The sequence below is a fragment of the Erithacus rubecula genome (genome assembly GCF_903797595.1).
Source record: "Erithacus rubecula genome assembly, chromosome: 2".
NCBI lineage: Eukaryota > Metazoa > Chordata > Aves > Passeriformes > Muscicapidae > Erithacus > Erithacus rubecula.
Genome location: NC_136685.1, coordinates 26,822,763 through 26,894,851, shown reverse-complemented (window position 1 = coordinate 26,894,851; position 72,089 = coordinate 26,822,763). Strand labels below are relative to the sequence as shown.

General features: G+C 36.3%; 1 long non-coding RNA gene across 1 annotated transcript; it reads right to left on the bottom strand.

Annotated features, from left to right (window-relative positions):
• Positions 1 to 28,388: 28,388 nt before the first annotated feature.
• LOC306798824 lies at positions 28,389 to 36,375 on the bottom strand. The gene is made up of 3 exons (XR_013773474.1): positions 36,252 to 36,375; positions 31,297 to 31,372; positions 28,389 to 28,525 (listed from the first exon to the last, which is right to left on the bottom strand). It is a non-coding gene; the product is annotated as an uncharacterized lncRNA (long non-coding RNA).
• Positions 36,376 to 72,089: the final 35,714 nt, after the last annotated feature.

Sequence of the window (72,089 nt, the reverse complement as noted above, 5' to 3'; positions counted from 1 at the left end):
GGTGATCTTTTACCTCTGCTCAGCACTTGTGAGACAAATCTGGAGTGCTGTGTCCCATTCTGAACCCACCAGTACAAGGGGGGTAAAGAAATGAGAGTCCAAGAGAGTAGAACTAATCCAGCAAACCAGAGATAAAATGGCTGGAACCTGACACAGGAGTGTAGAGATGGGACTATTCATCCTGGGGAAAAGAGGGTTCTGGGGAACATTATAAATGTGTAAAAATAACTGATGGAAGGAATGAAGAAGACAGAGATAAACTCTCCTCACAGATGTCCAGTGGCTACAGACTAAAATATATAAATTCTGATTAAACGTAAGAAAAAAAGTTTTCCATAACTGTGGCTGAACAGTTCTCCCAGAAGGCTGAGGGGTCACCATCTCTGGACATTCTCAAAACCCAACCAGACATGATCCTGGGCAAGCTGCTGTAGCTGACCACACCTGAGCAAAAGGCTTGGATTAGATGCTTTGCAGAGATGTTCTCCAACCTCAGCCATTCAGTGAGTCTCCTTCCCACTGTAGGACATGCCCCCAAAAATGTTATTTCTGTTGTGTTCATCTGTGCTGTGTTGAAAATGACTGACTGCTTCAGTTCTTGTGAACATGTCAAAATCTCTTTATAGTCTCAAAGTTTTACAGAAGTGCTATGGTAGTTGTGGTTGTTTGGGGCAATAATGCATGGGGGTTCTGAGATCTTCATGTTAATATATGATATAAGTGTGACAAACATGACTGACTCTTCAGAAGGAGAGCAAACTAAGCTGATTTAAAGTTATGATGAAGCATACTGAATTTATTCTCTATATGAGAAGTGTTGAGCACTTCTACTCTTCCATAGCTCTTCAAGCATGATGTTGCAAATAAATGTGTCAGTGAAAATCCTGAAAAATCTTAAAGTGACAGTTTTCCATTTTTGCTTTGGATTTCTATGTGGCTTGAACAAAATTGCTGAAGAATTGATCTATGCTAAATACAGTGTTTTGTTTTACCTAAAAATATCTAGTCGATTTATAGAAAAGCTGAATTTGTAGGTGTTGATTATTCTTTTCTTTGATAAAAGAGATTAGGAGCATTATTCCAGAGATGAGGATTTTTTCTTTTTTTTTTCTTTTTTCCTTTTTTGTACTTGACAATAATTTTTTTTAATCAGGAAAAGAAAATATCTATTAAAATTTATGAATACTGAGTGGACAGCCTAGGTAGTTCATGTTTGCATAAGTTTATTTGGGCAGTGTTTCCTGAGAGCAACATTTATAGTCATCAGCACTTAGATTCCACTTTCAAGCCAAACTGAGTGTCAGTAATTGGTGTACCATACTGCCATGCAGTAGTTCGTAAAGCAGAGCTGGCTAAAAAGCAGCATTACACTTTCCAGATTTTTTTTAAAGGTTTTTGTTCTGAATCAACCCAAAATGAACAAATAAGAAAAAAAAACTAGAATTTCCTGTGAGCTGGAAGCTTCCCAAATTTTGCAGCTGCTCAGAGAAATGAGCTCTGAGCTGTGATACTGGCAAAAATGCAAAACCTGTCAAACTGCATGCAGTGATTGTAAGATGCACAGTGTTGAGTCCCTTCTCATAATTGCCTCGTGTATTTCTAGAGTTGTACCTTGGCCTTTCTCCTTTTCCATGACTTCACATGCCAGTCAGTTTGTTGGTGGTGTGTTAATGTGGGAACCAGCTGCTCCTTGCACATGGGTCAAGGGATGGACAAGAAACCAGGGCTTTGCTCAACAGCTGGGGCACTGCTTTTCAGGGAAACGTTTATGCTGAAAAGATCCCTGTAGAAGACTTATTATTTGGTTGCCATGTGTCATTTAAAAACATCTCTGATCGTGTAACCCCATGTGGCTCTCCAGTTGTGGTACATCACCTGCTATTGTAATTGCTTTCTCAGCACATAACTTGATACAGCATATCCTTGCAAGATGAGGAAAATGAAATTTAACTAGCTGAAAATACATGTTTAGCTGTGAAGGTGAGGGAGGTCTCCATTTTGAGTTATTCTCATCTGTTGTACTAAACTTTGAAATAAAGGTGGGGATAATTTCTGGGGCTGAGGTATTTCCAGTGTAATAGAGCAATAAATTAATAATTTCAGGTCAAATTTTGTTTCCTTAGAAAAAATATTTATATCTGAACTGCTGAAATTTAAGTAAATTCAAGGAAAGAAGATGCTAATAGTGTCAGTGATACATGTAAGAAGATGTCAATCTGTCCAGAGGAAGAATCAGTGTTGTTTAGAGATTTTGGAACCACAGGGAAAAGACAAGCAGCATCCACAAGACAGCACAATCTCACATATATAATATGTACATATCTTGATTATGCAATTAAAATTAATTATATTATTTTATGGTTTTTAACTGAAGAAGTATTTAGAAAGTCATCTTTAGGAGCACTTTTATCAGGAAAATATACTGGCTAGGGGAACTAAAATTTAGGAACTATGAGCCTCAAAACTAGAACCATGACCTAAAATCCACAGCGAACTTATTAATGTAAAAGAAATGGAGTAGAAGTCAAGCCAGGCTTCATGGGGAAAGAAGGAGGAGAAAAACACATTGAAACACATCAGACGGACAGCCTGAGGTAGCCTGGTGGGGTGATCTGAATGAAAGGAGAGAAAAAATTGAGCTTTATACAAAGGGCAGAGGAAGCACAGAAGGAACTCAGAAAGAGCTTTCAACAGAAAGAACAACAAAAGGCATGAAAGCACTTTCCTTTATTCTGTTAAACCATGGTTTATAGATTTTCCTAAAATTAGTATTGGTTGCAGAGCTGAAAAATACACAGTAGTTACCTGGCAAATTAAACATGTAGGAGTCACAAATTTAATTTTTCTATTGGTCAACTCTTCTATTGTACTCATTTGAACATATGGTGTGTTTAAAATTAAGCCCACTCAAGATGTCCCCCACTCTTTCTGATAGTGGAGGAAACACTAGGAGCGACTATAAGATGGAATCACAATTTATTGAAAAATCACAATAACCACAGCAATGTTAATAAAAGAGAGTAGTTTCCCAGAGAGAACTGCAGGTGTGGTTTTCCCAGACAAAGGCCAAACAGTGACTGGCTTCAGGCGATAGAAAAGCAGGGGCAGTAAGCCAGGGAGGCTCATGGTTTAACTTCCCTCCCCCAGCCCAAACACCATGGAAATACAGGGACAAGGCAAAACTTGGGGGAACCTGACAGGGTTCTGAAACAGGTCGGGGAATCTTTCCTGGGCCTGACTTTACAGGAGTGGGGCTGGAGTGTTTCATGGCTCCACTGCAGCCTGGGCTCCACCTGCAGCTCTGCTGTGGTCAACAGTTTGACCAAGTTTGGGGGCTGCAGGGTCTGACTGGGCTCTGCTCCATGCCCACTCTCTTTTCTTTTTCCTCAGAGCAGTGTCTTGGGCTTGCTGGTGCTGTCTTAGCACCAAAGCTGGAAAGCTGCAGCTCAGTGGAATGGGAAAGGGATTGGCAGAGAGGGCCTAGCTGTGACCCTGAGACCTGCACAGCCTGTCACTTGAGCCCTGAAAGACAGTGCCCCTTCTGCTTCCAACACCACCTTCTTCCTGCTTAAACCATGCCCCTCCCATGATGTAGTATGGAATTCAACAGTACTAGAAACGTCACCCCTTTTTTCTACAACTGTGATAATATCCACCTCTTTTTCTATACTGTCAAGGTCATGCCTGGATTTTATACCTTTCAAGTACATGCACACACACATAGACAAACACATAGTCACACACTCACACACACACACACTCTCACACACTCACACATAGATATATATATATATATATATATATATACGCAGAGACATGCACAAGCACAGGTATTGTTTCAATAGTAACTGTCGATCCACCCAAGGTGTTTGTTGAATTCATTTAGTCCATGGCTGGTGTAACTCCAATGGCAGTGTTATATAGAAATCTATATCACATATGCAATTAAACATTTCTGGCTGTTCTGGACCAGTAATCAAATTTCCTTGAGTTATGCATTGTGTTTCCCTATTGTGTTTCCTCTGTATTACCCATCAAATGCACCCCAGTCCTTGAGTGAAAACAATGCCATGGATGTGTTTGCTCTTGCTTGAGCCAGGACTAATCTAAACTGTCTTCCTAACATTCTTCTAATGTGCACTATGGGGACTTTATCTCCTTCTGTGGGGCGGAGGGGCTCTGGTTGGGCAGGTCCAGCTTGACTGGTAGAGCCTCTAGTGTTAGTTAGTTAGTGTTAACTAACCAGGTGGCCTTCACTAAATGTGGATCCCAATGTCTGAAGATCCCACCACCCATAGATTTCAGTGTGCTTTCTAACAGTCCATTGCATCATTCCACTTTCCCAGTGCCTGGTGAATATGATTGGGAATATATGATGCACCTACTCAGAACTGTGGTCTCTGAAGCAGGTATCTATGAGTCTGTTTTTGAAATGAGACCCATTGCCTGACTATGGGTTTTTTTTAGGTGCTGGATTTGCTTTTCAAGGCCCAGGATGGTGTTAGAGGCAGTGGTGGGATACACAGGGTATGTCTCCAGCTATCCCATACTTACCTCCACCATTGTCAGCATTTAATGCTTGCCTTGGCACATTTGCAGGAGTGTGATGGCCTCCCCATATTTATGTTTCAACCATTGTCCCCCATATGAAAGGGTCTTCATCCAATGTTTGATTGCAACACAAGTTTCACAATTATGAATAATCTGGGAGATAGCATCCATGATCAAATCCATCCCTCGATCATGAGCCCATCTGTCTATTGCATCTTTTCCTTGGTGACCTGAGGCACCATGGCCCCCCTGACCCAGAAATAACTCACCCTTGTGTTGCCAGTCCAGATCTACCTGAGGCACTTTAATCTTGGCAGCTTGATCCACCTGTCTGTTGTTGCAGTGCTCTTCAGGAACCCTTGGGCACTGTACATGTGCATCTACATGATGTAATTCCACAGTCAACTTCTCTATCCAGCCAGGGATGTCTTGCCACAATTCAACAGCCCAGATGGCTTTTCCTCAGTGCTGCCAATTGGCCTTTTCCCGTTAGCCTAGCCAAACCTTCAGAGCATTTGCTACCATGAATGAGTCAGTAGAGTGTTGGCCATTTCTCTCATTCAGTGATGTCTACAGCCAACTGGATAGCTTTCAGCTCTGTGACCTGACTGGATTCACCTTGTGCCCCAATAGCTCCTGAGACTCACCATGTAGGACTGCATACAGCAGTTTTTAATTTTTGATTTTTCCTTATGATATGGCAAAACTGTCAGTGAATAAGGAGTGTTGCTTTTCATTTTCAAGCAACTGATCACATGGTGGGGTCTCCTCAGCACGTGTCACTTAATCTTCATCCTCTTCTGATGGTAATACAAAATCTTCACCTTCAGGTCAATTCATGATGATCTCCAAGGGCCCTGGGTGACTGGGAATTCCTATTTGAACTCACTGTGTCATCAGAAGGATTCATTTTCTCCACATGGCACAATGGCATGGAGTGTATAAGGGACCCCTGGCAGTCAAGGTACCAGGAGAAGTTTTTCTTTCATGCCAATCACTTCTGAAGCAGCTCAAATTCCTTCATAAGGTGGTAAGAACTATTTTCCAGCTGGGATCTAACAAGCCTCAGATCCTTTGTATCCCAAACTCCAGTACCCCAGTGCCTGTCCTCAAGCCTCACTGGGCTCTTTTTGCTAGAGTCTCAAGGACCATTCTCACCTTCTCCAAAGTAGAGCGCATTCCATCACATCATGTTCTGACTGACCCAAGGGCTACTGCATGAGCAATCTCCTGTTTAATTTGTTCAAAAGCTTCTTTTTTTTGGGGATCCCACTTGAAATAATTTCTATTTCATATGGTAGAGAAGGCTTAGAATCTGTCTATTCTCTGGGCTATGAATTTTCCAAAACTCCATAGCCTAGGAAAGCTTGTGTCTCCTTCTTGTGGTTAGTGGAAACACATCCACTGGAACCAGATGAGGTCCATCTGAGCTGTTTTGCTGCTAAAAACTAAATTTTCTGGGCAGATCACTTAACCTGCTTTGCTTTATGACAGAACAGCTTTCAGAAGCATCTAGATTATCTTCTTTCTTTTCTCAAAGCCTTCCTATGCTGTGTTCCCCTATACAATGATGTCATCTGCATAGTAAGTGTTGCAGAGCCTTACCCTTTCCCAGTGCAGTCTGGATCAGTCCATGGGAAATAGTGGGGCTGTATTTCCATCCCTGGGGCAATCAGTTGCAGGTGTACTGTACCCCCCTTCAGGTAGAGACAGAGTGTAACCTTCACTCTGCTGACAGAGGAATGGAGAAGAATGAATTGTCAATGTCATGGTGGCACCACTTTGCTGCCTTGAGCTCTGTTTCATACTGAGGCTTTAGCATGTCCAGCAGGGTGGCACTCAGCAATGGTATTGCTTAATTCAGGCCTCAGTAGTCCAATGTCAATTTCCACTCTCCAATGGATTTAAGCACTGGCCATATCAGATTATTAAAGGCTGAATGAGTCTTGCTGGCCACTCCTATGTCCCTATAACCATGACAAAGTTCAGCTATTAAATATTTCTTAATTCATCTACCTTAAACTTTTCCATTCTGATATCATATTTTTAAAAAATATATGCAATAACTAATCCCATTTCTGATACGCCAGACTGAAACTCTCCCCTTTAAATATTCAGTCTTGTATCTTTAACATCCTTAATGCTTTCCTTATTGTCCATTCACCAGGGTCTTGACAGAAAGTTTTGGATGAAAGCAGTTTGATTGTAGACTGACACAATAATTTTTTTTTTTTTCCCATATCGGATGTGGCCTATGTTTTGCAATCTATTGTTAAAATTCAGAAATGTTATTTCAGAAAAATTTATTAGAGTAAACTCTGAAGATTTTTGTTGTAAGTCTGGGATATACCATGGTGCTCTTAAATAGCACAGAGACAAAATGCATACCCAAAGAAATCTTGTCCTGTTGTTCAGCTATCTGACTTGAACCAATTTCTAATAGGAAATATTTTTCTTCTGCTCTAAAATATTCTATTAGCTTCTGAGTGCTTGCTTCAAAATCCCTATAATTCCCTGGGGGTGTTTCTGAGGTAGAAAAAAAATATCCATTAAGTTAGAATACCTAAAGAATAACAACAAAGCATTTGAGAGGCATCCATAATTTCCAAGACAGTTGTATGCAATTTAAAATTGTCAGATTTGCAGTTCAAATCAGCCCAACAGATACTGGATACCCAGAATAGTCAAGATACACTTTCTAAAATTATTTCTCTATCATACAAAGCTGTCAATCTGTTTGCATAATGAGAAATAAGATTTTGACATTGCCTCATGGAGCTTTATTCTGAAATTCAGAGTGTAAATCCACTTTTTGCAGATTCAAAACATTATAAATATAGGAAGGACCCTAGTTAAAATTGCAATCATTAATTTTATCTCCCTGCCCATTGTGCTTTCTAGCTTTGGTCCTTGATTATTGTTTTGATCTTGGACAAAACATCAGTCTTTGGGTTGAAGATACACTAAAACCTGATAGAGTTGTTTCACTTGCAGTTCCTTTAGACTTCTGTATTGATCATGAAGACATTGGCAATCTTTTATCACTATATTTTCCAATTTTTGCTAATTTATGTTTGTATAACTGCTTTTAATCAGTACTTAAATTCTTTGGTAAATGGAATTAGCTACTAAAACAAATTTAAAATAATCCATATGAAAAACACAAACAAACAAACAAACTCAAACCCAAGGCAAAAAGTCAAGCCCCAAAACAATAACTCTCTGAATAAGAACAATGGGATTTATCCTCAATAATTATTAGGTCTGTACTCAAGGGGTAACCTTCACCTCTAGAACTCCCAATTTCTTCTGTTTTGTAAAGAAGTTACTAAAAGTAGGGAGGTTTTTGATGCTTATTATATTTTCAAAAATATCAACAAGATCCAGTTAATTTTTAAATAAGAAGAATCAAACATCTGGAGACTATTTCTTTGCTCAGATTCCAATACGTGTTGTTCTTGCCAGCACTTACCCCAAATGGCTTTCCTCAGACTATTATTCAAATCCACATGTGTTCATATCCAGCACATTTATCAATGTATGTCTTTTGTTCTCATGTCATTATTTTTACAAACAGGAACAGTTTCAGCAGATAGCATTCAGCATTTCAAAGCTAACAATGATTTCCATAAGCTTTCCCTTCTGGTTTTAGCCTCAGTGACAGACAGACAGTACTCTCATCAGTTTCAATATGTATAAAACCCAGCTTCAAGCATCAAAGAAAGAAAATACACTTACATATGCAGGTTGCTTTTTATGAGGAAAATATCAACAAGCATATATGATAAATGGCCATATATCTAGCAGAACAAGAGGGATAATGTCAAAATAAATAACTGCAGTCTTTTAGTTTAAGAGATACAGTCAAACTTAAGGTAATTGCAGTCAGCTGAGAGACAAATTACAACCATTTCCTGAAAACACACAGTTTTTTGCACAGATAAACTGTAGGAAGAAGAAATGCAGAGTTTTCTTTCTGAAAACAGTCTTCAGGAACAGTTGTAATATAAACTCTTTATCAATTTTTGTTAGGAACAAATTATTAAGGCGGAGCATGGCTAGAAGCACATTAAAAGAACAGGGATGTTTCATGAAGTTCAATTGGTAAACAGCTGTTAATCAGCTGCCCCTGCAGGAACAATCCAAGCCTATCTCTCAATTCACTCTTGTCTTCTAGCAAGATATTTTTCTGAACAGTCTTGAACCTTTCCTAAATCAGGTTCCATCCACACTGTTGTAGAAACATATAATAATAATAGTAATAATAATAATAATAATAATAATAATGATAATGATAATAATAATAATAATATAACCATCATCATCACCACCATCCACTCTACACCAGCAACAATAATAACCCTGAACTAACCCCTCTACCACAAAAAAATTATTGATAGTTTAGGTCTCTATCTGACACCTTATCCTTTTTATTTTGTTCAACAGTGCGTGCATGGTAACACAATCTGGAAGACCCTCACAGTAGTCATGCACTCAAGAAGACGATCATAATCCTGATATGGTCTGTCTAAATTGAACTTGGTCCAATGTTGTACAATAAGAAATTGTTGTTTCTCTGGCCTTAACACTACCTAGTGAAGACTATCAGTCAAGGAGGAAGGAATAGCCCAAATTAGACTGAGTTCTAAAACACTGGAGAACAAAAGTAACAGAAGCTTGAATTTCAAACAATTCTAATTAGCAAAAAAAAATGTTCTTTTCTCATTAAATTTGAAACCAATTGCTCTTGATGTAATATCCTTGAATCTTCTTTCTGTACGGGTATAAATATGTGGTGTGAACAACACCATATACAACAGAACTGTTTATTAATCGTAGCTTACAATCAGGGGAGAAGTTGGAGAAAGCACTGCCTTTGAGAGGCAGCTAAACAAAACAAATGCATTTTCCTACTAATTTTCTTTTGAGACTCTCCAGTACTACAGTGACATCTCTGTAAGACTCAGAAGATTTCTTGGTCTTCCTGTTTACTTCTCTCCAGAAGGGTATCTGAAAGTAGCTTCAGTCCTTGTTCTTGCAAGAGGTGAACTGTTTCCTTCACAAGTGATGGGAGTCATCTAAAAATGTCATTGCTATAACATGAATTTGATCTGTAAGGGTCCTTCCTGCAGAAAACAATTTATGCTTTTGACTAGGAAGGAGAACAAAGGATTAAAATGGTCTAAAGGCAAACTCAGTGATTCAGAAATCAAAGAGAATGCTGTGACTGGAGATGGGTACATTTTGGAACGCACCTGTCAGTACATACAGGTGTGTGAGGATTCACAAATATTTAAACATACTCGTTTCCTTTGCATATCCAGGAATTACAAATGACCTTGTGTCAGTGAAAGAGAATTTAATAATTTCTGCTCTCAATGACCTATTCTTTATCCTGTATGTGCCACATATATGATTCTATTGTTTCATAGTATTCAGCATGGGAGGAAAATGAATTCTTTATTATTAGTTATTATGCTCAGTCTTTTCTGCTCAAATCACGGAAATTATCCACAGTATTTATTTAATCATTGCAGGTTTATTTTGACCCTCACTCTTAATTTGATAGTGGTATACATGCTTTTACAATAAAAATGTGGACACAATGAGACACAGAACACAGAAGAGATGCAGGCAAAGGAAAACAATAGGGGAAAATTAAGAAACCATGCCAAGATTCTTCAAATTATAGCACACAGAGTTAAGAAATGCCTTGAGACGTTCTCAACAAATAGCAATCATATTTCATTTTATTTCACGTCAGCGAGGGAGACCAAGCCTGAAAGTTGAACACACACATTTTGTCAGACAAACACATCTGATATCTTGACTAAGAACATAAACAAATTTTTCACCGTTTAGCAGTTGCTGCTAGACATACAGTAGACACAATCTCTACGGTTTACAGATTGTTTTTTACATGAATTGTTTTTAAACATAATTTTTTATTCCTCTCAACTTTTTTCCTTTCGAACATTCTATTTGGATTCCTAGGAACCTAGAACAGGTTGTATCATTTTATATTTCTGCAGTAGGTGTTAAAGACTTTGCAACAATCTCTTTTGTTATTATCACATTGCATAAAGCCCTGAAAAAAATTAGCATCTGCCTATTAATTCTGTAGAGTCAATGGCAAACTAAACATCTGAAAATATATCACCTGAACTGAAAGAAAATCAGTATATGAGCTGTGATGAGCCGTGATCAAGAGGAATTAAGGCAGTCTGTGACTCACCCCCATCACAGAAAAAGTTAGGAGATAAAATCTTCCTTATGATTCTTATGGTAATACAAAAAAATGTGTTCAAATTTACACACACATTTTCTATTTTCTAAAATAAAAAGCCCCACAGAAATCCTCCAAAGCCAAGAAAATAAAATACAGTGCAATAAGCTATGAAATGGCTTTTGCAGATGAAAGAAAATTATGCTAAAAATGATATTTAGAGATCCAGACTTTAATTTATAATTTTCCATCCAAACACAGGGTTTGGACAGATGTGTTGGGGCAGCATTAAGTTTGGCATTTGAAAAAGATAAGTATCTTGTTTATAGTAGTAAGAAAGAAGCAATTAACAGATAAGAAAATTCTGCTAGTGTGGAAAGGATGGGATGTCCTAAAATGGTCCTTATAACAACTAAATTATTATTTACCGGGTGAAGTCATAAATGATCATGTCTCTTAGCCATGTTGTTTCCTATATAACAAAAAGAAAACTAAGACCAAAACAAAAAACCTGAATTATTACGTTGAAGATAACATCTTATGTGAGAAAAAGGTTAATGATATGCATGGGGAGGTTGAATAAGCAGTTATCAGCAGTTGGTCATGGATAAAACCTGTATAGCATGAAATGTTTATCTTAAGCCAGAGGAAGACATGACTATAATATAAAAATATGGGGATTTTTGTTTCCTTTTAAGTGATCTGGTTAGACATTTGTGGAAAGTCTGCAAGAGTATGTGTTTTAAGCTAACTTTTAGTCAGTATTCTAAAGCTTAATATACAAAGCTGTTCATAGATTTTTCTACTTAAATGCTCTTTTGCTTAAAGGTGCAGGCTTTCTTCTTATTTTTAAGGCAAATAAAAAACACCTGGAACAGTGATATAAAATATGAGAATTTTGGATAGTGTTCACAAGCAAGTACTGAACATCTCTCCCCTATTTCTATTAAATATTTCCCTCAACCTATTTGATTTTCAGAGTTTTTTTTTTCTTTTAACACTGGAAAAATGGCAAGGTCCTGTGGAATTTTTGTTAGAGTTAATTTCTTTAGTCTTCTCTTTGAGTGGAACTTTCTAAACATAATTTAGTAGATTATGATTTTTAATTTCAAAGGCAAGCATAGGGAACTTCTGCATAAATAAAATTGAACTAAGAATTTTCTGATTTTCATATGAGGATGTCTGAAAGTCTCTGTAGCCTTTACAAGAGCTATATTTAATTCAGGCACTGAGTGCTTATTTAAATGTTTAAAAAGAGGTTATAAATAAGTTTAAGTAGTTTAGTGATGCACATTTTTCTTAGAAAATATATTTTTAAAGTGTTTTATTGACTTCAGTAAGTGTGAAATGATTGAAGCTATAATGAACAGTTTATGCTTGAGTGTACAAGGACCCTAGATATTTATAAATGACAGGTCTACAGAATACCTATGAATGAAAATGACCCCAGGTAACTGAACACTGCTTTTGCAGCAGGTATATACACAGCCAAATAATGAAATGAAACCCACAGAGGACTCTCAAGATATTTGACATGAAGTAATTTATGATTACTGTTGGAGTAAAGAAAGTGACATTCAGGTTTCCTTCAGATCTGTTACAGGCTGCAACAAAACTTGTATCTAGAGCAAGGCAATAGAATTCTATCTTCAATGTATAACATCTAATATGTACATGGTGTGTAAAGTTAGTTATGTACAGTAGTGAGGGTATTAGGCTGTTTACTAGGTTCAAAAGTTTAGCTGACACAGAGCATGGTACCATATAACACAAACCTTTTTTTCTACTATAAATATTCAGAGAAACTGTTAAGTAGTCATGACTCATTCATGTGACCTGACATCAGATGGATTGTTTTTCTGAGACTGTATTATATATGTCTGCTCAACCCGTCAGCCTGCTAGGCAGAATCACTACTATGAGAATGATTACATTTTCTTTTTAATAACTCAGCATTGTAACATTGTCCAAAGGCAGAAAAAATTCTCTCCTCTCCCCCCAAAAATAACTCTGAACAGAATATAGAAACTAAAAAGCCTTCCCTTTAGGGTTCACCTATCTAGATTTATCTACTCTTTTCCCATTATGAGAATTCTTTCATACTTTCTCTTTTACAGACTGAACACGGTGCTGATTTCACTGTCACTGAACTCCTCACTGTGACTGTGCAGCAGCAGAGATGGCAGGCACTGATCTCAGCTAAATGGAGACTCATGCCCAGATTCAGACTAAACAGCTCAGGTCAGTATGCTGGCAGAAAACCTACAAGTGGAAAGTCTTTGATCCCACAGGGAACTGCAGGGAATTCCCTGAGAATCAAATAGTTGTATACAGCTGGATCGAGGAACAACCATAATGAGACAATTCAGCCACTGGGTGTTCTACACTTACACACTTATTTTTCTTGTTGTGTTTTGGGTTTTTTTGTTTTGTTTTCTGTTTTGGTTTTTTTTCCTTTTGTTTTTTTCCTTAAAATTTTTTTTTTCTTTTTCTGTTTTCATTTAACTTCTCTAATCACAAGCTCTGCAATGCTTCAAGTGTTGGGGCTGCCAAAATCTCAGATTTTTTTCTAAATGTGATATAAGTGCATGATGCAAAATGTGCTATGCATAGAAACATATGGCCTTTCTAATATAAAAGCTGTTGCTGCTCCTTTCAGCATCTTGCAGGAACCTCTGTTTGCTTACTGCTCCAGAGCCCAGCTGCTCACAGACTGGTCAATGGCAAAACATTCTGGGGTCCTTCTAATCTCTTTCAGGGACCCCAAAGTATTCAGTCACCACATCACATCTGTGTTGGCCTCATCACTCAGGTTTCTTTGTTTAGGTAGCATGCCAAGTAGAAAATGAAGCAAAATCAGGTGAAACCAACCCAACCCCCTTCCTGCTGACCAGGCAGCCACCCATTACAGAGTAGGCAGAGAGGAATTTAAGCCATCTAGTGCTCTCCATATATTAGACAAGGTTATTTTTTGTCGTGCTTATTTATTATTAATCTTCCACCTGGCATTTATAGGACATTTATGTTCTCTAAGTGGTTGCACTTGCTAATCAGCTATTACAGCTGCCAGGATGCAGCAAGAGCAGGCAGCTTGTGCCAGGGTAGGTGATGGGGTGTCAGGCAGTGGCAGCAGTGCAGGGGACACATGGGATGGACACAGGGAAGGAGGTCTGCAATCATCATTTAGTTCAGCCAAGAGTCCAGAACATCAGGTAGATTCATGGTAATGAGGCAAGTCTGACATCAAGCTAAAAAGTCACAAAGTCACCTGCAAGCTAGGCTCTGGGTCAGAATCAAAGAGTCACATGACTGGGATGCCAGAGGGCTAGCAAGGGGGAGAGCCTGAGGTCAGAAGCCTCTCCCAGGTGCAGTGGGGTAAGCCACTACTGGGATACTCACAGCCAGAGAGAAGCATCATCAGTTTTCCCTGCATCCAAGAAGCTGAACCCTGGGGGCTGTAGGGAAGACACTCAGGACCCTGAAAACATCGAATGCTTTCAGGAACTGGATATAAGAGAGCATCAAAGCAGATCAGATATAAGTAGGTCAACCATGCTTGGCTCTTTTTTCCTAGTTGTACGTGTCCCTTGTATTTGGCAGGCCACTGAGCTGTGGCCTCCCTCTTTTCTTTTTACTCTACTAACAGCTAAACCTAAACTTGTTCACAGGCTCACAGCAGGGTTCTTTACACATACTGCTGTCATTGCTGATAAGTCACTTACGACTCACATCCACATGTAAAAGTGTTGTTTTCTTCCTTCATGATAAAATGTAAGTCAGTGTTTCTTTAGAAAACAGGAATGGCAGGTAAGTGAAAGGAATGGGTTTATGCATGTGCACACACGTTTGAGATTCTGTGGGCATGTGCATATCTGTTTCCAATTACTTTAAACTCCCCAGGAAATTCTTATATCTGAGGAACTGAACTTTGATAAGAGTTTAAGCTGTGCTGGTACCACCAAGTTATTGTGCTGACATCACAATCTTTATCCTATGCACAACTTTTACAAATTATAATTAATGGTAGCACTTATTCTTCCTTTTGAAGTTATTTGAGATACGTGTTTAGGTTTTTCTGAAGAACTCTCAATTTTTTTTTTTCTTTTCTATTTTTGGAAGGAAACAAAGAACTATCCTATACTGGATTTCTGTAAAGATTTCTCCATAGTCAGTGGGATCTTTACCTCCATGGGGTCACCCATAGCCTATTGCAATGCAAGGAGGCAGCAAGGGCAATGTTTGATGATGTGAGCTCATGGTAAAAGAGGCATGCATAACTGGGGACTGAAGATTTGCATGTTCCCTCTTCAACTTCTGATTACATTCCCATATTTAATTTCTTATCAAGGCTGGACACAAACCCCATGATGGAAGAAGAAAGAAAACTGAGTATAGACAGGACATATTTCTGCATCCACAGATTTGAACAAAACATCATGGAGTGACAGTTCACAAGAAACTGACATATATTTTGTTTTTACTTTCCCTTAGCTACCAGAATTAAGAGTTGTACTACTTTCCTTTGTTTATACCTTGCTCCTTCTTCATTCATATTGTATTGTGAAATTTAAATGAAAAAAATACTGTCAAAGACACTCAAAGACACTTCATGCTTATTTATAACTCAAGTAAAGGTCATAAGCTCTGGACTTTGATTCGAGCTTTTCTTTTCTCTTTTTTTTTTTTTTTTTTTTTTTTTTTTTTACCAGGTTATGTTTGGATACTTAAAAGAATGAGTGGAATCTTTGTATAAATATTGTCATAAAGTAGATGAGGGGAGGCACAGATAAATATTGTGTATCATAATTAGATTCAAAGTTTACAACATAGCCAAATAAATGAGAAAAATATCACAGAGGAAAACCTGAGAAAAATAAACTATTCTATGAGAAGATAGAATCAAATTATCAGTGGAAATTGGAAGCATCTCTTTAGACAGGGATGGGATTGGAGAACAAAGGAGAAATTTCAAGTAAGTGGATTAGAAAAGATTCTAAGGCCTAGAACTCTAATAAAATTTGTGGACTGATAAAAGTTGACATAAAACAGAAAAAATAAGAATGATTTTTGAGGGTGTCTCATGCAAGATGAGCATCTAAAACAAATGTTGGGGAGAAGGTGAGAAAAGAAAGGGTGAATCTGAAGACTAAATCTCTCTTTACATCTGTGTGCAGTAAAGACAGAAACTGGAGCTCAGGAAAAAATTGTATCTTCATCAGTGTTGAGGACCTTGCTGAGGACTTAGCAATGGTTGTTATTTACAGCCTTTGCTCTGCCAAGGGTTCTCCCAATACGTAATTATCTTAAAATGGCCAATTTGAACAACATGTGATGCTATTTTATAGGACCCAAGGCATTGAGATAGAGTGAACTAAATTATTATGAATCAGAAATTCTGCTATGGTTTTTTGCACTTAACATCTTATCTTCTCTTAACAATTACAGAACATTCAATTTTAAAAATACTATATTTCTCTACCATTATGCTAATTATCCTTTTTTTTTTTTTCTTGAACTACCTAGGATAACATACTTGGCTTATATTTGATCCTTGTGTAATCTTGTGAGGTGAAATGCTTAAGGATAAATAAATCTATAACCATACATTAATCTGACCTTTTTAAAGAGTGAGATCTACTACATATTTAGCCTCTGGGCTAAAATAAGGGCAGCTTCTGACCGACCATAGATATCCTGAAACATTACAAACACAATTTAAAAAGGAACTGCAATCTAATTGACATGCTCTATAATTGAAGTGCAGTTATGTATCAGTGGATAAATGAAGCTTAAAAAATAATCAAGCAAACAATAAGTGAGAAAAAAAAAATTCCAGAAAATCCATTTACATTGCTTGGAAGAGTGAATCTCTGATGATAATGTCTTATGTTACAGAAAGTCCAAGGTGTCAGGATGAGGGAAACCTGTTGCCTGCTAAACATGCCATGGGATAGCTTATTTTCCCAAGATGTCTGTCACAGTTTGAATCTCGAGAGACTGAAATTTTAAATTAAATATTTACTCTGTGTGGTCCTTTCTTTACTATTGCTGACATTGGATAACATGGTACATTAACAATTCCCATGACAGCAGCATGGATTTTTGGATGCAGGGATGAAATCCACTGCACTATGTTGTCAGGTTCCAAACCTAAAAATGCCTCTCAATAGTGTGATTTTTAAGCAGGAATGGTTAGGTGTAGAAAACTGGCTGAAGGGGGGGGTCACTGTTATCTTTTATGCTCCTGTGTACACTACAAATTACATATGCAATATAGTACTACAAACATCTCACAAGTGAAAAAAAACCCAAAAACAAATACTGTGAAGGACTTTATTTCATCTTACAAATTGTAACCATCACCTAGAGCACAGGAAAAAAGTCTTTGAATGAAGTTTAGCAGATATAAGATAGTAGATATAAGAATAGTTTGTCAGGACAGAGGCAACTGGATGTTTAGAGAAGTTGCTCATTTTCCCAAGAGCTGAAGTACGTTGAACAAAAACAAAAACAAAAAAAAAAAAAAAAAAGGCAGTTTTTACATATTTTATGAAGAAATTTCATGCACAGATACAGCATTTACTTACAAGGGAAATAAACTGAGCTTGTAGCTAGCAGCTATAAGGATACTCAAGTGAAAGCAATCCTTCTTTCCTGTACCAACCCTAAAAATTCCCTTTGACATTGATTGGACATGGCACATTGCACAGTAAACAATGCTACAATTACTTATCTTTTCTTGAAAAAACAAACCCGAATCCCTATGGCATTTTTAAGGTAACCTTAGGCCCAGTCTGGTTACACAGTAATAACTATTTCGTGGGGCAGACTTCACTTACCAATGTTTGAAGGCTGCAGCAGAGGAAACAACCTGATCATGACAATGTAGACAATTTGGAAAGAATGAGTATAAGAAAGGGAGATATTGATTCCTTTCCTAGCTTCCAGGAGCTTTCAAAAGAATGAAACAAAAGAATCTTGCAGCCAGTAGAAGATATATCTTCTATAAGATTTTGACATTTCTTGGATAATGCATTAAAAATTAACCTGTCACTGCTGTACGGAACTTCAAAACAAAAGCATATAATTTCTGCTGCTTTACTACATTGCCTATTAAACTTGGCCATTTCAGTGCTTAGTAAAAGCATCATCTGATGGTGTGGGGGAAAATAATTTTACACATATCTAAGTTTTAGTCTCTGTTAAGAGCTTAAGTGGTGCATCAGCTTCATCTGAACATAATTTTCTTTGAAGCCAAATCTTAAATCCCTGCTGATAGAATCTGAGAGAGAAATTTAGTCCTTGAGACTATGCGTGGTGAGAAAGGCACAAAGGTGAAAAAAGACATGGCAGAAAATCACAGCATCAAAGGCAGAGGGTCTGTCACAAAAGATGAGGGTGAGTAGTTGAGAGAAGCAGTCAAGCGTTGAGGGTAATCAGTGAACAGCTGGAAAGGCCAAGAGAGACCCTGGAAGTCAGGGAGCATTAGAGAGAGTTTGTGTGTCAAAGCCCAGGATAGTGCTTCTTGGGATTCACAGAAAAATAGGTCTGAGCCAAGATTTTCTCAAATGATTTATAGCTTTAGGGGAGTTTTACTCTCCAAAAATCTCAGAAATCCAGATTTCCCACTGGTGCATCTTCTGGATTTTTTTTTTTAATTGGACATAAAAGTTGTGCCCATCTGTCCTACAGGAGCTATTAAAAAATGTTTCTAGGTCTGCAGACAAATGTTAAGTTTTCTGAGTGGGTATAGAAACACTGCCACTGCAATGTCAGGGAGAAACACCTGGAGGGTGTTCACCCTGAACACCTGTGCATGCTTGGTGAACAGCCTACAGTGAGAAGCACTCCCCAGCTCCCACAGCAGTAAATTGCACAGCACTTAAGGGACAATTACATGTCCTCATGCTATATTTCATCACTAGTGAAGTTATGTACACTGCATGACTATCTCTGTGATAAGCAGACACAGCTTTTTAGTTTTCCAGGCTTCAGACCCAGTAGGAGCAAGCCCATGGACTTCCCAGGCTGTTTTCCACCCTTGCCCCAGTAGAATGTACTTTCACCAGGACATCACTAAGAGAGTACTACTGTATCACCCACCCTTTCTGAAAAATGTTAGAAAAATGTTTTACTCCCCTTTGTTGTAACCCTGGGAACTGAGAATTTTAGACTTTCTGTGCTGACAGGCACTGACTCCCAAGAAAACACTGCTTGTGACCTGAGGCTGTGGAGAAGGCTTCCAAAATTGAATGATAGAACTGGGATTATGTGTGTGTAGTTTAAATAGAAGTGTGTAATATCATATGGTGGAGAATTTAGAATTTGGGGTTTTAGAATATAGTAATGTAGATGAACCAAGATGGAGGTTTTAGGGCAGAGGCTTAGTCCTTCATCTTCTTCTCCATAGGTCTAGGTAGTATTGTATGATTGGATAGAAAAGTCTGCATTGCGGGCCACAGGTGGTCGCTTATTAGATTAAAAGTAAAAATAATTTAGGTGTCATTTCTTAATTGGACATTTGGTCCTTAAAAAGACTTGCAGAGAAAGAGAGATACGTCTCCATTTTTAGCTTGTTAGCATGAAGTGCTGTAGAACTCACAGTTTGTTGGACTGTAACGTAGATAAGAATTAATAAACATCTTAGTCTGAACAAGAAATACCATCTCTAGCATTTAATCCTGGCCCTGGAAAAAAGAAGATAAAACGTGATACCCCCTCAACAAAATTTTAACTTTTGTTGGAAATGAGCACTGCTGTGCTGCAGAAGTCCTCCTAGGAAGCCGAATATTTGGTAAAAGATGGCACAGTTACTTATAGCGTGACTTTCTACCTCCAAGTTTTAGGTTTTGAGGTTCATCATTCCTAATGAATGAGTTAGTGAGATGCATACACTTTTCTCTCTGGTAAGAGAAGCCAGGAGATATTGATAGAATCAACTCAACTTTAGTGACCAGTGGGGAAAATTTATAAATGTTCTTCTAAGGTTTTCCTTCATAAATTTTTTGGGAAAAAAAAAGTATTTGCTATAAATGAATCATATGTTTTTGCAGTTTATTCTGCAACCAAGCGTTTCTAGCATCAGTTCTGAAATTTTGAATATAGTTAATAAATATTTATTCCAATAGAAATATTTTTTCAATCAGTCACTTACTGTTTTTAATCTATTAGATGAAGGCTGTGGAAATTTTATAGCAGCTTATATATTTGTACTTTTTTCCCCCTTCTCTTTCATTCTCCAGTTTATAGGGCTGCACAGTCTTTGAACTGAATCTCCTTATGCCTTTTTGCAACAATTATCGTGACTGAAATGCCTGAGCTTGGCCTTTAAAATCTTTAACAATAACTAAAGAATATTTGCACAAAGCAAAGAGGGAAATAAACCCAGTCTTGCAACATGCTTTATAATATGTTAATTGGTGGCAACTGAAGATTACTCTGCCCCAATCATTTTCTGAACAAGTTCCTGCTTGTGTTGTAAAATTGTTCTCCCCTTGTCTATTAGAGAAAATAGAATTGCCCTCTCTGGCCCCAGTCTTGCAGACAGCTATATCATCCACTAACAATTCCATTAACTTCATTTAAACTACCTGAGAGAACCGACTTAGTTGGGTATGCAAGTGACTGGGAAATTGAAACCTTTGTCCTTAGGCAATTTCTGGATGATTTTTCTGTCTAGATTTTTCTTCTCTCCAAACCACCAGTCATTATTGGATCATGCAGCTATTTAACAAAATGGTTTGCATTGCTTATTCTCCAGTCTGTCTAATTTGATGTTGCCACTGCTAATAATTTCTCATATTGTTAAACTAACTTTTGCTGATAGCTGCAGCCATTCTAGAAATGGAAATTATTTAAAAGCTGAACTTCATGTAAAAAGAAAAAAGAAATAATTTCTTGGCCTCCTGGATATGGAAAAAATAAGAAAAAATGAAGTTACTATCAGAGGACAATTAAAAATATTTGAAAGTTATTATTATCATGAAATCTCATGTTCTTAAGCAATATGCTATAAGTAAAAATTATCTCATGATTTCTTGAAATTTGAAGACTAATGAGGGACCTCTAGAAGACTGAGGAGTGCACCCATGTAAACCTCATAAATTTTGACATGGCCAAATGCAAGTTTCTGTCTCTGGGCTGGAGCAACCTCAGTACCAATACTAGCTGAGTGCTGAACAGATTGAGGGCATCCCCTCAGAGAACTTGGGGATTCTGGTGGATGAATATCTGGCCAATATGCCATGCAGCCCAGACAGCCAGCTGTATCCTGGGCTGCATCAAAAGAAGTGAGACCAGCAGATTCAGGGAGTTGACTCTTCCTCTGAACTCCCCTGAGGAATCCTTGGTACAAAAATGACATAGACTTGTGAGAGTGGGTCTAGATGAGGGCCACAAAAATTACCAGAAGATTGGGATACATCTCCTATAAGGAAAGTCTCACAGCTGAGGTTGTTCAGCCTCCATAAGAGAAGATTATGAGGACACCTTACTGTGATCTTTAAACATGTATTGGACAATCATAAGAAAAAATGAATGTTTTTACCAAGGGCTGTAGTGACAGGACAAGTGGAAAAGGTTTTAAATTTAAGTAGGATATATTTAGATATATTTAGATTAGAAAAAATTTTTTATGACAAGGTGGGGCACTGGAACAGGTTGTCCAGAGAAGTTGTGGGTGCCCCAACCCTGCAATTATTCTTAGCCAGGTTGGATGGGGCTTTGATCATCCTGGTCTAGTGCAATATGTTCCTGTCCATGACACAGAGGTTGGACTATCCATGATCTTTGAAAGTCCCTTCCAGCCCAAACTGTTCTGTGATTCTGTCATATTGAAATTATTGAAATTATTGCACATAATTTATTAATCTCATTAAGAATTCCTCAGAAATTCTGGAAAATGTGCTATCTAAGAAGAGACCCCATAAATTGTTATAACAAAAATGATCAAAAACAATTATTGAAATTTTTTGAAACAAAGATAACCTACTTAATTATTTACTATTCTCAACCATATTTAAAGTTCTGAATAAGACAACAATTTTCCTTACTCTTCCATCTGCAGGTGTTCCATCTCCTGTATTCATAGAGCATGACACCTGCTTTTGAAGGCTCTGTATTCTCCACACAGAGATCAGCAGCACACAGCTGTGCAAAGTTGCAACCAGGGGCACCTATTAGGATCAGGGAGAATGACCTGTTGCACCTGGAGAGGAAGGGTGGCCACATATTTTTAACTAGTTCCTGAAAGCACTATTGGATGTAGATATGAAGAAACTGCAGGTTTTTGGATCAAGGGAGGACATATTATTCTGAACAAAAGCAGAAATTTCCACATATGAACTAGTCATAAAAAACTCCTATTATGTCAGTAAAAAGAGAGAGACAGCAGAAAAAGATCAAGAGAAAACCCATCTTATTCAAAGGCAGAGATTAAACTATTTTGTTGCAACCTTTGCTATTGTTCTTTGGTTTTTTGGTTTGTTTACTAACTGGGAAAGGATTCTAACTTGGCTAATTTTGAAATATGATCTTACAGTGTAAACATATACAGTTAGATGAGAGAAATCTCATTCTTAATGTGTCTGGAGAGAAAGAGAGAAAAACAGTATTAGGAAGATAGAAAATTCATAGGAACTCAAGATCTTGGAGTGGTAAATTCCAATCAGACTCTTCTTCTAATACCTGGTTTGTATCTCTGGTTATAAAATGGTTGTGTTCAAGAACTACTTCTGCTGACTTACCAGGTGTATTGGTTTTGTTCTGTTAATAATTAAGCTAAGGAGAATAAAAACTTTATAATTCTGAGTGTTTCTACATATTGCAGCATTGAGAAAGCTGCTCAAATGCTCTAATTCAGGAAAATAAAGTAATTATTTCTGGTTGTACAAAATATATTGAAAAAAGTAATTTAAAAAGTAAAAAAATCAATGAAACACGATCGGTTAAACTACATGCAATTTACTCATGGAATACTTAGTTTATTTAAGTTATTTGTTGTATATTGTTGACTAGAAATAATATTTATTTTCAAAAAGAGTTGAAAAAATTTGCATATAGGAACTTTGAAATTATTATTTATTATTTATTATTTATTATTTGTTATTTATTATTTGTTATTTATTATTTATTATTTATTATTTATTATTTATTATTTATATGCTGTTATTAAAAGTCTCAGCAAGTTAATTGCTGCTGGTTGTTTTGAGAATACCATTTGGAAAACACAATCATAATTTTGTACAATCCATAATGAGTCTACTCCCTTGCCAGATTTTCAGATGTCCAGCTTTCAAAAAGCTTTCTTATCCAATTCTTCCCTGCCAATATGAAACCTATAGACTAGTAGACTGCAAATATTAATTATAATCAACACACTGTAAATATGAAATGAATACAAATATAATTAATTGATTATAAAAAAATGGCTTGGTTATATAGTAGTTGTATCAAACCATTGCACAGCAGATTCATTAAATCATAAACAACTCCTAACCTTCTCCTTTTTAAAAGAGAATATCTAGTTGGAGGCCTGTCATTGGTGGTGTCTCCCAAGATTCAGTACGGGGCCCAGTATTGTTTCAATTATTTGTCAGTGATTTGCATGAAGGAGCAGAGGCCTCCTCAGGAAATCTGCTGTTGACACAAAGCTGGGAGGAGTGGCTGATAGCCCAGAGGGCTGTGCAGCCCTTGAGAGGGACCAGGGCAGGCTGGAGAGATGGGCAGAGAGGAACTGTCTGAAACTCAACAGGGGAAAGGGCAGGGTCCTGAACATGGGGAGGAATAACCGCATGCACCAGCACAGGCTGTTTCTCTGCAGAAAAGGCCCTGGGTGTTCTCAACAAGCTCTCCAAGAGCCAGCAGTGCCGTGTGGCCAAGCAGGCCAGTGGTGTCCTGGGTGCATTAGGAAGAACACATCCAGCAGGCTGAGGGAGGTGATCCTGCCCCTCTACTGAGCCCTGGTGAGGCACATCTGGAGTGCTGTGTCCAGCTCTGGGCTCCTCAGGATGAGACAGACATGGAGCTCCTGGAGTGGATCCACGGCAACAAAGATATTTAAGGGATTGGAGCATATATTTTATGAGGAAAGATTGAGGGAGCTGGGCCTGGTCAGCCTTGAGAAGATATTCCCAAGAGAGGACCTCATCACTGTCTATCAGTATCTGAAGGGTTAAGAGGATGTTTCCAGGCACTTCTTGGTGGTGACAACCAATAGAATAAGAGATAAAGGGCAGAAACTGATACTTAGGAAGTTCCATCTGAATATGAGGAAGAATTTCTTTGCTGTGCAGGTGACCTTGCACTGGCACAGACTGCTCAGAGAGGTTTTGGAGTCTCCCTCACTGAGCTATTCAAGAAGCCTCTGGATCCTGTGTTGTGTGCTCTGGGATGACCCTGCTTGAGCAGTGAGGTTGGACCACATGGCCCACTGTGGTCTCTTTCAGCCTTACCAATTCTGTGATTTTGTGAATCTATGATTCTGTGAATTTGACAAAACCTTTCATAAGTGTTCATTTCCACAGTAAATTTCCAACATCAATCATATTGAGTGGCATTTAATATCAGATAACTATTACCAGGCTCTCAACAGACCTGTGCTCCATGTCCATGGTGCACTGAATCATGTCAAGAAGTCTCTGGTATCTTATTACCACACACATTGCAGTTCATGGTGTTTTTCAGTGACCTATTCCTAAACCATGTTGTCAAGAACACTATAATTGTATGAATTGGCATAGCATTTCCCAAAAAGATGCAATTCAGTCAGAGTATAATGTAGCTCCACATCAGTGTTTAGGAGCAAATGCATAGAAAGTTTCAGCTGCTTTTCTGATAAGTAAATGGTAGACAGGTTTGGAGAGAAAGTCACAGGAATTCTTTGTAGATTTGGGTAAGTTGTAATTTAAATTCAATTAAGAACAAGAGAACCAGGTAGCATAAGAGCCATTTTGATCAGCTGGGTTTCTCAGTGGTATGAGAATACTCTTCACATGGACATGCTTTTCCACATTATTCCTTTCATTTTGAAATATTCCTAATCACCACATTACTGGTTTATAGGCAACTGCCTCTGAAATACATGGAGACATATTTTACCATGCAGTAGTGTATATGAAGAAAGGAAGACAACTGTACATTTTTTATACTATCTCTATTCTGTTGAAAACCCATTTTGTTTTGGACTGTTTGAATTAAGATGGACAAACAATGAGAAAATGTTCACTAAGGAATTATCCATTGGGGTTGAGGGCTACAGTTAATTTAAAACATCTTTTTCCTATTTGGATTTTTTCATTAATACTTGAGAATACTATAATCTTGAAATAATAATTCTTTCTTATTCAGCTTAAGGTATGTAATGCAGAAAAAACACTGAAAGTTAAAACCACATATTTTAATTTGTTTGCACTGTGGACACCCTCTCAGGCAGGGTGAAATAGTCAAAAGAAGATTAAGTACTCCCTGTCTCTGAATATGTTACGAACTATTAAAGTAAGAGGTATTATTCTGAGAGGGCATATGAAAAACAAACAAGTGGGAAAGTCCTTGCAGAGACTACAGCTATTTTGGTTTTTTTAATAAGAAAACTGCATTGATTTGTATTCCTTCTTGTTTTGTTCTGTTTGAAGAATAAATTGGATCTTGAAACAAAGGCCCTGAAGATTGTAGAATAATACTGTTTCCATCTTGGGGTGCTGAAATAGCCCAAAAGCATATAGTCTTGTACACTGAGTTATTAATAGAAAAAAATGATAATATTTCTTTCTCATTTACAAACTTTGACTTAGTTAGTGGAATGAACCACGATGAAGAGGCCTATTCTCAGATAAAACTCTGCTTTTTAATGTGTGCTATTTGACCAAGCTTGATTTTGATACACATGACTTCTGCTAATGTTCCCTGTTAAAAATTCATTCTATTGTTACAGACATATTTTCACAGAACCACTTTCTATGTGGAAACAAAAAATTAAAACCTCTTCAATGTTATTAATTATTCTCATTGTAATTTTTTTTTTAATATGTGAAAAAATTCCTAGTATGGAGGTATGAAGGGGGAAGTTTCCAATTCTTAATTAAACATTTGGTGAATTAAGCTCAGATTTGATGGAGTTGAAATCCTTATATGATGACATGAGGTATTATGACAGAGAGTCAAGTTCTCTATTTATTTTCTTTTCTTCTTTTGGTCTTCTTATTGACATTTAGAGTCTTAATATTATTGCATTATGCTTATATCTGACTCAACTTTTCATAAAACTGGCAGATTGAGTTTGTTACTTTGCACAGTGTGTGATGAAGTATTGAGAGAATATCAGCTTCCAATGTTTTCATGCCTGTGTGCTTCCTGAAGAAACCTCACCTACATCACACATGGGATCTTTAAGATCCTTTTACACTTTCTTTTGAGATTTAAAAAATCATGAGGTTTTTAAGGTTGGATGGACAATTGGAATATCTGGTCTGATATCCTCTGTACTAAGGGCAATAGCCCATTTCTTGAAATATTGTTCTTTATCACAGCATCTGTAACTAGTTTTTATGTATTTGTCATTATTTAATTTGATTTTGAAGTTTTAAAAGGGTAACCATCTTTTTAACATAGGTATAGAAGGCTGACAGAAAAAATTATCTATATAAATAGAATTTAATATAATTTGCTTAAAAATGTTATTTTCTATAATATTTTTACACGGTAAAGCTTCCCTCTGGATACAAATTCATATTAGAACATGTAGTTTGTCTTTCTTGCTTAGCTGTTGACATTTCAACAAGATGCTATTTACTGAAACTGCTTGCTTATCACATTAATTTCTAATGTCATCACAATATTTCTTTTGAAAAGCTTTAACACTTTGGAAAGCCACTGACATTTCATCTGTCTGAGTGGAATAAGATATTTCTGAATTCAAAATAAACAGTAAACTGACAGTGGTTTCATATGTGAAATTTTTCCTAGGGTTTAGTTATCATAATGTGTATTTGGTAACTGATTGGATTATTCTTGCCAACATAAAAGTAACATTACTGAGTGCAATGAACTCTTAATGAACACTTGTTATCACCTATTTAGCAAAGACTGCTTCTTTTCTGATACATGCATTCCATCTAATTTTCTAAGAAATATCCCTGACAATGTTAAGAGGATAGTGCCTGTATTTTAATTCTGACAAAGTTCATTTGTGAATTTTTATTTGCTTTTTCCCAGTGACTTTGACATGTAAGGGAGATATTCTATTTATGAATAAATCAGTGAAAAAAACTCTGACCTCTCTAGAACTACTTTCATTTGCCTAGTGCAAGTGTTTCAAAGAGACAATTGATAGTCAGCCAATAGGCTACAACTCCTAAATTTTTGCTATAACTATCCTGTTTTCTCTTTTTTTGGACTTAAAACATCACCAGAGATTTGTGTGATTCTTAAAGAATTTGCCTTTTTCACATCACTATGTAAAACTATTTTTTTGCTGCTCAAATTCAGCTCAGCCTTCCTGAGCTGGCTTTGAAAGTTGTTATGTGTTGATGCCAGTTAGCAGCTAATGCCCCATGGAGCAGTCCATACACCTCTGCCCCAGCAGGATGGGGAATAGAATCAGAAGAAAAAAAAGTGAGAAAAATCTTGTGACTTGTCATAATGACAGTTTAAAAGGAAAAGTAAAAGCTGCATGTGCAAACAAAGCAATATAAAGAATTAATTCAATAGATGCCCTTAGCATGCAGGTGTTCAGCCATCTTCAGAAAAGCAGGGTTTCAACATGCATAGCAGTATTTTGGGAAGACAAAAGCTATCACTTCAAATACCACTCCCTTCCTCCTCTTCCCCCAGCCTTTATTGTAGTGCTTGATACTGTATGTGATATACCTTTGGTCAGCTGGGGTCAGCTGTCTCATCTGCCTCCTCCCCAGCCTGCCCAGTCCACTACCACAGGAAGCAGAGGGAGAAAAAGGAGGAAAAAACATATCATCAATGGGTTTTATTGGAGGGGTGGGGGCACTGTGAGAAGCAAAAACAGCCTTGATGCTCTGCAGCTGCTCAGCAGTAGCTGAAGCACTGGTGTGTTAACAATTTTTGGCCACAGATAAAAACCATAAGGGCTTCCATGGAGAAAATTAACACCATCCTAGCCAGATTCAGCACAGAAATCACTTTCTTTCATGTTTTTGCTGGGCCTGATTATTAGAAACTTTGATCTGTATTATTCCCTCTCCAATAGGAAAGGTAGAATATAGCTACAACTAACACCTGAGTTTTTAAGCAGTTAATAACATTTAACTTAATTGACCCAAGAAGATTTTGGATTTTAGGTCTCACACCTCAGGCAAGTACTGTACCATGTAAATGGTGGCCTCTTCTTTCCTTCACAGAGTTTTCAGAGGTAGATCTGCCCTTTCATGTTTTTGGACTTGGTACTCATTCTTCTTTCTCATTTCATCAACACTCTGCATCAGGCAGGCTGAAATATTTAGGAAACTAACTTGATTTTTGCAGGGTTTGGGCTGTGGATTCACAATAGACTTGAGTGTAGCAAGACTGACAAGTACAGGGTTTCAGCACAATTTCTCAGTGATCTGAGTGTTTGTCCAAGACTGATTTCTGTGTTTTCTCCAGCCTCTACCTTTCCAGGATCAGAAGCTTTGACTTTTCAAGATATGAACTGTGCTGTGGTTGATGGCAGGCTTACGTTCCTGTCTCTTGAACCAATATGAAAAAATGCAGAAGAAGAAATATGTTGCACATGGCAGAATACTGCACATCAGAAAAGGCAGAGAAAAGAAAGAACCATTATGCAGTGAAAATAAACCTGTGTTGTAGCAAACAAACTATTAGCAAGTGGTCATTCAAACCACAGCAACTATATTATTTATAAATTATATTAACGAGCTCTTGTTTTAGAATTCACAAATTTTCTTGCCCTTGTGTATATTTTTTTCTTTTAACTACATTTTTTTCTTCAAATAATTAGTTCTGAAATGCAATTTTTAGTTAGTTTCTAGAATTCCACTGATTTCTGTCTTTTTCACAGACTTGAGGGTATCATCATATTGACTGGTTACCTTACAGGTCTAAAAGAACTTTGTTATATTGACATTTTGAACGTATTTTATTATTAAGCAGAAAGGCAGAAAAAGGCTGTGAGATAGAAGCCAACCCATTCTGGAGCTTCATTAGCCCAAATAAATCCTGTTGCGTGCAAATGATATGAGCAACTCAGAGCAATTAGCTTTTCATTTTAACTTGAGTGTTTTAGTGCAGATTGGTAGCTAATCAAGCTGGGAAATTTTAATAGAGTATGAAAAAAAATTGTTTATGAGTAATACTGTAAACAAGCATTGCAGATAGGCCTGTACCTGCTTTAGTGCTGTAATAAAATAAGCAGTGAAATCAGCTTTGCATCCATTTAGGTGTAATTGTACAAATTGCTAGCTAATCAGAGTGAGAAAATTGAGCCACAACTTGGGAGAACAATACTGTTTGCTATTAACTTGGTGCTCAACTATGTATTTAAAGCATTTCAAGATGAAGTATTTTTTTAAAAAATAAACACAGATTTATTTTGTTGTAAAAAGCATGACTGATTCTAAGTTGGTTTCATTAGTGTAATCAAGAAGAAATTCCACTGACATTTGTGAAGTTAATTCAAACATGAACTGATGTAAGCAGTATGAGAATCAGCACCATTTACTTTATTGTTTTCTCCTGTGTTAAGCCATGGACATTTCATTAAAAATTCAAAACTGGTCAAATGCATAAAATTCCCAGAAATAAACAGCTCAGTACATCAAGCCAGCTGCAGTCAGCATTTCAATGGATTTTGACATGCACAACACAGCAGGGACTTAACTGGAACCATGTAAGCCCAGCTCAAAGTCTTTTGGAGTTTTCAACAAGTTCAAAAAAGCTTGAGAATTCATAATATAGGAAAGGATTGGCTTGATGCTTCTTTCCTGTAAATTCTATTTTGTTAAAAGTTTTACATGCTCTAGTGCTGTGCATCAAGTTTTGAACTATCCAGCCTTCTGAAGGCAACCTGATGGTTTTGACTTTTAAGAGATGTGACACAAAATAAAGCTCACACATTTGATCTGTCAAAGACATCTAAATACTACTGTCATTTACTCATCCCATAGTAGTGCTTTTGGAAGGTTCTGCTGCTCTTCTTAAAAATATCTGTGTATGTTATATGTATCTACTTCATAAACAGAAAAAAAACCAAAAAAAACCAAAAAACCAAAAAAGTAAAAAAAAAGAATCTTATAATAATGTATTCATAATGCTCAAATGAACTTCAGAAGGTCATCTAATATTTTAAATATCCCAGACAGGAGCAAAGTTTCCTCAATTATTTCCAACAGATGTTAGTTCAGGTCACAAGGAAAAAAAAAAGTGATCCAGTACCACAGTCTCATAGAAAGCTTCACTACTATTACCATGAAACACTTTTTTCTTAATGTAAATTTATACATTTTTGAGACTGAAGCCAATTGTTATTTATGCTATCCCCTGAGGTAAAAAATTAAATATTCCTTTCTTTCCAACAGCAGCCTTTTATGTTTTTCAGGACTCTCTCTATCAACCTCAGTCTTCTTCTGGCTAAGCAATTCCATTTTTTTTTCAATTTTTTCTCATATGTCATGCTTTCTAGACTTCATATAGACCAATATTCTAGACCAAGAATTCTCATTGCTCTCCACTATACTCTGCACCTAATGTTTCTGCCTTGGGGCCTTAGAGGTAATAGAGGGAAAATATATGAAATGCATCTTACAGAAAATGCCACTTTCTCTATATCTATGATAATCTCTGGTGGTTGGGTTTTTTGTTTGTTTGTTTTGTTTTGGTTTGGTTCTGTTTGGTTGATTTTATTTGGATTTTCTCTTGTTTGTTTATTTTTTTAATTGTTTTGGGTGGGTTTTTTTGGTTTTTTTTTGTTTGTTTGTTTGTTAGAGTTTCTCTGGCAGCATTTTGACTCATGTTCAGGTCATGATCTACTACAACCTCTACATGGTTTTTTACAGAACTGTTAACTAGTCAGATGAATTTGAAACAAGTTTATGCAAAAAATTAATCACTTGGAACTTGCTTGTGTTTAATTTCATGAATTGTTTAAATTTTCAATATAATTTTTAATTTTCCCTCAATCCAGGAACATACTGGCTACCCATGTTGTCTTAAATTCTGTGGAATGATTAATAAGAACAGTCTGCATTTACTCTACTAGATTACTGGTGAAAATATTAACTGATACCTCACTCAAGACAAGAGCAATTTAACTTGACAGAGGAAACATATTGAAACACATAGGTTTTCTTAATACACACATGAAGAAAGATGTATAAGTGTGTATGTATATTTAAAAAAGTTCCTTTCAGGTTTTATACATGAAAATACAAGGATAAAATTCAATACAAGGATAATTAGGAAAGAACAGAAATACAGGTTGAATTGTGCCTAAGTTTCCTCACTATTTGGATACTTAGTTAAGATTTAGTAAGTCTGACCTTAGGTTACTCACTTACCTCTTCACAATCGCCCCTTCCATTTCATTACTGCCATATTCTAAATTACTTCAACGCCCATTTCAATCTAAGAAATCTGCAGGGAGAAATGCAGTAACAAGGATTGTGTAACACTGTGACATCTGCATTATTGTAACAGGCAAAAAGTTGTTAATAAGAACTACCTAATGATTGGCAATGGAATAATAGATCAGTAATTGTACAGCCTTGGGGTAAGTCAGACAGAACAAAAAAAAAAAAAAAAAAAAGAAAAAAAAAGGAAGAGAAGGCTGCTGTCAGTAATCAGACGCCATCACAATTCTTTAATTATGTTGTGGGCATCATTTTAAACCCAGACTATAGACATGCCTTATCAGCTTTGCTTTGTAGTTGCCCATCTATATAATCCTAGTCTGTAATTTTTTCACAAGAAGTCACTCTTTAAACCCAAATTGAATCCCCAATTTATATAAATATATATTTATATAAAATTATATTTTTACCAAAAAGAATCAAAGGCTATATTGCCTAAGCAAGGAAGAAAATGGATTGCACAAATACAATAATAACATTTGTCTCCTATAACGGAAAGACAAGTTAGCAGAAATATAATGGGGTCAGTGGATTCCTGTGAATGGCGTAAAAGAGAAATAAGAAATTGGGTTGCATGCTTAAAGATTGGAATACAGTATTCATTACTGGAATTCTTAGCATAATAAGTCTGTGAAATTTTAAGAAGATGATTGTCGTTTTGTAGATCTCCCACAGGACTTGCTTTTTAGGACATTATTTTCCTGCCTTTAGAAATTGTCTTTGTAGAGTGACTGAAATAAAGCTCAAATCAAATTAAAACAGGATCTTTTGAGGGAATATGGGAATGTCTGGGAAAGAATAAGATACAGAGATAATGACATAAATAAAAACCTTTTAAGGTAAAAAACAATTAGAAGCAGAATTTCTGTGGAATCAGATACAACAAGCAGAAGAGGTTTAAAAGATGAAGATTATTCTTTTCAAACTATGATAGTTCAAAATTATGAAATACAAACATATATTCAAATCATTAATAGAAATGATAAAAAATGGAGCTATAAAACAGGGATCTCTTCTGCAAATAGATTGGTTTAATGTAGAATCATCAACATGGTAACATATAAAAATATATAAGCAAACAATACCTGCAGAAGAACTTACACTTCATTGTTTGCAATATGCAAACGAAAAAAGGAAACTGATTAAAATATAAGATTTCATTGTTGAACATATACTTGCGCTGAAAGATTTTTTTGAAATCATTTTAACACCATAAATCAACCCCGGAAAGTAAAACTTGTTTTATTGCTTTTCTCAGCAGTTCCTGAATTAGTTACTAGTGCATCATGAAAATAGAGTGTAATGTGTAGTAAATATGAATAAAAATAAGCTTAAATGGCACTCCTATTCACTTCCTTACTGATCCTATATCATTTGATAGTCAGAAGGGCATCCTATGGGAGCCATTAGTCATCAATAGGCTGAGGTAGTCTTAACCAGACTGGATCCCAGAGAATGTTATGAGTTTTCAGATGGAAAACTACCATGTTGTGGTCATGTTGGGAACCTATACCCATTTATCAGTCAAACTGAAGCAGTCTGGAAAAAATAATAGACCAGACCCACCAGGCAATAACGATACCTATGAATGAATGCAGGGCTTCAGAGCCCATGCTTGTTGTTCATAGCCCAGCTCAAATACAAACAGTAATGTCTAGATCATCCTGTGCCACTTGACATGACTGGCAGTTTATGACCTAATATTCTAGATACTCTCCTTTTTGCTTAAACTCTTACTTTCTGTCAATCAACCTCAGTTTCCCTTAGCAGTGACAAAGTGCAAACAGCAACAGAAAATGACCAACTAAGCCAGTTTAAAAAAGTCACCTTCTCCTTTAGAACCCATTAGCACTTGGTCTTGCCCCAGCTATTGTAAAGGGTAATTGAATTGTTTAAACTGCAGCTGGATTGTTTCAGCAGAATTTTCCCCTACTGTCATTATCGAGTGATACTTAACTCCCACAAGGGTAATTTAAAATGAAAGTTTGCCTTTGCTTTGCATAAAACCGAGACCAGTTGCTTTGTAGTGAGTAAATAAACGATGGAGTGCTTTAATCATTGATGTTTTACGCCTGAAAACTGCTACATGAACTGCATAAATACTTCTATGCTCTGCTACATATGTCACTTATATTTTCTACATTGTGTTTAATTAGATTGGCATCTGAGAAGCTAACTCAAATCCATTTATTTTCATCTGGTTGAACCAAACATTGACACTAGATTCTGCCAATACTAAAAAGACTGTGATTATATCCAAGATTAACACTATTACCTTTGCTGAGCATTATCATTTGTCCTCTTAAACTTCTGACTTCTCTCCTGAACTCCACAACTAAATCAAGATAATTTTTATACACCTGAGATTAACAAAATAAGAGTAATTGTTTTCCAAGGTATGTTATTTAGTGGAGAGCATAGATAAGATAGTTAGTAAGATATCCCTATTAGCACTTAATAGGAGGCAACAATGATGGACTATCCATTGATCAGCAAAAGAAAACATACAACACACTTCGACTACTGGGAAGATGGCTTGCAGCAGTTCCTTCTCACAGCTCTTCCTACATTTACTGGCATCATGTATCTTGTTTAGTGATATAATTAATAAAATTAACAACCCCTACTTCTGTGTTTAGTATTTCAATATCAACCCATCAGCTTAGCCAGGTAAAATGATGATACAAAGTGTTTGAGGTCCTGGTATGTCAGATGGAGACAATTTTTGGTATTCAAAAAGATACTTTCAAGAGCTTAATTGTCCCTCTTGATATGTAAACTTCCCAGGGAAACCAAGACCACTAAGAGCAGGGTGTGATTGAATTCAGAGAAAATGGACTCCGGATCCTGTACCCTTGGCTTAAAAGTTATCAGTCAATATTTTTTGTCTATTGGGAAGTCAGCAGGGGGGAAATTTTCTTCTGAAGACAAATCCTTAGCTCAGTAAACTCCTATGCCTTTTGTAAAACCAAGAAAAAATAAGTGTTATATACATTAATTCAGGGATGAAGCCATTGAGTCTGAGCCTATAAATGTTCTCAAACTTGGGTATGAAAGACAGTTTGCTGGAATGTAGAAATCAGAGAGAGAAAGGGTTTATAAGTAAGAAAGAAGAAAGAGTTCAAGAGCCTGGTCTCTAATACATACTTTGTGTCTGGCTGATCAGATGAGAGAATTTAAATTAACCTGCAGAGGGAAATTTCTGTTGCCTTCAGGGTTACATAGCTGCAGTACTGTGGGGTTTCTAGTACTTTGTAATTAGGTACATTTAAATGCTTATTTTTAGAACCCTTAATAGATGTTTTGGATTTTTTTCCTAAGCAGCTGCACACTGTTAAACCATTCCACAGAGTTTTAAATATATGAGGCTGAGAAAAGCTTGGATACAACCAGTGAATACTTGAAAATTAGGTGACATAACTGTCATGCAGTATATGTAGCTCAAAATCCAAGAATAGCAGCTTATTACTCTCTTCTTCAATAGCTACTGACAGTCTCAGTCACAAAAGGGTATGTAAAGTATGAACCCTGGATTGGCACTGAATTGTGGCAGAGGAGTCAGGAATGTTCCTTGAAGCCAAGTAATGGGTACAAAGATGACTGTGGTGGCTCCTCTGCCTAATAGGACATAACAGGAGAGGCAGAAGGCAGTTGTAGCTGCTTAATAAAAGTTTAGCAGAACCTAAAGGAGAGTGTTGGGTTTTGGATCAAAACTTTTTGGAGGATTTTCTATAGGCGTATGAAATTAGATCAATTTTTTTCCAAAGCTGATCTGGTCAACTCTGAGAAAATTTCATAAATATATGTAAGGGAACCCCTGCTGGTAAACAGTGGGGAGCTGCTCTTTTTCCTTAGGGAGCTCATCCAGTTTTAAATTTAACAAAACTGCCTGGCCCTATGTAGTTTTCAGTCCCTTGATGCTACAGTTATATTCGTTAATAAAATAGCTGTAGCTGAAGCAGATGCATACTGCCCCTATAAATGTAGAAGCACACAAAGCAGACTTTAATTGTAACTTCTTTTGAACCTAAACAGGAACACACTAATGTACACAACTGTGTGAACATTTTTTGCATAATAATGTAGTAAAAAGTTACCATTGCTGCTCATGGGCCTTATTGTGCCTGATGCAAACAGTGTGAAGCTCTAGTTCTGGCCTGTGAGGCTGAAGATCAAATTGCTGTGAGAAATGGTTGACATGGACTTGATGCCAGGTGTCTCTTGTTATGATGCATAGTTTAAGTGCCCATTAGTAAGCAAAAAAACCTTGAAAATATGAACACTAGTTGAGGGCAGCATCCCCAGAGCTATTAAAAACATATAGTAAGTGTTCATTGAAAAAATACAACCTCCTGAACTGTGAGAATATTTCTTTTGCTCTAGTAGCAGATGAACAGCAGGATAAAGTGCCACAACCTGGAAAAGTAATATTCCCCAAGGATCAGGCAGGTAGTAGAATGGAGTTGAGGTGGAGGGTGAGAACTCACTAGCCTTATGCAAGATCCAGAATTAGGTGTGGAGAATACATCCACTGAAGATTCACATTACCTTCACCCTGGAGTCTAAGAACATCCAGGGCTGCTGCTGTCAGTGCCAATTAGGTGGCATCAAGTCCTTGATATTGCATTTTTGCAGCTGGAGCCAGCTGTGATTGCTGAGGACTGACTACTTTGAACACAAACTGTTAATTAGAATGAATGATAGTAAGAACTAGGCACTAGCAGGAAGGGTGTTATTAATGACTTCTAGTCCAGGAAAGTTTAAAACTGGACTAATTTATAGTCTTATAAAAACTCACTGTCTTTAATTTTTACTTCTGCATATATTCAGCCATTAAATAGTCTCTGAGAAGGTTCTGTCATATTGATTCCAACAGGCAATACCTTGTGCCAGAGATTGTTCTCAACAGTCAGCTTGGATCCACCTGCTTTGCAGAGGTAGACAACAGAGATCACTGTGGGGACAGGCACAGCGTTCAAATTTAGAATTCAAAACTGCTTCCAGGCTGGGGGAAAAAAAAAAGAGAAGAGAGAATTCCTTAGATATAATCTAAGTTTTTCATGCTAACAAAGAGAATTCAATTGTTTGTTCCATACTTTATGTATTTATTTATGTACCTGACTAGCACTGGGACTAAAATTTCTCAAAATGATTTTCAGTATGCAGCAGTTCTGTTGGGTCAAAGAACTAACCTAAAATTAAAGACCTGCAGTGATGTGACCATATTCCTGAAGAAATATGTGCACCTAAAAAGTTTGCTGGGAGTAAAGTATGAGGTAAAGCTGTTTTCATGTCCATTGTTCTTTGCAAAGTCTCCTCCATGTCTGTTTTTATGCAATGAGTCTGCAAGAGCCTCTGTTGAGGTACTGCTTTGGGATGTTTTAGGAATCTTCTACAATTGGAAGCTAAATTTTTCTAGGAAACAGAGTAGAGAAATAATTCTTAACATCCTTGCTTCTATTTCTGCATGAGAAGTAGTTATAATCCAGTTTGTAAACCAACTTAAAATATGTATGGTATTTCAAGTCTGTATTATGAGATTTTACAAATATGGCAAACACTGCAGCATTTAAGTTAGAAGTATAAAATACAGTTTATGTGGTGTAGTTGCATTGCTGGGTATCAGAGTGGTACCTCACACATCCAGTCAACTTGGATCATTATTTCCTTTATTTCCTTGGGGAGTGAGAAATTTCCCCAGGCACTCTTCTGCAGAGGCAGCTCACTGAACCTGAGGGAAGTTGAATGACAGAGATCTCACATCTTTCACAACAAAGTATTTGAGCTAATGTTGCAAAAGGTTTCAAAGTGGCTTCAAGAAGGCTTTTGGAGTATTTCCCTCAGGCAGTTTCTGCTCTGGCTGTACTAATTTCATCTGCTCAAACATGTTGATTAAAACCCCAAGTGGAGAATCTGGCCCATCGAGAAGTTCCCTTGGGTATTTCCTGCTGTAGATTTATCAAAACTGTACCTAGATAAGGCACTTTAAAATGGTCAATAGAGACTGTTGCAGCAGATGTAGAAATAGTCACACAGGCCAGAATTTTATACATGGGGAAGAGAGTTAAGAGAGATTTTATGCGTAGTTAAGATGGCAAATAACTGGAGCAGCCATGTAGAACCAGAGACCAGCTGGAATTTACAAGCTGAGCAGAATAAAAATTTTGAAAGACTTATGTGATGCAGCTGAAGACACTATTGGTGGGATACATGCAACAGAGATTTCTGTTTCCATCTGAGAGCAACCCACTGTCCTGTTTTTGACTCTCATTCTCCACACATGCAAAAATTGCCTGGTGTGCAGAATACAAAAATTATTAACACTATCTCTTTATGTCTGTGCTACATAGTCCTGATCATCTCACAGCTCATTTCCACATAAAATCTGCCACACAAATGACTAAATGTTTCCTAGCAAAAAATGTGCCAAGCCTTCCAGCTGCAAAGGAGCAATTATAAGTGGTTGGGCCTATCCAGTATCAAGGTCATTTAGACTGTGGCAGGTTGTTGTGCTATTCTGCAGGTACAGATCTATTATTTTTTGAAAGGAAAGATGACTGCATCTGAAGGTTCAACTAGATAATTATGCACTTTCTTGTTCTGATTGAAACTACCTGTAACTGCCTCAAGTTGGAGGTACTTCTCTAAGAATACCTGGGTTAAAAATATTTCTAGTCAATTTATTTTTAATGAGTGTTTTTTGATTTCTACTGTTATGAAATAAAAAAGTTCATCCAAAACAATTGAGACTTTTTTGTAATCTACAATATGTTGTGGCTTATTGCTCCAAGATATAAGACATACATCCAGTAAAGCAGTGACAGTCCATATTATACTGTTTAAATAGAGAGAAACATAGACAGTCCAAGGAGTGCCATCATATACTCCAGTGGCACTTTCAATATAGAGGTTAGCTCACACTGTTGGGGAAAGTGTATTACTTTTGTCTAGTATCTGAGACAGTTGAAATACTTTCCTACATTTTGTCTCTAATTAAAGCCATAAAGCATAATGAAGACTTGTCAGAAGAAGAAAATACTTTTTAGGGAGTGTGTGATTGTCCAGTTGTAGTTAAAATATTTCTTCATCTCTGATGACAGGTCAACATTATACTTTATGTTTGTAATAAAAAAAATGGCATGTAATGATCCATTTTTACAATTAATCAGCAAAACCAAGAACTTTCCAATTAGTTAGTGTATCTAAGGGATTCACACCATTCCCTGGCTTCATCTTCTCAATCACAGTTATGACTGGGCTGATGGGATGTAGTACCTTGATAAATCAGGTGTCCATCAAGGTACTTGCAGGAAACATGCACAGTTTCATGTGATTTCTTTGCTGACTGTAGTAAGCATAACATTTTTTTATGGTAGTCTAAACTTAAATACCTTTTATGAAGCAGCTTAATGTGCAGATTTAAGTGCTTAAGTTCACCTTAATTTCAGTGAGATTCCTGGCAGATTCTCTGATGTTTCTTATTAAGTAGGAGTTTTTAAAAAATAATTAATTTCCTCCTATTAGAAGAAATTGGTCAAGTTTTTGAGGGCTGTACTGGGTGCAGATTCCTTGGTGGGGGACACAGCCAGTTCCAGGTGGCTCCAACTCACCCAGCACAGGGCACAGCTGGACTCACAGCCCAGGCTGGGGCATCTTGGCAGAAAGATGTGAAGAGAGGAAAAAATAATGTCATACTGAAGCTTGTGAGAGAGAGGAATGAGAATATACAGGAGCAACAGCTCTGTAGCCACTGAGTCACTGAATAAAGAGGGGGAGGATGTGCTCCAGGCACTGGAGAAGAGATTCCCCTGCAGTGTGGGAAGAAGACCACGGACAGCAGATATCCACACTGCAGCCAGTGGAGGACCCCGTGCTGGAGCACAGATATCTCCTGAAGGAGCTGAGGCCCATGAGGAGCCCATGTCAGAGCTGTGAGAGGGAAGGAGCAGTGAGGGAAGCAGTTATGAACTGAGTACAGAGCCATTCTCTATCCCCCTGCACTGCTCAGGGGTGGAGAATGGGGGCAAAGCGACTGAAGCTGAGGCTGGGGAGAAGGAATGAGAGGTCAGGGTCTTCTAGTTTTTCCTTTTTTTTTTTTTTTCTCACCATCCTATGAGCATAAGAAGCATAAGCATTTTTCAAATAAACAATACCAGAATAATTGTAAAGCTAATTTAGATGTTTGCAGTAACTAAGTTATTTAGTTATTATTATTTTATGTTCAATCATATATATTCTACTAGAACTTTAATATTTCAATTCAAATTCATAATCTTCTCCTTTGTTTGGCACAAGCTGCATTTCTCACAACCATTTTAAAGCTTCAAGAGAGCAACTCTCTATGGAGCAGATAGCTGTTTTCCAATTATTCAAGGGTCTTTTTCTTTTTTCTGATAACTTACTACTTTTCAGTTTTGGAGGAACCTTTGATATTCCTATTAGGTTTGACTTTCCTTTTGTATCACCAAAAATGGCCAATTGAAAAATTATACCTCTTTTTGAATAAAACTTCATGTCTGTTTCTTTTCTAAAGAAATCTTCAAAGGTTAGTCTTTGTACGTGTAATATTCCATGTAATATTTTGGATATTTTTATTGTGTTGCCTCCTCACTTCTAAGCTCTTTGCTGCTCTAAAAATGAGTCAGGAGTGTGGGTTCAACTGTAGTGCTAAAGCTTTCTCTCCTGTAGAAGCTACAAAATCCTTCCACCCCCAAATGCAGGCTGAATACTCTGCCTTTGTCCTGGTTTCACACAGGAAGAGATTTGAAAGCATCTGCACTGTGTCACTGAGCAAAATGCTGTTCTTTGTGCCACCACAGTATGTGCAGCAAAAATCTATTAAATCAAAAGAAGTTAAACTCAATTCATGCTGGGGAAACAGAAAATGTTGCCTTATAATTGTATAATTGTATGTGAATATATATGTATTGTATATATATATATATATATATATATATATATATATATATATATATGAGCATTAATTTAAAAGGGCACATGGCAAAAAGAAATTCTTTCTTTACTACAGACACTATCATGATGCATAAAGAAAACACAGTCCTTACATATCTAGTAAGACAGACTTCATAATGAGTTCAATGACTAAATATATCTAAGTTAAGTGCAATAACTGGACTTGGAACATGGCTGGTAGATACATCATTAATTCTCAGTTCTTATGCTGTAATTTTTATCAGACTTCAACTCTCACACCTTGGAAAAAAATATATATCAGGTTTCAAGAGAGTTTGTGTACCATTAGGAGAGCTGGAGAAATTATTTCAGTCTGAAACTAGATTGCATTCTTTTTCTTTAGTTACTTTTTTTCAAAAGATATCACAGTCTGAATAAAATTAGAATTGGAGTATAGATAACACACTGGAGTACAAATATTAAGTATTTGACAGAGTATTTTATTGCTAAGTGGTTTAGAGTTGGCAAGATAAATGGAGTGTATTAAGTTTGTTCTATAGCAGGGATGAAGTACATCCAGATTGTTTGTACACTGTGGAAAAAAATAGTTGCATAGTTGTGCAAAAATTGGAAGCATCAAGGAAACAGAAATCCCCAAAAGAGTCTGCCCTGTTTTTATTTTCAGTGAGAAATTTGGGATTGTCTAGTTTATCAAGTCTAGAATTCACTTTCATTAGTCAAAGTGTTTCAAAATCAAGCAAGGGTGACAAATATTTATTTAAAGGAATGCTGGAATTTATTTATTTGTGTTATAATGCCTATAAGCTATAACTACACATTTCAGGCAATTGTACAGAATAATTTCAAATTTTAAAATTGGTATATGTATAACAGAATTGATGAGTACAGGAGGTTGTCCAGGCATTGCACATGCCTTGTGAATCATTCAGGTGTTTACATGTGGGTATTTAATGCCCAGGGCAGGCAGCTCAGGTCACTTTCAGCAGCCACTTTTGAAAAGGTATGGGTTATCCCCAGCTCCAGTATTGTATCTGTTATTGTATCAATGGGGATGATTTGGATACCCAGGGGCTTCCCTAAAGCTTTGTTCACCTATCTTTCACAAATAAATCTTGTCCTTGCAGACCCATGGGCCTGCAGATTATATTTTTGTCACAATGAAGTGCAGGAGATTTTGAGGTTCTTAGTAGGCTGTAATGGTCACACAGTATAGCTTCCTCAGATAAAGTTATATTTTCTCATAGTAATTTTTTAAATAAAAAATGTCATGCTTTTCATTAAATTCACCAGCATTATTTGATGTACAACAGTAAACCAGTGAGGATGTGTTTGCTGTACTTGATTTATATTCTCATTCAGTGGAAATAGTAGACATTATTTAGCTATGTATATTTTTGAGCAATATATTAAGATTATATATCAAAGAATTTACATGTTGTGAGTCCTATTCAGATGTAGAAAATAATGAGAATACAAGAAATTCAGAAGAAAATATTAAGTCAAGCTAACAATACTGAAGTTCTCTTCCTTTACCTGATCTAATTAGTGCAATCTATCTATGTATAGCATTATGGACAGCATAGATATATAGACAATTATTGCATTGTTACTCTGATAGTATTTAGTGTCACTATGGCTGGTGGAAATCCAGAAATCTGTTTATCTCTGCACTTTAATGATGACAACTATATCAGAAGGGATTTAAAATGTTTTAATTTAATGGAGAAAAAGATATAGGTAAAAGACCCAATGATGCAGGCCTGAAACATATGCTGATATGTGCATTCTCATTTCTGATGGAAATGCACAATGTGCCAAACTGAAGGATTGATATTTTGTTGGCTGCAGTTAACCTGTCTTCATAACAAATGAGAAAGAAAAAAAATTCTGCAGGTTTTTTTGCGTTTTACCTCAATATATAAGAATTCACCTTGAATGTATTGCAGAATCTCTAGGTTGGAGAGACCCCCAGGATCATCGAGTCCAACCCACACCCCAATATCTCAACTAAACCATGGCACCAAGTGCCACATCCAATCTTTTTTTAAATGCATCCAGGAATGGGGACTCCACCACCTCCCTGGGCAGACAATTCTAGTGCTTTATCACTTTTTCTATAAAAAACTTTTTCCTATTATCCAACCTATATCTCCCCTGGTGCAGCTTAAGACTATGTCCTCTGGTTCTGTCAGTTCTGCCTGGAGAAAGAGACCAACCCACACTTGGCTACAAACACTTTTCAGGGAGTTGTAGAGAGTGATGAGGTCACTCTTGAGTCTCCTTTTCTCCAGGCTGAACACCCCCAGCTCCCTCAGCCATTCCTCACAGGGTTTGTGTTCCAGCCCCTCTCCAGCCTTGTTCCCTCCTCTGGATGCTCAAGCGTCTCAAGGTCCTTCCCAAACTGAGGGGGCAGAGCTGGACACAGCACTCAGGGTGTGACCTCACCAGTGCTGGGTACAGGGGAAAAATGACCTCCCTGCTCCTGCTGGACACACTGTTCCTGATCCAGGCCAGGGGCCATTGGCCTTCTTGGCCACCTGGACACAACCTGGCTCATGTTCACTCAGATGGACCAGTACCCCCAGGTCCCTTTCTGTCTGGCACTGTCCAGCCATACCATCCCCATATATAATCACATATGGATTTTTATAATCACATACGGATTTTTATAATCACATGTGGGTTTTTGTAATCAAGCATCTATCTCTTCAGAGAAGTATAAATTATATTTTGAAATTGTTACCTACACGTCTGTAAAAATCACTTCACGACTCTTCGCATGGTTCACACATAAATTCAGACTTATCTACTGCATTGCAAATATAAAAATTTTACCAATGTTGCTAGTAAAGATTTAACAAATTTGAAAAACAAGATATGTTATAATTCTCAGACTGGTTTGATACACCAGATGGGATTCCACCATATATTTATGAGAAAAATAAGTACCTATTTTTGTTTTACTTGCTGATACAGTGTCTGAAATATTATGTTGTATCCCTATATGATCTCATTGACATATTTTGGAACCAATATAGTATATTTACAAGTTTTTGACAATATTACAATGCAATCATCATTTATATCTTCTTCTCAGAGACCATCCTTGCATTATTAACAGACCAAAACAATCTGTTAAAAAAATTTGAAATTTAATCTGAACATACCCCTTTCCAAAGGGTAATTAGAAATTACTTCAAGCCACAAAGTAAGATTCAGAGGCAATTTTTCAGCTAATAAATTAATGCACAGGCTGCTTGCAATTTAAGGTCTCAAATTACAGACGTGGGGGATAAGGTGGTGTTACAGAACGGGAGTCTAAAAAGAACTGCCTTGGTTTAGGTTTAGAACTCTTTTCTGGTATGGAATAATAAGTATGCTTATTTATTCCCTTCTCAACATATCTGAAAATGCCCACAGAAAAGCATAAGTTTAAAATCCAACAGGAAATCAGTGGGACATTACATGTAAACATGCAAATTTTATGACAGATAAGTATGGGAAACACAGCTTGCATAATATGTAGTATTTGCAGTATTGCAATAAACTGTTTCATGATCTATTCAGTATTTTGATGACAAGACTCTCTAATCATTCACTTCTATAAGGAGACATTCTCTTGATAGTAGTGAGTGCTGTCCATTAACTAATTCTGCACATAGCCCATAAAAGAACAATGCTGTGTCTAAAGTGATATAGGGAAAATCAGGACTTTTTTGGAAGGTGTTTGACAGCAAAAATATCAACCTAAAATTTCATTGGTAGTGTTACATTTAAAGTAAGTGAAGAACTTGGACTGAATGTTCTGAATTTATAGTAGATCTAAATCCATAAAAAGATTTCAAGGTATGGTGAATTAGCTTTTGCAGCAACAGAATTTCTTGATGCCATTGCTTACACCTAGAGTAAGAAAATTGGTCAAGTAGGAAAGTGGTTGTTTTTCAAGAAGTCTATACTCCTCTAACATTACTATGGTTTTACTACTACTGCAGGATGAGAAGGTGTCCCAGTCTGGGTTTCCTCCTCTGCCCCGAGATCACCCTAGAGGGACACGAAGGTGGTTCAAAACCTGGTTTTCCCCGAAGCCGCTGGAGAGAGACTGCCGGAGACAGTTTTCTCTTTTCCCAAGGATTGTTTATTGTTTCTTATCTCTGGGACACTTTGCCTGGCCAGCAGCGGTCTGCTCAGCCTGGCATCCATGGTGGAATCTGCCTGGTCAAGGCAGGGCTTATCTTATATAGTTAGTACTACGTATTACATGTTTACAAAATTTTACCAATACAATACAATTTTATTAAATGGTCCAGCCCTGACCCCATCCAATCCAAGAGGCCAACGTGTCACCCAACATGGATGACATGGAGAAGAAGGAGGAAAAGGTGTCCACCCCCCAAATTCTCCATCTTGGCCACGTGTCCCTTATCATAAACATTCAAGAAAACCTATTTATCTACGTTCTAACATTCTAATTTACACTCTACTCATCATTATTTTCTGTGTCTCTTCTCTCAATGTGGGCAGATTCTCCCAAGGAGCCAAATCCAGCCCCTGCAGCTCCTGGGCAGCACTCAGGGGTCTCTGAGGGGTCTGCCAGGAGGGTTTTTGCACCCCCAAAGGAGCCAGGGAAAAACCCTGGACTCCCACATCTCCCCCCTCTGTTTGCACCAAAAAGACCTCCTTCATGGTTTTGTCCAGAGCCCTTTTCACAGCTTTGTTCAAGGCGTGCCGAGTGCATGGGATGATGCATGGCAAAGCAATGAGAATAGTAACAAGCTCCACTAATATATAAAATCCTACTTTCAAAATTTCTTTTTACAAAGGTAAAAGATCAAAAAGGTCAAACAGACCATCCAGGCACAATAACTGTGCTAGAACTCGGAAGGATGGTTTGTTTGAGACTACAATATAATTGCTATATACATTCTAATTCGGAGTAACATCCATTGTTTGGTTCTTTTTCACCCCTAAAACATCACATACAATTCCAAAATCCATTGTTGAACCAAAAATTTCTAATTCTTTTGGTTTGAAAACAGCCACAGGGAGAAATTGAACCCACACATGCCATCCATTCACAGTTGTCACAACTCACATCACCCATGAAGGGATGTTCTCCGGAATGGACCATTCTTTCACTGTCAATCCCACCAGACATGTTGAAAATGGCTTTTTTGCCTGGAATGCCTCAAACAAATTGTTTCCAACCCCACTGTCCATACTAAACTTTCCCAAACATTCTCCCTTGGCTGCATCACTGGTAAATCCTCTTTTTCACCTAATACAGTTGACAAAAAATAAGATACAACAGCATATAAACAATCATTTTTCACTGTCAGTCCTTAAGTCTTTTAAATCTTGTTTGAAGATAAGTTCACATCCTTTTTCCTTGATGTCTGCCAACACTCCCCTTGGAATCTTGGCGGCTTGTTGTACTGGATCATTGTGAGGAGGGTCTCCTGCTAATTCTGCCATGGTGAGGTTAGCATGAGCACCACCTTGGTATTTCTTTCGCAGCTCCTTCAAAGCTCTTCTCCATCTGTGCTCCCATATAAGTCCTTGTGTGTCAGTAAGTATCAATGACACAAGAGATTTCATGTCACATGAAGTCAAGTCATATTCATTGAGAATACCTTTTAAAAACTGTTTAAAATATGAAAATCCCAGTCCATAATCTCTAATTGCCTTAATAAAATTTTTAACTAAATCATGATTTAATTTTTGCCAGCTTTGGTTTTGTCCTTGTGGGTCATAATTCACTGGCATGGCTATTTCACCAGTCCCAATTGCAGGACATTTTCTGCTTCTTGTCAAGTCCATTTGAATATTTGTCCAATCAACTAAAGTATCTTGAGCTGCTGTTGCAGGTCTGTGTGTCTCTGTAGGAATTTGTCTGCTCAAATGTATTACTTGTTGAGATTGAGGCCAAGCTGCTGCCTCATCCATTTTTTGATTCATTGGTATTGTAGAAATCTGTGGTCCTTGCCGCATTGTTCTTTGAAAAGTCCTTGCCCATTATTGTCATCAACCTTGTTCTTCCCTTTATTATCACTTGTACTGTCATTTCTGAATCTGTAAGAATTGTCCTTGGAGATCTGTAAGATAGGAAAACCCATTCTATAATTAAAAGAGTGTCTTTTTTGTGTTCGTCCCAATGAAAAATCAAACCATATAGCTGTGTTTCTTCTCCCAACACTACTAAATGGAATGGTAAAGAGTCCACGTATCGGTGTGGAGTGGCGAGTGCCACAGTAAGTCCTACTAAAAATCCATTGTCAGGTACATGTTCCACTGTGAAAGGAGATCTCTTCCCCATACAGTGAATGGTTTTTACACGAGTAATAGCTGTCTTCTGTCCGGGTCCTGTGAATGTTATTGAATTTTCACTTTGGAGGCATACAGAACTTCCTCCGATGCCTGTGATTTGATCCAAAGGTACAATCAAGTTCCATTCTCGACCAAAACTGTGATGCACATTTGCATGTGTATGCTGTGTTTGCTCAGAGGGACAATACATGATTATCGTTGCTTCTCACAGAACTGCTCCAACATCTCTTAAACAAGACTCCTACATATCAGTTTGGGACAATAAAATTGTTACTTTGACATTCATAGCTAGGTTACTGATAATCTACAGGTAGATAATTATTATTTAAACTGATAAATGGTCAATATTATGTTGTTTTGTACAGTTTACTGAAATAATCGTGAAAACCTTTGGAGCATGAAATATAATGGTACAATTTTGATTGGGTTTTGTAGACGTAGAAGAAGAGTTTGCAGGTGACCTGATAAGTCACAGTTTTACTAATTACCAAAGAAGAGGAACAACTGTGACTAATAAAGGTAAGTGTGATAAAAGGGGTGGGCTGGCTGCTCAGGAGTCAGCTTGGAGGTAGAGAAGCCCTGAGGAAGAAGGAACTATCCAGAGAGCCACAAAGAAGACCAAACCAAGGAAGAGAGCTGCTGCAGTAAAAGATCTGCCATGGGGTCAGTCTGGGTCTGATGGAGTCAGAGCTGCTGCTGGAGCTGCAGTCCCAGCTGAGCTGGGTGCCAGCTGTGTGCAGAGTCTGCAAACCAACACTGGCAGCCACAGCCCAGCAGCAAACAGCCACACTCAGAGTCTGCAGCTGGGCCCTACAGTGGGAGCTGCTGTAGTCAGGCAGGATGGCTGGAAAGAAGAATAAACTGGGATCCTTCTTGTGTTCTTAAATGAGAGTCTTTGTCTTGGCTCATTTCTGCTCCTTATGAGAGGTCTGCAGCAACAGGCTTTGGTTTAGAAAAGCATAATTGCACACAGAATAACTATAGTCTGTTAAGAAAGTTTATTAAGCAGGGATAAAAGTTATAGAATGTATCACAGAGTAGGAACACAAATACTGGCTTGAGAAGCAATCTGAAAGGAATTAGCAAGAGAAGTATGCAATTCCTGAAAAGATGATAGGAATCCTCTCTCACCTGTAAGGTGAGCAGAGGTAAAAGAGGACCAGCTAAACTTCAGATATCCCATGTTCTGTCAAGTTCTACCACTAATTATCCAGCAGTTCCCTGTACTGCCCATTCCAGTATTTGCCTGCATTTATATGCTGCATTTTCAAAGGTGATGTTAACAATAAAATTTAGATATAAAAATGTATGAAACATTGATAATTTAATAAAAGTTGATCCCATCTTAATGGAAAAACCTTTTAAAACTATGTGTTCCATAGAGTGTTTTCACAAGATATATTGAATAGTTTTGGGCCTTTTCCCACATTTTAATAGGTTTTGCTTAGAGCCATCTCATAATTCTGGCCAGAAAAAATTATCCAGTGCATAGTGTCGAAATGTTTTCACTACTGTTAGTATCCTCTTTGCCTATCTCTTAGAAGGAAAAAAAGAGCTTCCAGACTAATTATCAGATGCACTGATAATACTGATTATGTATTTCTTAATAAATAGGTTGTTCTTGAAGATTGTCTGTTTATATTCATTTATGATCTGTGGCAGTATAAGGAACTTTTTTTTAGTCTTATCTATGAGGCTTATGAATCTAGACAGGGGCAAAATACCTTTAAATGGACTGTCTGTGGGTTGCAAAGCCTTACCAGGAGCCCATAGGGGTCTCTGTGGGACAATCCATGTGGCTGTGACTTCTGTGTAGCAGCAGGCATAAAACAGCATCCCTGCCTTTGAAACAGAGAGAGCAATTGAGATGAAATGACAGAGATGGAAAGACTGCTAAAAAAAAAGAAAAAAACCAGGGGGAAATATTATGGTTGCAGGAAAAGTAAACTGTTACTGTGCACTTTGCTATTCATGCAAAGGGTTGATTTTGGTTATTTTTTTCACCTCTGGTTTCATTTTTGATTTGGTTATTTTCAGAATACTGGAGTGTGTACACATTATCTTTAAAATGCTTCTTTAATTTCAGAGACAAATAATGATTATTCATTTAGAATACAATGTAAATTGTGTTTTAGAATACGCGATAAATTCTCCTGAACAAAGATTCTATGCTAGGCTTTTTTTACAATGCTTAGAATATGAGGGAAAATAACATTAGGTTTTCACACAGGAAATTTACTTGAAACTGAATTTAAATTAACTCCTTTTTGCACGAACAAAACATCATGGATTTGTCATGATCTTGGTCCAAAGAAGGGTCTGATTTACAAGGGTCGTGGTCCAATGAAGGATCTGCTCTACAGTGTTGTTCTGTTTTATATGGGTGAGACTTCAATCTCAGTCAGAGATTGTCCTCTATTCTAGAGGATTTCACTGACAGCTCTTCAGTCATGACTGCAGTCTATTTTAAATCTCATTTTTCACAGATTTCCCATGGGAATTTGTATGCACATAATGTAAAAGGAACCAAAGCAATATTATGGACAATGAAAGCATAATCTTAATTTTCCTCAAGTCCTATACACAGAAGCTGCAGCTACAGCCTCTGGGTGTTCTTGGTTCTGTTTCACCACTTTGCCACCTGGGGAAACATGAGAGAATCAATAGACAGATTCTGGAGGTTATGTTTTAGAGGTTATTTCTTTTTAACAGATGAATTGTTTTCCACCTTTTCCTCATAAATATAATCAAAATATCTAGTGGCGATTGAGGTAGCTAAATACTGTGGCTTTTCTTAGCTACAGATAAAAAGGTTGTAAACTTTGCTTGACAGTGTCCAGTCACAGCATGAAGGACAAATTTTTCATGGACTTTGCATTAGTGTGATGTATGGTTCTCTTTGCCCCCTCCCCCACAATAAATTAACTTCATCCAGGATAAATGTAAATACAGGAGCAAGCAGTAACACTACTTGATAATTTAATTCTTCACTGTGCCCTTGAAACTTTTCAAAAAGCACTGTAATCTTTTAGAGTGACTTAATGCATAAGGTAACAAAGTACTCAGAGATCCCAATAGTTTCACAAAATTAGACAGGCATTGATTTTAAACTGGGAGGCTTTTTTTTTTCTCTTCTTTATTAACATCTTTCATTGTACACTAAAGGAAATTTGATGGAATACATCTGCCTCTGGTCTTTAAAATTATAATGCCAATTGACATGTTTATTATTAAATAGTTGGCATTATTACATGTCATAAATTTTAAGATTACCGAGTTATTACTTCTGCCAATAAAATTAAGAATGCATGTAGTGATTTATTTTCAGTTAAGCATGAACAGGAATGGTTTTAACTTTTTGATCCTGTGAGACTATGCTACCTAAAGACCTTCATCTGTAGAAATGTCTCAAATAAACATGTGTGAATGTGACTGGGATTTTTCTTTTTCTGAATGAATGTGTGATGCTGAATAATATTTACTTGCATAATTTGTCTTATCGTATAGTCTTCATCGCAGAGATAAAGCTCCTTCAATTTTCAGAGGTCTGTATACAGAGTAGGTGTGCCCTGATGATATGATTTCATACTAAGTCATATCTTGCATTGTGTCTAGAGACTTAAGAATCCTGGACTTCTGGCTGTGATCACTGAGACATCCTTTTCATAATGGTAGAAAATACTTGAGCCTTCATGATTCAGCTGAAGGAATTAACTTACAGGGGTGAGCCCTGCTCCTTTGTGCCTTATCTCCATCTTGCCCTATACTCTCACTATATATGATCACCTGGGGCCTAAATTAATCATAGTTATAGCAACTTCATTTTAACTTGTCCTCCTTCTGTCAAAGGTATGGGATGTCTCATCTCAACTCTATTGATAGGGAAATGTTAAATGTTGTGTCTTTTTTTCTTCAGCTAATCAAGTGCAAAACCCAGGTGTTTCACCACTATCCCTTTTGAAGAGTTGAGTTTAAATTCAGAAATTAAGCCAAGGAAACTGTCAGCCTAAAACCAGAAAGTCTTTAGGCTTTGTTAGTATTGGAAAGGTGGAGGGCATGATGATCATGTGGTCCAGTTCACAGCTTGGGATGACTGACTTTGTGTTATTGAAGTCTGTGCACTCATTATGTGGCATTGCTGGGACTTCTGATTTTTATTATTTATAACACTGAACATGGAGTTAAAATATCATATGAGAAAATAAGTAGAAAGCTGAAAAACTTGGTTAGTACAGGCACAATACTTTCAGAGACTATTAATACTGAATTTATAGGTATTATCTAGTAGAGGAAAAGTCTCTAATCCTTTTATTTCCCAGTCGGATTTCCATTTGGTTTTCTCTTTGCCAATACCATTATCATTGTAATTGTTGAGAACAATTAAAAGGGTATTTAAAGCACAGTCACGCCAAATTCTCCTTGTAGGAGCACAGTATAATATGAATGGAATATACAAGCTTTATTTCCAGTTGGTAATCATCATTGGAAAAATCACATTATACTAGGTCTTGTCTGATATTAACAGATGTAGTTCCACAGATATATTTTATTTTTCATTATGCTCTTGTCCATAATTTCCATAAGTTCGTGTTACTCAGAAGTATATGTTTTCTTCATCTAGATAAAATGTCTGAGCTGTAATTATAGACATGTGATATGCAGATATGAAAGACCATTAACTAATATTTGAGAGAAGAGACAGTTCTGTTTAATGTGGGCAGAAAACTGAGGACTCCTGATGATAAATGCAGGAGCTCTGTTTCCTGCTGCAATAAGTGAGTGTTATTTAGCCTTAGGCACAACACTAAGGGGCTTCCAAATTTGCATCAGATTGGTTTTTTTTGGTTACATTAGTATTAGTGGTACTAGTCCAAAAATTGTTTTCATCCAACAGACGCAAAAATTTTAGTGTCTTCAATAAGAAAGTTTGTAGATGGAAAGAAAAGAGCATGAACTTTCATGGTATACATTTTTTTACTCTTCTTATCTACACTTGCTTTATGCAGAAAACTAATGTATACTAAAATAGGATCTGAGGACTATCTATCACGTGAATCATCTCTAGCAGTCATAATGATAGTTTTACTCAGTTTTCAGTACCTGATTTTTCCAAAATAGATTCATAACCAGATTTTTAAAATTTAAGATTGTGGGTAGATTTTGAATGAATTATATCTAGCTGTTAGCAGAACTAGTGAGAGAGCAATCAAAACATTGTCTGTTACATGTCTGGGGCTCAGGGAGTAAGCTTTGTAATGCACTTAAGAAAAGCATCTTGGACTCTTTTGTTCTCCTATCATATATTCCATTATTTGAAAGTGGGGTCCTTGGTACATTTAATATCTTTGTGAATTAAATCCACTTCAGTAAAAAAGTATTACCTGTTAGATATTGTGATGTAGACTCTGTTTCATAAAGGCAGTTTTAAATAAGTGTACTCTACCCTGAATTTTAAAAAATGCCCAAAAATTGAACTGATAGAGGAGTATCCTTGGCAGTGAGAAAGAAAATTATAAAAGTAATAGTTATTGATAAGGTCCTGGTGAGACAGAGAAGAACTCTGTTAGCCAGCCATATCAGGATATGATTTATTGTAATCATAGTTTATCATCCAGTGGCCATAAGTATATTAGACCTATCAAAACCAGAAATCTGAATTCATCTTCTTTCCTCTGTGGTGCTTGGATAATGCTCTATAGCAAGGTGTATTGAAGAGAGAGATAACACTACAATATATGTGTAGCATAGCTTAAATTATTGCAAAGTGCAAGAACAAATTTTGACTGTCTTTTTTCATTGTTTCCAGATATTACTTTATATGAAATGTTCAACTCAGTGATGACAATTATATGTCAATGTCCAAGACAAGGATACAAGTATGAGTTTGACAGTGAAGATTTTTCTTGTAAAATTTTATCTGACTATTTTCTTAAAATATTAAGATTTAGTGACTATATGCTGATTTTGAAGATAAGTCAGCTTATACTATGTAAGAACTTCTGTTCAATTTGGCTATTAAAGCTATATTTTGTATTGCATCATCTGTAAGACAAACAGTGACTATGTGACAAGCTTAAGCATACCATAAAGCCTGAAAAAGAAACAAATATCTAGTACCTCCACAATATATGTGCTAGAAAATGAGATAGATCCAAGCAGCTCAGCAACAGGTTTCCATATCAATAACTTAGTCTTCAGCTTTTAATAGCTTCAGTGATCAAGGGAAATAGACTATATCCAACAAAATGCAAGTTTATAGCTCAGTGGATGGAGATTCAGGCCTCCATTATAAATAAATGACATTGCATTAAATTGCCCCAGCCTCTTACTGCACAGCACCATCTGACACTAGTAAAATATTACTATATTACCTTGCCCTTTGTACCAGCAGCAGCAGCACATACTGCCAACAACAACAACTAATTTGCCCCAGGGAACACTGGGTTCTTTCTAAACTGCAGTACTCATGAATAGAGGTGGGTTGATCATCTGTCTCTCCATTAATTTCCAATGCAAGAAATGCCAGCTTTTGTGGTAGAATGATGGTAATTCAAATGACTGAAAGGTTGCCTTATTGAACCATTTTTGCTTCTTTGATCTGATCATTCCTGTATGATTATACAGCATAATAGGTGTTGATTTACAATATGCAGCTTGTACTGAGATATGTTTTATTTTATTTTCTGAATAAAGTATGAAAAAGTAGCACTAAAGACTTCAATTTTTTAAAGTAAAGAATCTTAGCCATTGACAAAAAGACATATGGTTCCTAATCTAGTAAATATTTTGCAGAAGATTATGAAATAAGAGATTTCACTGGTAGCTTGCAGATGGGTAGACATACACATTACATAGATATTCAGCATTTTGGACTTTCAGTCCAAATTTCCAATTGGAACAAAACTTGGTAAAATTATAAAGGACAAACTTAATGTATGCACAGATACGGGCTGATCAATGTTCTAGCATCAATGTGTGTTTGAAGTACAATTAACATAGAAAGAAACACCATTCCCATTATTGTCATGCAATAAATGTGTTATTTGACTTGGTTAGTTTACTTAGTTGACAAGTTAAAAACCTGTGTATGCATATTTGTGATGAGGAAAAATACTGCAGCTCTTCAATCTCTTACAACTTCAAAATACACTACACAATTATTGCAAAGTTTGTCCTATGTTGTGTCCAAAAGTCTTGGTGAATTCACAGGCAATGTGTTTTCAAAAACCATGCCTAGGAACACTTCCTCTGTGAGTTGCTTCTGCCTGACTGGAGTGGGTTTGATATAAGCTTAGACTATGTTACAAATTGTCAGCCCTTGGGATTGGGACACCTTGAATGTTTCACAGTATTATATCTGAACTATAAGAGAAATTAGGCAAGCACTAGATGAATACATGACTGGTCTGATAAAGTAGGGTTACTACATACATAGTCTAGGAACTCAGAGTTTTGCAGTTTAAAATTTAATTATTTAGTGGTATTTCTAACCACAGGATGTTATGATTTTCATAATTTAGTTATAATTGACACTTGAAAAATGAGGAAATTTTTACACTCTTGCTCCATAATTTTTCCCCATGGCATCTGTTACTGGTCACTTCCAGAAACAGGACTTTGGGTAAACATACTCTTTGGTATTGAGGAAGTATTTAAATTTAATCCACTTAAGGAAACTATTGGATTACTTCTGCAACCTTCTAAATATGCTGATTGTTACTGTTCAAAGATTACACATTTTATCTAAACAGTGAAATAGTAGATTACATTACTGAAAACATTTTTTCTCCTGTTCTGACACATTCTCCTTTCAGTCACTTCATTCTACAGAAACCCTGCTGTTGTTGGACTGCCCTACACTAGAAATACAGTGTAAGACACTAGTGTGTGATCCAACAAAAGTAGTCACTTATTATAGAAAAATCCCTAGCAGGAAATCTGCAATTGCCTTGTAATTGTAGAATTAACAATTAACTGCAAAGACAAACAAGCTCTCTTTATGAAGTGCAATTTGGAAATAAGTTTTCTTCATGCACAGATCACTCTTTAACCTTCTTTAGATCAGCATTGTTGTCACGGTTGTGAAAAATAAAACACTGCAATTCTAAATTTTCATCCTAGTTGATGCAATATTCAGAAAGATCTAAAAATGTGGATGATAAGCTGATATTTTCTCAGTAAGTTTTTGCTCAGTGATTTAATGATGCTATATGCTGCACATATGATGTATATGCTGAACTCAGTAACCCAACTATCAGAAAAAAAAAGATGTTCATATGACAAAAATGGTCATGTATACCCTTACTGCAGCGAGGGTAATAAAATCAGTGTAACACCAACTTAACAGTGCTGAACTGAAGCCACATATCTTGGTGACCTCTAAAAATATTCATACAGCATTAGGGGACTGGGCATGATTTACTCACTATTCAGTCAGGTTTTGCAACCTTTACTGACCTCAGTTTAGTTACAGCTCTAGTTATCCTGATATCTATGCTAGGTAGTCTACTGCCTTTCTGATCTGAACTGTAGGTCAAGCAAATCTCTTGGTGTCTGGAAAGGCCACTTTCAGTTCCTATTGCTTGTTGTTCAAGGAAGAATTTTATTCTCTTTGTTGCAATTAACTTGGTTTCCTGCTTTATGAGTTTGTCTCTGTTGGTGCTCTAAGTCTTAGAGAAAACTCATAAACATGATCAAAAACTATTTTATTCACAATTATAGTTCATCTGCTGAGCTTTATTTGTCATAACTCCTCTTGTTCAGGAACAAACAGAACTATACACCCAAAATCACTTTATTCCTCTTCAGAAGTAATCATATCTATCTACCTCTTTACTTAGTCACTGAAAAACTCACCCCTTGCTGTTAGGAACTGCAAATTGAATTGCAATATGGAATATAAAATATAAAGCCTCAGATAACAAAACTTGGCAGCAATTATAATCACACACACAAAAGAAAAAAAAATTCCTACAGAGGGAGAGTTTTAATACTGAGTACCAGACAAGCAAAATAAAGCAAAAACCAAACTAAAGGTAATCCACTTAGAATTAAAACATTCGATATGTCTTCTAGCTCATAAGTTTCATTAGGCACATTATGAAATATGTTAATGTGGAAGTCTGTTGTGCTTAAATATTGGTTGAAGCAGTGATGACATTTCCATTTTGATTGAAACTTTTTATCATTTTATCTTTCAATTGCAAGAAATTTGGGTAACATGGGACAATATATGGTTGGTGAAGCATAAATAAGTCTTGAGTACTAATTCTCTACCTGTTAATTTTTTTTTGTGCTCTATATCAAGTGGGAATAATACATATATTTTGTGAATTAATGATGTGAAAATTCTGAGATATACTTTCTGAATATGTAGAGTGTAATATAAAATTAAGACTCAGATCCACACAAGTGTTTAAACACTTACCACATTTTGCTAATCTGACCCTTTTATGCTTGCTTGAAACTTTTGTATTTCCTTTAATCAAGCAGTTTTTGCTTGTAGAGTGTGTTAGGGAACAAATTCACATGGTGGCAAGAATTTTTCAATTATTGCAGTTCATTGTAACTATACTTTCAATTTTGTACAATGCATTTTCCATTCTAAGATCTTATGTAGCTTTCTGCTAACATAAGTAAAAATTAATAGGGAAATGGAGGCCTTTATTCCCAAAGTTGTGTTGCTCTTTTGGTATACATGCTTAGTTGCAATTTTTGCTCTAGGGAGCACTAAGTTTGCAAAGGTTTTCGTTTGGGGAGTTTTGTTTTTGTCTTGGCTGTGATTTTTTTTCCTCAAAAGAAGAATGCAATTTTTCTGTTTTTAGTCTTCAGAAGTAATTACTATTGCCAAAGGACTGGGGTCCATCACAAGTCCTACGAATACCAGAGATTTCTTTGTAATTGCACAGAAGGAAAGAATATGGGACAATAAGGCTTGATGAGAGAACCAAGCCATAGGTTTGATAAACTTATAACCAGAAAGTCCCTTTCTTCAGCCTTTTGCAGGTTGCTCAGTTTGCAATGAGACCTTGGGTGCTGTTACTCCACTTGTATGCAGAGGTTTAATTCAGCTGCCAGCTGCACAGACCTTTGCCATTGTCCAGTCTCATGTGTGAACCAAATAAGTGTGTAATATACTGCTGTGATCAAGGGATCAAGCCATTAAATAAAAATGAATTCCCAGATTCTTTCACAGACAAACAGCATGCTGAAGGCATTAATGATGTATTTGATACCTCCAACACAGAAAATAACCTCCAATAATGGCATTATCTCGATTTAGAAAGTAAAATAAAGAAGTTGTTTGCTGCCCAACTATTAGTTTGCATATTGAAATAATTAGTCTGATTCTCACAAGTCACAGGAAACAAATACACAATAAAAAGACAAGAAATGGAAGAATAGAATCATACAGATATAAACATTGCTGGACTACTGGTTCTTCATTACTCCAGTCAATTACATTTTGCCAAATAATGATTGGCTATTGAATTGCATGTTGGCAATTTACTTGCAATTATTCTTAAAAAAATGATAAGACCCTTTATAATTCTTAAAAAATCTTCTGTGAAATAAACTAACTAAATAAATTATATATTGATTCCAAACATACAGTCCTGGATTGTTTCTTAAACATGCATATTTGGGATTAACAATCTTGAAAATAAGGCTGAGGTTTATATACAAGAATGTAATGAGTATAATGTTGAAGGCTTTTAGTGGCTATGTTGATTTTTAAACAGAAAACAATTTGTCCATATAACTTGACTTAATTTGGGTCTAGTCCAACACAAAGAGAGCAGAAGACAGAGGTATTTTTCTTACCAGCTTTCCAAGCATTATGGGGATTTTCATTTTTGTCAAACTTTTGTAATTGTTAAGTGCAAAAGAATCAGTTTAAAGGCTTTGGCCTAAGCCATCACAAAATCACCAGGGAAATTCATGGGTATAGAGAAGGCTCTTGATCCTCATAATACAGTCTGTAAGGCTGAGACTCCCAAGGGGGGTCTTAAGGTCCTTGTTTTTAGCTTTGTGCCTGTGATGCCTTTTGGACTAGTACCATGTGTTTCAGAAGCTCCTGAAATCATGAGGGACTTGGCATCACAGAAGAGGATCCTTCATAAAAAATTAGTGGAGGCTCATTTGATTCCAGGGTATAAAGCTGATAGTATCTGAAGGTTTCTGATCTCACATATATTTTTAATAGGGACTGAAGAAGAACTGCTTGAAGAGCTCTCTTACTGTAACTGTTCTGTGGGGGTTTTAAAAATCAAAAAAAGAATGAAATGAAAAATTATTTTAGAAGTCTGAAATTTAAGACTAAAAACAAACTTTTTTTTATTTTTTAGCAAAGCTAAGGCACCATGAAGCAGTATTTCTTCTTAAAGAATGTCACAGTTACAAATTTGTTACATAAATATATTTTAATTCAGAACCATTCTCTTTTTTTACTTGCTCAAGTTTTCTGCATTGCAGTATTGTGCACATTTGTAATTTAATGCTGATAAATCTTTCCAAATGTTAACTTTGTCATTTAAACACAGATATGCATTTCAGTTTGAAAATGTAATGATCACAAAACCCAGGATGATCTCATTTAGGTGAAACAACAGAACAGAAGTCAGGCACAATTATTTGCATAATCGAATAGAATTCATTATTTTAGCATGTGTTTGTTTACCCACAGAACAGTTCTGACAACATAGCAGCCATGTGCAGATACCTGATTTCAGTGCAGCAGTCTACTCATGGATCTGCAGTCTTCAACCCAACTGGTGGAGCTTCTGTAGAGTGTCACAGAAATGCTCTTGCAGGTTCAAAGTCATGCAGTCAGGGAACAGAACCAAGACAGTTTAGACTCATGGTTATGGTCTGTGAAGGAGGTTTCTCTTTCACAGGTGTTTTCAAACTCACACTTCTGACAAAATGCAGGTCATGATGTATCACAAGACACATCTGGGATGACTCAAACATGTCCATGAGCAGAGAAGTGGTTTCTATTTCCCTCTGAAATAATTCTAGAAGGGCTTGGCACAGGATGTTCTCAAAGTGCTTCCAAGTAACAGATTTGCTGTGCAGTCTGTAGTTTCTTTTCAATTTATGTCTGTCTTAGTGCTAGAAAGAAGGTCTTTGTTTCCAGACCTGTATTTTTTACTCCAGGACAGGCTGACACAACTGTATTTAAATGAAACTTGAAAGTTATTTAAAATGTAGACCTTACAGCCTCATTAGATGCCTCATCCCCAACATTCCCCATTTTAAAGTAATTTCCCAGAATCAAGGGTCCTTCCCAGATCATAGAGTGGATACAAAGTTTGCCCTGAAGAATATTCACCTGTGGAACATTTTGCAAGTGTTACAGCTAATTTCTTTTGCTTAATCTGTATTCTAATTGTCAATGTTTCTTTACATAAAAACTATCCATTTAGTAAGGTTTTTTTAGGCTCCTTTTGATTTGTTTCAGTGCACCAACAAGAACATCTGTACAAAATATACTTCTGTTACGGTTTATGCTTGCTACTCTACAATGTCTTTAAAGAGAAATGCTGGTTTTGTTCCTTTTAAATAACTTCTTTTTAAATTTTTTTTTTCAGTAAATGGAGCCAATCTTTTAAGTAGACAATTTCTTTTTCCAAAGAGGAAGTGTTTTCTGTGTTATCTATAAGTGCCTTAATTAGTGCAATGCAGTCTGTTCATAAACAGCTCTCTCTCTTACCAATGAAATAGATAAATACTTACAATTTTAATGTAGCCTAAAAGCATCTTTATATTTGTACTAATGTCTGGTAAGGATAATGTTCTTGTATGAAATTAACATTATGAAATTAAAAATTATATGCAATTGTTCAACATTCTCTTATTTCCTTTTAACTGTTAGAACATTAAATCTGTATTTGACCAGTAGATAGGACAGAGTAATTAAACTTTTCTTTAGTAAAAGAAAACAGGAGATTATTAAAGATTAAACTAATGCCTTTAAGTACAAACATTTATCAAAGCATTGTAAGCAGGAGAGGTCTTTTGTTTCTAATCCATACCAGGTTTGGTCTCTGTTCTCCCTTTCTTAATAGGGTAATTTACACTTTCCAAGTGTTGAGAGAACATATTACTTAAATGTAGATTACTAATAAGAAAAGGCAGTCACAATAAATCAGCTTGTGTAGGGGGTGATATGCAGGAAAGAATTTTCTCCAGGCACAGTGATTGAATAACAGAATCTTTACAGTTGAAGAATCTGATTTCTGTGAAATATCTTGATCCATCATGAAACCTAACCTTGCCACAGCAGTTTTATTCATCACACTGTTGTTATGTGGGGTGAAGCAAGGTGCAGAAGGGAGGCTGCAGCACATTCCTTAATTAATTAGCAGTAGTCATTTTGCAAGGAAATAATGGAATTACATTGCAAACACTGAATGCAACAATCTCAAACTTCCCTGCTGAGACCACCTTGAAATGTTTGGTAGTGCTTTTTTTTTCTATTTTTTTTTTTCTTTTCTTTTCTTTTTTTTTTTTTTTTTTTTTTTTCCTCCAGAACATCCAAAGAAATGACTTGTCAGACAATCCTGCTTCAAACTATGTATCACGATGGGACAGCCTGCTATTCTTGATACTTCAGAATAGTTAAGCATTCCAGTTAAATTTACCCATGGATTAAAGGTGGATTTATATACAATTTCAAATTACTTCACTTTGAATTGTGGTTTCCTCAAAGGTAAGACATCTCTGAACACAGAGCTTTCCACAATGCCTCATGCAAAACTGAAAATACAAGCCTGGCTGTCATAGCATTAAGCTTCTGACTTATCAGTAGATAATTTTACAGAAGCCACAGGGAAAGTGTCCTAGATAGCAAATGTGAGTGACCAATTATAAGTAGAGTGCAGACTGAGAGCCTTGTAAATGCAAGTAAATTACACAGATAGGAGTTCTAACTTTGTTACCTTCCCAGCTGCCTTGTCTCTAATATTATTCTAAATTATATTATTTTCAAGAGGATAATTTAAATACAAAGCATTAAATATGTTTTACTGGATTATTTCCATGTGCCTAGATATTAATATAATGTTTCTAATCCATTGGTTGTTTTGTGGCTATTTTCCTCTCTTAGCCTAGCCTTTGATATCAGTAGGCTGACAGTCTTTGTTCACAATGAATTGCATTGTTCAGAGGTGTTGATCATTTCTAGAAAAGTGTAAAAAGGATTTTGCTGGATTATTGATGCTGGTTTCCCTATTAACCTCTTTTTGAATTAATGAGTTGGGACAGCTCTCTTGACAGAAGATTTCAGACGCATAGAGTAGCTATGAACCAGATATGCCTGGCTTCTGATTTTTTATTTGTATTTTATATAATATACAATTTCATAAGGCATTTGGGGAATATATTGGAATAATTAATAAATCCAAAGAGCTGTGATCTGAAAATATACTGCATAGATAGAAAAATGACTACATGTATCAAGCTAAATATTTGATTTATTTGATTTATTCCTTCAGCTGAAGTCTGCATATTAACATTTTTCTGTTTTTGTAAGTAGCGCTGCTGACTTATGACTCCTAATGAGCACATCCAACTGTCAGCAAGTTTTATCATTCTATATTGCATATATAAAGTTGTGCTTTAAACTTTAGAAAGTTCAAGTTCAAATATTTTTGAGTAATTAAAACAAAACAAACCAATTATTCCTTATGGCCATTGAATCAATGCCATTTTTGTCTGTACTGCAGTCATGACTGCTTCTCTTGTCTTGCTGGTTGGTTTTCGCTTTTTATACTCTTAGATATAATCAGAGAGAATCGTGTGGCTTACAGTCAGAGCCCTGTCTTGTGCCAGTTTGCCTTAATCATGTGTTGAGTGGGGTGTCAGACCTTAGAGTCCCCAAAAAGGGTGCACAGCAGGGGCAGCTGGACCCAGCTGACCAAAGGAGTATTCCACACCATTTGGGGTCATGCTCAAAGAGTGAGGAGCCCTTGCAGTGGTGTCATTTGTCTACCAAATTCACTGTTGATTGTGATGGAGCTTCCCTGGACATGGCTGAACATCTACTTGCATTTCCATGGGATGTGGTGAATGAATTCCTTGGTTTGTTTTCCTTGGGCATACAGCCTCTACTTTCCCTAGTAGTGTCTTTATCTCAACCCATGAGTTTCCTCATTTTACCCTTCTAATTCTCTTCCCCATCATCCTGTGGGAGAGTGAACAAGCAGCTGGGTGGTGTCAAGGTGCCAAATGGATTAAACCATGATATCAAGCTAAATATTTTTACCTCATGAATAGTGTAAGCTTACTGCTTTTTAGAATTCCAATGAATTCCTTTAATTTCAGAGTTCTCCTTATGTCACCACCCATAACTGGTGAAGGCTTCACGACTTCACCTGATAAACTCCTGCTATTGATATGATTGCAAAACTTCATTGCTATTAAATTATGAAAATTGATTGAAAATTATTATGAAAATTGGTATGAAAGCAAACTTCAGGCCATTTTGTGAAACAATAAATTTGGCTACAGTAAATGTTAATCCTCTTTTATGAGGCAAATTTGAAATACTTAGATTTTAGTGGAGTCTGGTAGTTACACAAGTTACACTGCTGCATTGTTTTATGGATAAATTTTTCTGTGTATATGTATTGCTATTACCTAATCGTCAATAAAAGTTCTTGGTCAAGAAAAATTCAACTTGAAATAGTTGAATGTATTGAGAAATAGCATTACCTGAGAATCCCCTTGCATTAAACACTGTTACTTATCAAAGTTTGGATATAATATTTTCCTCACTGTAATTAGTTAGTTTTTTTCCTATTTCAATAAAAATCCTATTATGGTGATTCTGTGAGATGTGACAGTACAGAGATCTTACAATTGCACTTTTTTCTAAATAAAAGATCTCGTCTTTGGGAAGCTTCTATTCTCTTTGGAGCATTGAAGCAAATCTATGTTTACTGATTCCCTAGATGAAGCAGGATGAATTACAAATATGAGAGCAAAGAAAACACTCTATAAATACACTGAATTCCTTTGGGTACCTCAGTCCATTCTCTTCAGTTTGGCACATTGTCTGCAAACATCAAAGAGATCCTGTACATTTCCAAGTCTGCTGGATGATGAGGGAATTGTAACTTTACAGTTTTGCTTGCATGTTGGCCTTCAGTATTCTTGAATTAAATGAAAAAGCTGCTGTAGATTTTCAGAAGTTTTCCTCCATAAACGTTGTATGCAGACAGTCTCTAAACTTTTGGAAGGTGATAGAAGTCTGAAAAAGATATTAATCATAATTGTGGATATCTTGGTGGTGAGCCACAAATAGCTTAAGGAGGGAGAACAGGACAAGAGCAGACTTCTTTATTATTGAGCTGTTTTATTCACCTAGACAGCTTTATGTACCATTGTTTCTGTTGCTTTACCCCTTAGGGCTGAACAAACAATGAGTACAGGAGGACAAAGATAAGCTGTCATCCCTCTATCAAAAAGCAGGTAATATATGGAGAATTAGGCAGACATCCTGGACAGTCTGACTAGTAATGGCCAGAGTTCTAACTCATGCCAATCAGCAACACACAATAATCTCACTGAAAAATATTTAATATCTTCTGTTCCCAAATGAAGAGCATAAAAGTAGAGTTGAGGGAAACAAAATAATCTTAAGGGATAGTAACTTTAAAAAAGGGAAGAGATTCAGTGTTGTACTACTGGAGATGGCAAATATAGGAAAGCCAAAGTGTGGCACTAAAGAGAGCATTCCTATTGTGACAATTAGTAGCAGTCAATGCAAAAGACAGTGTCAAGATGGGTCTTTGTTCTGACACAGCATGGCTGCTCTAGTTAGAGTTTCCCTTTGGATAATGAAACTTGATTCTGGAACATAAACACTTTTCAGTAACTAGCCACCATCCTCTTAAAATCCGTCGATAGAACTAGGTGTGTGCCAAGTCTAAAACAAAGTTCAAATATAGGTCAATTGAGAGAGGAACTTTCACAATCTGAAACAGATAAATTGCATCTTGGTAACAGAACTGCTTTGTTTTTCTCATCCAAACCAAAAGTCCAAATTATTTAGAATGGGAGAAAAATAAAACCATGAAAAATCCTTAGAATTCTGTACATTTTAAAGTGTGGAATGTTGGAATATTCTTCATCTTGTCATGTTTGTCTTATCAGCAGAAATTATACTATCACCAATTTATCTTTGATATGTTTTCCTCCTTGAACTCTAACCCTCTCATATTTCTGACTTCAAATGTAAGCCTACTTAAAAATTCAATGCTTTTTTCTTAGATATTTTTCTCTATACCCTTACCATGCTTCCTCTGAATGCCCTTGTGCTAAAGCCAGAGTATCGAACAAGCAATTATTTATACAGTCAAGCCTGTACATGAGAATGACCCAGAAACTGAGAATCCATTTGATTTTTTTCACCTGTCCTCTAAAACAGCTATCACTAGATCTGATGGTTTCAGTTTTGCTACCTTCATTCCATCTTTGCCTATTTCTGTTTAACACAAATTTTCAGCATCAGATTAAAAAATTCCATTCTCTCTTTAGATCCATTTTACCTTTGCTAATTAACATTATTCTAGTTTCTTGTGTTTCAGTGGAGATCTCAAGAGCTGCATATTCTTTCCACCTTGGAAAACTACTACAATGCTCAGATGCAATTAAGATACCAGCCTTGAGGCAGGACAGCTTGCTCATGGAAAACCAATGTCCCACAAACCATCCATCTGACCTACTTGCTGTTTTAAAAAATAATGCTGGTAGCTTGATTTGCAAGATATTTTTTCTGGAGCTTATTATTAAATAATTAGTAAAAAATCAAATCCAGACTAATTATGAATTCAACCACTACCTTTGATATGTAGGAGTTTTGCTTTAAATTCAGAGGCTGAACTTTGAAACATAAATCTGTCTTTCTCTCCCTGCTGCCACCCTCCATGGTAACCAGTTCCTCCTTGTTTCATCCCAAATAAGCTGTTCAAATTTACTAATATTTTCAGCCTGACTAGGCAAACAAATGTCAGCTCGAATTAATGACCAGTACTCATGGATATCATCATGTACTTTGGTTCTGTAGATGTGCTTTCAAACAAAATACTAGCATATTGTATGTAGGTTTTTTGGTAAAATAGGTTCTATCTATTTGTACAGTGTTAAGTTACTTTTTGCCAGCACACATTGGTTTAACAAGACTGTATATCTGCAAAACTGCAGGTGAATAGGGCAGATGCATCTTTGGAAAATTCATCTAGGGATATATAAATAATTAATACTTACATAAATTTACTCATCTATTGTTCAGAGGGGAGGTTGGGTTTTCTTTTTGGTCAAGCGATTCTGGTTCTGTGTTTTTTGAGACTACACCCAATATAGACTGGGGTTAACAGAGAAACTCATGTGATTTCAATGGAGAGAGATCAATTCCATACAGAGTCAAACCTAAAATATCCATTTTAGTTGAGAAGTGTTACTCATTACTTTAAACTTTACAACTCTTTTTTAAGTATGAGCAGATTTTTTTTGTTGGTTTATTTTTCAACACCTTCCTATAGGGAGTTAATGTTTGACCTTTCTTTTCTATTTGTGTTCTTTTAATTTTTCTCCCTTTTGTCATCTTTGCTAGGCTTAATTTTCAATTTGTTTAATTTGTTTAATTGTCCTATTTTTTTTTCTTCTTCTCCATTCCAGTTTGGTTTTCTGAGATGTTCAAGAGCCCAGTACTTGAGTTTCTGACAACTATAGTTAGTGTCAGCTCTCTTTTTCTTCTTGTGCTGAACCAGCTTTTAAAAGCCACACCAGCTCTCTCAGCAGGTGACTGCTGACTTGTGCTGCTGGAAAATCATGTCTTTCCAGGCAGTCAATGCCAGAGGAGGAAAGCTGCCTTGTGGCAGTTTTAATGACCTAAATTGAACTGGTACAATTGGGTGAGGAAGGCTTGTGCATTACACAGCTGATTAAGAATTGCATAATCTATAATTCTGTTGCACCAGAGACTGCCAAGTGACTCTTCATGTCAGAAAATGAGGACAATATATTTAGAAGCATGGAAATTCACACTTGGGGCTGTTTTTCAGCATTTCATGGTTGCCATATTTTTCACCAAAGCTTACTATATCTGAAAAAAAAAAAAAAATATATAAAAAATGTATATTTTCAAGTCAGGAGAGCACCATATTACCATTTATCTTTATTTTCTGACAATAAATCATTGGCATTTTATTCCCATGGTACTAATTAGGAGTGTTCTGAAGAAGTGACTTAAGCCATGACAATACCTCTCAAAGCAGCCTGCTGGGGAATATCTTCTGATTTCTAAATATATTGTACACTTTTTGGACTTTTCTGATAAGAAGAAAGATTTTTAAAATATGGGGTACTTAGGTTACATTAGGTCATGTTGATAGTGCATTTAGGTTTTTCCTTATTCCCTTTTGGCCCTGATAAGAAAGTTTCTTAGATGGGAAAGTCACTTATATAAAAGTGGGCATGATACCAGCAGAGATGTATAGGGATGGGGATGAGGGATTTTGGCTGAGTTGTTTATATGTTTACAGAGAAATAACAGAGAAAAGAATGTGTTTCTCAAAAAACCTAACAGCTTTATTTCAATTCTACAGAAAAGGAATATAAAGAGTATTTTTTAACTGAGACTGTTTGTTCCTCCTTTGCTAGTCCTTTCCTGACATGTAGGGCAGATTGTTAAGTTACATGCTCTTAGTACTGAAATCCCTATCCAGCCCTTCTTATTCAAGCAGAGCTGTCAGTGATTTCAATGGCAACTCTGCCTGATTAAAGAGAATTGAATAGAGCCCTGAAGCAACAGTGTTTTGTCCTTGTCTTTGCACTTCTGGCCCTTAACCATTACTTTTAAAGAGCTTGAAGCAATACTGGCACCAGCAGTGTTTCAGGTGAAAAAGCAAAATGATAAAAAACAGTACAGTGAGCTGTTTCAAGTAAGTGCTACTACAGGAAAATCCAGTGTGTATCATATTGAAATAATGGAAAAAATGAAAAATACATAGAAATATTTTCCAACTTTCTGTACTGTTTTAAATACGTGAACCATCAACATATTATAAAAATGTGTAAGCTTTGTTATTGCTTTGATTTATATTCATAAAAATAAATATGTTAAGTGGAACAACAGGCATATGCTTATTCCAAGGTCATAACCATTGCATTGCTGAATACATTCCAATATTGACATACATTAAAAATATGACTAGTTATTTTTTTAAATTGCCACACTAGAATTGCTAAATAAAATGTCAATTATACTGTTTTATATGAAGAGATGAAATTCTTAGATTTAAGAGAAAAACTCTTTATAGTATTAACTGAGAAATATGATTGAATAACGGTTTGAATTTAACTTTTCAATATTTGAACACACTGGTCCACAGCAGTGAGACTGATATGACTAGATAAAAATAACATATATTGGATTCCAGCACCTTATAGTCTTTTTGTAGTCAATTAAAAAAAAACTTATTTTATGATTGGAGTAATACAATTCAGGTCTCTGCTTTCAGGTAGAAATATCACTATATGTACAGGAAGGAGACTATCTTGATTAATACAGAGAAGAACCATGCACTTTCAATCAGATGAATATATTTTAAATATATGTGTTACTGTATGTAAGCACAGAATCTTATCTACTGGATAGGATTTCATTTTGGGCAGTAATACTGCTAAAAAAAAATAATGTAATGTGCTTGTTCCTCCTCTTTTGTTTTTCCACTTCTCAAACAGCTCAAGCTCAGTCTTAGAAGTCCCAGGCAGAGGAGTTTCCATGTCCCATATTTTACCTTATACTGATCTCTCTCAGGCCACCTCCTATTTATTGGTCGAAGTACTGTTCTTGTCATCTGCCTTATACATTAAAATTATACATTAAAAAATGTGCATTGGTATTTTCAAAATATCTTTATTATTTAACTCAAAAGGTTGAGAAGACATAAAACAAAGGATGAAATCAACAGAATCCTGTACAAGCTCTTCTTCCTATTTTTTGGTGGTTTTTTGTTTGTTTGGTTGGTTGGTTTGGTTTGGTTTGGGTGGTTTTGGTCGTTTTGGGGTATTTTTTGGTTTTTGTTTTGTTTTGTTTTGTTTTTTTTCAATCTCCTTGGTAACATATATGCTTGGGGACATCAAGACAAGTGTATCATTCTTTTTTTTTTTCCTCCTCAATTCCAGCCAATTTCCTTTAATATACATTCAGCTTTAGCTTGAATCCTTTGTTCCATGCTTTCTTTCTGTTTAGACCAGAAGGATAGACCAATGGTCCTGATTCTGGAAGCTGATATAGAGCTGTTCTGACAGAATGGAACTAAATAGAAAATAAATTTCCCACTGGAATACCTTATTCGCTCAACAGTTTTCCCTTGTTTTAAGGATCCAAGGAGATAAAATAGCACCTAAATGAGCTGGATATGCTCCATTTTTTCAATCAGGAGACTATCACTTCAACCAATAAATCCTACACTGAGACTACCTGACTTTTTTTCAAACATTTGAAAGATTTAGCAAAATGCTTAATTCTGCCTTTGTGTTCTTCTCCCATACCTTTTCCCATAAGGTTTTGTTGTTTTTTTTTTCTATGTCTTGATGATCCCATCAGATTAAGCTATCACAACTCAAATTATTTCCACCTTTATTTTTAATGCAGTAGTTTTTTTAGCAAACCCAGAACAAGAAAATAATAACTCACTCATTGCAATATGAATTCATGTTTCCCAAATCATATAACCATTCACAAAGCTGGTTGCAATTTACAGGTTGGTGGGTTGTGGGTAACAATATTTCTACTAGAACAATGCTTTTACATAGCACCCAGTAGAATGCAGTTAATAATGCATTGCTTAACATTTTGAATAATTTCAGCAAATGAATAATTTTAGCACTATAAACTTACTTGAGATGAGTTTTCCCCAGCAGATCTTCTTTATAGCTCCACTCATAAACTCATTATCTATCTTATTGACATACCCCCCTAGCTTTCTTTTCATAGTAAATATAAAGCAAAATAAAGTAAATTAAAAAGGTGCTTTTCTAAGTGAAAACTTGGAGGTGTTTACAGAATGAAATCTAAAAAGCTCTTTCAATTGAAGCATATTTAATACACCTGGTTTGACTGGAATTAATTCTAGAGATTTGGTAAAAACCTGTGCATTTCTGATCTTCTACTTACATTCTCCTCATGATTACATTATCTCTTTCCTCTCTTGATTCCTTTTGACTTCTTTTCTCTCAAACTTGGTTTACCAAGACTGTATCCTAATGAATACACTTGATAGAAGTAATATTTCCTAAATTACACTGAAAAATTTATCAGCTGATATACCTTACACCTGTATTTCTCTTTCACAGATAAAAAATTCTGACAGCTCTAGACATCCCATATTAAAACCCTGGCATTACTAGACATCCCATATTAAAACTCTTGTCCTCTTCAATTTTCAGTTGACAATTCTACTGACAAAAAGTTTTGTGTGTTAATCACAAAGTGTATGATTTTATATCTGTACTACACATATTTAATTTAATTTCTATTACTGTGATTCTCAAGGTCATCAGGTTCTTTCAGCATTATTTCTAAGCACTGTTTGATGATGTTTCCAACATAGTGTCTTTAGCAAATCCGTTATTGTGTTTCTAATGTCCGTGCCAATATCATTAATAAAATTATTAAATAACAGTGATCTCTGATCTTTTGATTTGTTTGTAGCCAGTCTGATACTTCTCTCATTTTATTTATTTCTATTTGTATCTTCTCTGTGGCAAACTCTCTAGCCACCTTATAATTCCTCTGTTAATCCCTGGATTTTCCCCCTTGTAATATTGTCAGTGTTGTGCCACATAAAACTCTTGACTGAATTACCAAACCACAGAAGTGTAAGGGATGGAAGTGAGCTCTGGAGATCATCTGGTCCAGCACCCCTGCCAAAGCAGTCACCTAAAGCAGGTGACACAGGAACACCTCCAGAGGCGCTTTGGATCTCTCCAGACTCCACAACCTCCCTGGGCAGCCTGCTCAGTGCTCTGCCAGCCTCAATGTAAAGTTTTTCCTCATGCTGATGTGGAATTTCTTGTGTTTGGTTTATGGCCTAGACTTCCTATCCTGTTGCTGGGCACCACTGTAAAGAGTTTGGCACCTTTCTCTTGGCACCTGCTTTGAGATATTTGTATGTATTGATGAAATCTGTTTTCAGTCTTCTCTTTTCCAGACTAAACAGGTCCATGACCCAAAATCTTTCCTCGTGGGAAAGATGCTCCAGACTCATTATCACCTTTATGGCCCTCCAGTGGACCCTCTCCAGTAGTTCCTTGTTTTTGTTTGACTGTGAAGACCAAAACTGATATGGCCTCCAGATATGGCCTCACTGGGTTCAATCAGATGGAGAGGGTCACCTCCTTCACCCTGCTGGCCACACTCTTCCTGATGCACCCTACAACACCATTGACCCTCCTGGCTAAAAGAACACCCTGTCAGCTCAATTTCATACTGAAATTCAGGTTGGTTTGGTTGATCACCAATTTTAAAATCATGGAACATAGAAATTGATGAAAAAGAAATAAGAAGAATCCATCCTTCTGCAATACATACCCTTGATAATATTATAACATTTGTCTTCAGGAAACTCCAGGCATCTCTGATAACTCAAGATGTGTTACTCCACACCCTCAAAGATTTTACTTATAATTTTCTTTTAAGTTTGAGCACTTTGGATTTGGCGTTGGCTTTATTTTAATTTGTCTGCTTCCTTAATAATTTTTTTTTTTCAATTATTAGCCTTTCAACTCTGTACTGCCCCTAAAATGAAAACAGTTTTTGTTCCTTTTGTTTGTGGAAGAAATGTGCAAACTTTTTTCCCTGTGAATATCTGAGCAATTATTAAAAATATTTCTCAATTTGAAACTTAAATGAAAGATGGATTAAGTTTAAAAGCAACCTATGGAGCTTAAAGGGGAAATTTCTCCAGCTTTTCCCAGAGTTTTTCAGAAAGATTTCTCTCTTCCATACCATTGAGTATTTTGTGTCTGCCCATTTCTCCTGTTCTAAGAGACCAAATTATGGTGGCATTCCTTTCTCATTTTTTATTTGCTAGTTAGATCAATCATCTTCTCCTGTATTGCTGATCTTAAGTGAGCATGAATGTTTTACTTGATAAAGCTTATTTAGCTTTAAAATGTTGTTGGATAGTTGTGCTTACAAAATAAAAGAGCACTCACAACAATATGAATTAAATGTTTGTTTTGGTGTTGTTACATAAAATGTTCCTAATGTAGAACAGGTGTATTTTGAATGGATATATTAATAAGCCATCTGTGTTACAGAAACCTGTGCTTGGAAGTCAAGAAACATGCTTTAAATTTTTGTCAAGGTAAAAAAAAAGTTCAGAATTAAATGTTGTTCTGTAGCAGTCTGTGAATCATGAGGTCTTTAGCTGCTAGGACAGGATTGACAAATACAATTAATTCCTTTAACAGCTCATCCATTCAACCAACCAGGTGCTTGCAACCAGAATTTTAAAAACAACAAATGATGGTAAGACTAAGAAGTTTTCCACATATTAACTGCAGAAAGATGATGGAAGACAGATGAAAAAGATGAAAATTTGTGGTAAAAATCCCATCTAACAAGATATGTGTGGTATTAATTATGTATAAGGAAAACCACTGAAAGTAATCTTTAGATTCAAGCTGCTGGATAACTAAGCTCTTTATCTTTCCATTTGATTACTTGCCTGGCAGTACTTTTATTTTTTGTTTGTTTAAATAAAGAATGAGTCTTCTTTCAAGATATGTGAACATTTTGAAGAGATAGGTACAGTTTGGAGAAGCCAAGTGTGACTAGGAGATGACAAGCCAAATTTTTGAACTGCTCAACTAGAGCAAGAAAGGCTTGAAACAGACAACAGCTCTATCTCCAGCTTCCTCTGTCATTCACATCTGACATACAAAATATTCTCTGTGGGATATTCAGCTTCACATTGAGATGATAAGCTGGCCATGTACATGGTGTTCAGGGTTACTTAAGCAGAATTCCAAGGTATGGTGAAGATAATATTCATGAAAGTTCAGAGGAGAGGTGATGACAGCAACAGAAGCAGTAAGAAGAAAAAAATAAATTTTAGAAAAAAATTATAACTTAGTGAAATGAATGCATGAACATTTTTAATTGTATAAAACTCAGTTATTAGAGACTAAGCAAGATCTGGAACAAAATTAAGTCTGCCTATACATGGGCTAGAAATACCTATGACTGTTTGGGTTTTTGGGAAGTTATTTGCATTTTTTTTTTGTTTTGTAATTTATAGCTATGTAGGAAGTGCTTATTTTGTAAGAATATTAGGAATAATAATGTACTTTTAACATAGGACATCACCAGTCTTATTAGACACTTTGAACAAATGAAACAATAGATTCTATACTCTATATAAATTACTTTCAATGTGTTGTTA